The following is a 71,125-nucleotide window of genomic DNA, read 5'->3' on the forward strand; positions in this document are numbered from 1 at the left end:
GATCTCTACAGCTCAGGAAGGAAGTGGCTGTTTTGCAGATCAGGGGGTGGGGGCTGTGAGGAGCAGGCTGGCCGGAGTGCGCCCATCTGAAGGGCCAGAAGTGCCACCCAAATGGCGTTATAGTGCTGAGCCAGCACCTTCCCCAGGACACCCTTTGCCAACTCCATGGCTGCCTTTCTGTGTATCTCTGTATCCCCACCTATTCTCTCTCTCCCTCTCTTCCCTTCACGCACACACACACGCATGCACACACTCTCTCTCACACATTCACACTCACTCACACATCATTAGGCTATAGACTTGGACCTCCCGCCCCCCCGACCTGGCCACAAACACACATCCTAGAGGTGGGGTGTAGACTTTGGCCCCCTCCATACATGTACACACACACACACACACACACACACCAGCTGTGGGGTGTAGGCTTGGACCACAGCCTGCTCCCTCCAGGGTGGAAACTTTCCTTTGCCTCAGCCCCTCTCCAGGGCTGGCTGTCCCCTACACACAGACCCGGGCCTGTCCTCATCCTGAAAAGGCAAGGAAGGTACTGGAAGCTAGAGTCGTGGAGGAGGCATCGGGGAAGCAAATGTACCAACTTCTCGACTTGGTGGTCACATAGGCTTTTCTGTTTTTACTTCATTGGACTTGACAGCTATCAGGGAAATACACAGAACTTAGTTGGGTTTCTTTCTAAGTAAGAATCAACAGGGGCACCTGGGTGGCTCAATCGGTTGAGTGTCCAACTTTGGCTCAGGTCATGATCTCGCAGTTCGTGAGTTCAAGCCCCGCTTTGGGCTCTGTGCTGACAGCTCAAAGCCTGGAGCCTGTTTCAGACTCTGTGCCTCCCTTTTTCTCTCTGACCCTCCCCCGTTCATGCTCTGTCTCTCTCTGTCTCAAAAATAAATAAACGTTAAAAAAAAAAAAAGAATCAACAGTCCTCCTATATCATGTCTTCTAGGACCTTCCAAGCCCCAGAAACACTTCTGTTTGCAGTCTCCTCACCAAAGGCCCTCAGAGCAAGGCATGAACGCCCTGTGGAAGAGCTCTGGATATTTTCAGTCATGGAACGTTCATGTGACCTGGAATGGGAAAGGGCTTAGGGGGAGCTCTGTGGGTTTTCTCTTATTCCTAGACCCTCAGTGGAGCAGAAATTCCAGGCTGTGTGTATTTTTTTTAAAGGTTAATTTATTTTTGAGAGAAAGTGGCAGGGTAGGGTAGAGAGAGGGAGACACGGAATCTTGAAGCAGGTTCCAGGCTCTGAGCTGTCAGCACAGAGCCTGATGCAGGGCTCAAACTCACGGACCATTAGATCATGACCTAAGCCAAAGTCAGACGCTTAACTGACTGAGCCACCCAGGAGCCCCTGCGTTGTGTGTATTTAGAGAAGGCCACAGGAACCCTGAGAGAGGAAGGTAACACACTGGCCTCCATTCTGATGGGTACCTGGGAGTGCAGAGGCTTCTCCTTTCTATTCCTGATGCTCCAAACCCAGGACTCTGTCCAGGGGCTCCCCTAGCTGTGCCAGGGAGAGAGGGGAACCCGGCAGCAGAGTCTCTCATGGGCCTGGCTTTGGACCTAAGCTGTTACCCACATCTGCCCCTGCCAAGTCTGCAGGTATTTCCAGAATGTCTCTTGTGGGTGTGCTGTGCTTTCCTCAGCCCCGGGGGAAATTGCTGAACTCTGGGTCACTTAAGGAGGGACCTAAGAGATGGTGATGCCAGCCTGGCCCCTGGTGCATAGGACTACCCAGTAAATACTCAGGAAGTGGGTACTTATTCCTGGCTGATATCAGTAGCCTGTTGCTGACTCTGTATGTGAGCTTTCATTCCAGCCCCAGCTATAGCTACACCAGGCCACATGGCAGCCCCCAAGGGTGTGAAAAGAACAGAAAGCAGGCATCACGGTCTGCTGATTTAATTACTGCTCTACAGAGCAGCCGAGGTTTGGTCTGGAAAGCTCCTAATGGCAGGTCTGTCTGTGCAACAAGAGCAGACATTGTGAGCTTTAAATAAGGGGTTGACAGGCCACTGCTCACAGCAGTGTCAGACCAGCCAGTCAAGGCAGACTCCTCTGGCTTCCGCTCACTTTCTTTTTGGCCTCAGGCATCAGGCGTGGTGCTCAGATGAGCTCCACACTGGCCTGGAGGAGCCTGTGACCAGGATGGGTAGAGTGAGATGGGCCAGCCCCTCTGCGAAAGCCGAGGCTCTATTGTGATGTCCAAAATGTGCATGTTCTTTTCATTTATCCACTCAAACGTTTATCAAGCTCCTAGTGTTTGCCAAATGCTGTCCTTCCCTGGGGATGTGATTGTGAATGGGGTCCTTTCCTGGGGATGTGATTGTGAATGGTGAATCTGGTGGTGAATGGTCAAACACCCTGTCTTTGTGAGACTTTTTGTTCTCCAGTGCACTTCAGCTGGTGCTTGTGCCTGGCTGTGAGTTCACGGAACAAAGGAGGGCTCTCCAGCCAGTGTTCTTGTGCATTATGTGGAATTTGGCCCCAGGTCTAAGGTGACTTCAGTGTTGACCCTCAAAACCCCCAGTGAAGGAGTGTGGTCCTGTTTGCATCCTACTCCCCAGGCAAATCATGGCTGCCCTACATGGCCCGAGGGGCCAGTCAGTCCAGTGGCCACAGCTCATGCTCCCCCAGGTAGCCACTTTGTGCATATGCGTGTGTGTGGTTGGGTAATTTCATTTGTGTTCAAGCTAGAGGTCAGTGCCTCATTTATCCCACTTAGTTTTTTTTTTTCTCCTAAATCGGGATTATTTTCTTTTTCTTGATCAAGTTGAAGGCCTTGCTTTTTCTTTCTTTTTATGATGCTAGTGTAACTTTATTTAAAAAATTTTTAATTTAGAGATAGTTGACATGTAACATTATATAAGTTTCAGGTGTGCAACATAATGATGTGTGAGAGAGAGAGAGAGAGAGAGAAAGTGAGAAATGATCACAATATGTCTGTTTAACATCCACAACCACACATAGTTACACTTTCTTCTTTCTGGCCCAGATGGCCAAACACACACAGCATGTGTTTGGTGGAGGAAGGGCAAACTTTTCTCTGTAAGGACTGGCTGTTATTTCAGATCTTCTCAGGGAGGAAACTCCTAGGCAGCCGACGCATTTCCCGGGGCATGTATGTAGACTGAACTGTAGGATGTCATGACCCATCCGCTTGCATCGGGGCTGTTCAGAGATGCCACGCAAGGCCTCTGTCAGGGCTCTGGGGGCTGCCCCGCTCCACCCCTCCTTCCACCCAAGCCAGCGAGAAGCAGCCACGCCATCTCCCCACGGACCGCTCTGGGTACACATCCCTTCCTTTGGCCCCCATGGCATTGCTCTTGCCCTTGAAGCCTTCAGTCTGGTATGGCTGAGAGTGAAGAACCGTGCAATGCGGTGATGTTAGCATGTAGAGGATTCAGACAGGACACCTGAACACCAAGGGATCAGATGGCCGGTTCCCTCTCTCTGTGTTATTCTCCATTTACTCTCCCAATTTCTTGTCTCACATGCTTTCATTTGAAACTAATAATGAGGGCCAACTCCGTGCCGGGTGCTGCATTTGTATGAATTGTTTGGCCCAGTATCTCCATGGTCTGACCTCAGATCTCCTGCCCTAGTCACTGCAGTATGCAGACCCTCCAGGACAGGTGATGCCCATGTCATGCATGCCTCATTCACGGTCAAGGCTAAACTTTGTCCTTGAACCTGTCATTCAATTAGTTCAAGAAGGTGGCTGACATTTTTTTGTTTCTTGCTTGTAAGACCTGAGGCTCTACCTCTCCATGCCCTTGGGTGAAACCTGCCCAGGCCTATAGCCCACAGGTCTCATAAGCATCACTTGCCTTTTCTAGATCCACCATCATAGATGCCCCCAAAAGGGACCCTCCCTAGGAGGGGGGTGATGGCAAAACTACCCATGAAGTCCTGCTCCAATGTCCATTCTCTGCATGATCTTTAGGCAAGTTCATAAAGCCTCAGTTTCATCATCTGGGAAATGGAAGTAAAATGAGAATCTACCTCATGCTGCTGTTGCTGAATTATATGCCGTATCTTGCTGTAGGCATTTAGCAGAGTTGACACATAATAAGCACTCAACAATTACTACCTATTATAGGTCCACAGCCTGTTATCTACAGCTATAAAGTAGAAAAAGCTCTGAAAATTGTATGGTTGGTGTCAAAACTCATTTGGAAGCAAAGCCTATCCTGAAGTGGCACACAGCTATATTTAGAAACGCTAATGAGCGAGTGCTCTGGAGCCCGCGGGGGCTGTTACATGATGTACACGCCGCATTCCCCGTCTAAACTCTGAAGCATTCTGAATTCTGAAACACACCTGGTTCCCAGGGTTTCAGATAAGGGATTGTGAACCTGGACTACTTAGAAGTGCAGAGTCAGTATGTCCTCTGACTGACTTTCAGTAGCAGTGACTGTCAGCTCTGGAACTCTGAGAGCCAAAATCCTAGAAGGAATGGAATTAACTCTTTTCTCCTAGAAGAAGTCACAGATGGGTAGTGAAGGGCAGAAAGGACCAGGGGTGAGGCCGTCAGTTGAAACAATATATTTCTTGCTTCTTTGCTCTTGTGATCATTGGAGAGTTTCTACAGGGATCTGGTCCTGGAAGAGAACTATCTTTTCAGCCCATTTCCGTTCCCAGATCCCAGGGTGCTCTGGTCACTTTCTGCTTGTTCAGTGTTTTGCTAGGCAGAGCTGGGGAAAGGAAAGCAGAACAATTGTCTTGTCTCCAGTAATCTCTGCTCTTACTGAGGATAAAGGGTGTGCACTCTTGAAACAGGTGGGAAATACGTTAGAAGATTAGGTTAGATCAGAATATATTAGAAGATTAAGAAATCAATGTTCAAGTGAGTAACAGAACTAGTAAGTACTGTATGTAGGAGTCCAGAAAGGGACCCCCAGGGTGGAGGGGCTAATCTAAGGCCAGTTAAGTCTTAGAAAAGCCCATGGAAGGAGGAATAAAGGAGAGAAGAAGCAGCACTGACATTGGAACAGAAGGAAAAGTGGAGACTTTGGAACTCAGTCTATACCCCTTGAGTCCCAGCTGTGTGGTTTGGACAACCTAGCTAACTTTTCTGAGCCTCCGCTTCCTCACCTCTAAAGTAGAGATAGAGATAGTTGATCTCACTCCAGCTACGGTTATTATACATGTTAGGTAAAATACTATATGTAAAGAGTTATCAGAACACCCCTTCTTCTTTTGGTGGCCATTGTCCTTGCCCTTTGTCTTTCAGAATCTTAGCTCTCATTGGTTCCATGGCAAAGGCATATCAGCCAGGAGGAAACAAATAACCAAACAACCATTCAATTGGTCAAAACCTCGAACAGATCTGCCTCTCCCCCCCCCCCACCCCCCAGGGCAACAGTTGACAGCTCTCTGGCACTCAGCCCCTCCCATCGCTGTAGTGAAGTCACATCTTCCATCACACAGTGGACTGGGAGAGGCGGTTGGCCAGTGGAACTTTGCCCTCAAGTCAGAGATATTTGCTCTCAGGAGATCTCATTTTATTTTCTTCTTAGGACCTCTTGGCCTATTGACACACAGCACCACCCCATGAGAATATTCCCCATAGATGCCAATTGTCCTGCTATCTTGATTCTAATGTCCCTGTCCAGCTTCAATAGGTCATAAAAATACCCAAACTATATAAATCCTACATATCAACTAGGGGAGAGGTCAAGGGGAAATGTAAAACAAAGGAGAGCAGAGGTTATCCTGGTAGAAATGCAGGGTGAGAGAAGGCTGAACCTTATCTAATATAGTAGGAAAAGGGGAAGAAATAGCCGCCAGGGAGGAGTTAACACCAGAGCCAGCCACCCAAGCAGGGAGCTCAGGAAGGCTGTCTCAGTTCTGAGGGGAAACATCCGCACCCCAATATCAACACTTTGGAGAGCTGGAACAGAGATGGCTTTGGCCGAAGGGAAGCTTTCATAGTATAGCAGCAGGAGTCTGGGAGCATTATCATCATCATCTAGCTTCATGAAGGATGAAGGTTCACAAGGATCCTTTCTCTTGCGGGGGCTGGTCAGGAAGATCACATGGGCCTCTGTGGCCGGTGACAGTGGGGACAGCAGTCTGGCTCACGTAGACAGGATGCTTGGTGGTTTAGATGCAGAGATTGGGGGATTTTGAACACTGAACTGAGACTTCATCTGCAGTCACTGGGGTGCCGTTGGGCATTGTTGAGAGAGCTAACTTGGTGACTAAAAATGGTGTGAAAGGAGCCCTGTGATGACAGGTGAGTGTGAATGTTTAAATGAGGAAGGGAAAGAAGTCAGGGAAACTAGTAGGAATAAAAAGGAAAGGATGGGCCCTGGTGAATTTTTGTTTGTTTGTTTATTCCAATTTGTTTTATGTTATTTTATCCACTTAAGTTTTTATATGATTTACTGAGGTGAAATTCACATGCAATTAACCATTGTAGAGGGAACAATTCAGTTGCACTTAGAATAGTCATAATGTTGTGTAACCACCACCTTTCTCAAGTTGTAAACTTCTCCGTTACTCCAAAGTAAGACCCTGTACCCATGAGACAGTTTCTCTCCATTGCCTTCTCCCTCCAGCCCCTGGTAGCCACCAGCAGTCTTCTTTCTTTATGGATTTATCCCTGTGAGATGTCGCATCAATGGAATCACACAGTATGTGACCTCTGGTTTCTGGCATCTTTCACTCAACATGTTTTTGAGTTTCATCCACATTGTAGCACATATCAGTACTTCATTCCTTTTAAGGGCTGAATAGTATTCCATTATGTGGATAGACCAGATTTGTTTACTCGTTCATCTTTAGTGGACATTTGGGGTGTTCCACAATTTGGCTATTGTGGACAGTCAGTAAGAACATATGTGTACAATCCTGATGACATTTAAAAAAATTTATTTATTTATTTTGAGACAGAGAGAGAGAGAGAGCAGGGGAGGGGAAGAGAGAGAATAACAAGCAGGCTCCACGCTGTCAGTTCAGAGCCCAATGCAGGGCTTGAACCCACAAACCATGAGATCATGACCCGAGCTGAAACCAAGAGTTGGACGCTTAACTGACTATGCCATCCAGGCACCCCTCCCCCTCCTGATGACATTTGGAAGATGACTTTAATGCTGTGTCTTTGTGTGTACTTTGCCTGGATGCTGTGAACCTCTGACATGTACTTCAGAGGTTAGGGGCCCAATTTTAGTCACTGGTGAGCCAGGACACTGGCATCAGTAGGCAGAAGAAGCTATATATTGAATATCCCCCATCCTGTTGAAACAGCTCCAAGTCAGCTCAAGAAGCCTGGGAGAGCGGGAGAGCACGGTCTGGTCGCAAGCACCTTAGGTTGGGGTCAGAAGGCAAGCCAGTTTTTAAGTGGTGGCCCTGCCACTCCCAGGCTGGGCAGTAGCTTGTACGTCTCTCAGGGTGGGCCGTGACCCCTGCTGGCCTTCCTCATAGTGCTGTTGAAAGGCTGAAGGACCTGTCTTCTGGAGGGGCTTCTCAAGCAGTCAAGGATCACGAATTTGTGCTCTATTATTTCCCTGTTAGATGATGTGCAAGCTGACACTTCTGAGTCACCCTCTGTACACGCATGTGTTAGTCACAAGGCGTTATTTGCAAGTATTAGAAAATGAACATGTTCAGAAGGCAACTGGGTAGCCCACAGAATTGGAGAAATGAATAATCGGGCTCACAAGGGCAGGGACTGCACAAGAACTGGGTCATTTTTCTGCCTTGCATGGCTCCACTCAAGGTTCCCGCTCCCAGGAGAGGGTCTGGATGATGGGCTACTCACTGGACCAGGGGAGGGCAAGACTTCCTGACTGAAAGCTCCATCAGGCCTGCCCCCTGGGGGGGGGAGGAGGTGGCTCTCCAAATGCAAACAAGGGAGCTGGTACCAGAAGGAAGAGGAAGTAAATGCTGGGAGGCCCCAGAACCTCAAATGTCCACCAGAGACAGTCTTCGAACGGTTTGTGCAGAAGCCAGCTGGGGCTCTGGTGCTGCCCTTCTGTGCCACGTTCCGCACGTGAGGTCCAACAGCTCTGCCCGAGAAGTTCGGACCAAATGGCATCTGGCAACTAAAAATACCCTGGGCTCCGGGGAACCAGCAGAAAGAGGTCTTCCGAAGCCAGCCAAGGTCCTCGATGTATGTAGGAAACTATTAATCACACCCTGTGATTCTTCTTGGCAGGAGTTGTCTTTACACTTTAAAAATAAATCAATGTGAACTGAGGCCCACCGGCCCCTCCTTTCTTTAATTATCCATGCCGGAAATAGTTGGTAACCCCCCCCACTGTCCATGCCCCCCACCCTCCAGCAGGGTGCCCTGCTCCATGGGAAAACAAGAATTTCTTATCAGGTCAACAGGAAATTCTATTTTTATTGATGTTAGAATTAAAAACACCAAAGGGAGAGAAAGCACTCTCCTATCCGAGGCGGGCACTAAATTTATCCCCTCCCTGAGGCGCTCCCCTTCGAAATCGTTAACTCCCAGCGCTCAGTCCTGGGTTTGCTCCCAGGCACGGTGACGCAGGAGATGTGACATCCTGACTTGTTTTTTCCCTCTAACCTGGGGCAGCAGTGCTGCCATGAAGGTCACATGTGGCTGCAGGAGGGCCGTGCTCAATGCAGGCCATGGTCAGGCCTGGGGAGCTACGCCAGAGATGCTCACAAATCTGCTGAGACAGCTACCTCAGAGGTCCTGGCCAAGAGTGGCCCTTCAGCGCCAACACTCCCTTCCCCCAAACAGTTAGGAGAACGGCATTGGTTTGCTGTGAGAAACCAGCCTCAGGAAGATCAGGGAAGGAAAGCCAACATTTACTGAGGCCTGACTGTGTGCCGAGGATGTACCTGGCAGGGCCAGGCCTTTCGATCTTCCCAGCAGCCATCAAGTCACATCAGCACCTTCCCCATTTTACAGGGGAAAGAGCAGAGACTCAGAGAGGATTCTCGGGCATTGGAACCTGGGTCAACTCGATTCCAGAACCCACACTCTTTTCTCTTTACCACCAATATCTTGTTTAACATCCTGCTGCAGTTCAGAAGCCAAGCTAACGGAACCAGTGGCCACTAGTGGGGGCGCTGCTGGCTGGGGGAGGGGCAGCCCTGCAGGACTCCTTTCTCTTGGAAGGGACATCTGTCTGTTGTGCAGGGAGGCTGCCTCCGCTTGGCTTTCAGTGTAGCACAAATAAGCACCTCCTGCAGAGGGTGGTAAGAAATTCTCTCAACATGCAGCTTGCTTGGACTGAAAGTCACGTGACTCCTTATAACGCTGCTAATGTACCCTGAGCCTTTTGTCTGGGATTGGTATAAACCAACATCTTATTTGCTTGCCGAGTGGCACTTTTTGGTCTCTTCTGGGTTTTGTTTTGGTTCAGTTTGGTTTTGGTTTTAGCGGTACAGCTAAAAGAATGTTGCATAACACCTAGGCTTTAACTCCACCTTGGAGGCTGGGATCTTGATGGAATTCACTTCTCATCTTGGGGCTTCAGTTTCCTCATCTGTAGTAATAAGAGGCTGTTAGAGCTGTGCCCTCAATCCAGAGGCCACGAGTCACAAGTGAGTACCCTAAATGTGACTCATCTAAACTGCGATGTGCTGTAAAATGTAAAACACACGCTGACTTTCAAAGATAGCGTCCCCCGAAAGAATGTAAACTTTCTCAATAGTAATTATATTGATTACCTGTCAAAATGATATTAGTTTGGGTGTAATGGGTTAAATAAAATGTATTATTCAAATTAATTTTACCTGCCTATTTGTTTTTACTAATGTGGCTATTAGATCATTTGAAATATATATATGTGATGAGAGTGGTTCTCACGGGCAGGTCGAATTACACCTCCTGGGTTCCTTTCCATCTGTGGTCTGGTCAGTTAACTTGTGCAGCCTCAGGTGGAAGGGGAGCTTCACTGAAGGCTCTTGAGGCGGCAGGGACCCCCGCCTCTGGCTCTTCCTCCTCTGCTGTTGCTCCTATGTCCTCCACGTTGCTGGCTCACAGTGGAAAGGGGCAAGTCCACAGCCGCCAGTGTCCTTGTGAACCGGTGTCTGTGGCAAAATGTTTGCTCTGACAGGCACTGCACCAGCTCGCGGGATCTCTGCCCCCAGTAAGAAGAGGTCACCCGTACTCTGAGTTCCTTCCTGCTCTGTGGTTGACCATCCCCTTAAGAATGCGAGGCATGTGGCTAATGGCTGAGGGGCAGCCCCAACTTTGCCACCGTGTTCAGGAGTATGAGATAGTCTGCCACATGTTAGAACCATGATAAGTGTCTTAACTTCCAAAGAATTGGTTCTTTTTGCGCAGAGATGACCTAGAGAAAGGAGATCAAACGACAAAAGAAAAGGGCTTAAGAGCTAGTCCTGGACAGAAACACAATGACCCAGTTAAAAGGCTGAAAGTCTTAGGATACTCAAGAATGGGGGTGTGATAAGAAAAGACAAAAGAAGCCCCCTCGGGACGAAGCAAGCCCACACCTCTCCTTGTAGGGCACACCTACTGCCAAGAAACAGGTACTTTTGCAGCATCAGTTAAGGTCTGTGAAGGTTCATTCAGGAAGGGACAGCTAATGGCAGGGTCTGGTAGATGAGACCAGCAGAAGCTCCTGCCTGTGGGCAACTGTGTGAGGACCTAGAAGGTGGGAAGGGAGATTCGAGGGTGGGTCAGCGCCTCTGCCTGGCCTTTGCCCCACCTGGAGAAAGCAGTGTTGGTCATTCCCACGGGAGAGCTGGGATACACCGAAGACCACTGTGGATCACATCGTAAGTGCCTCCTCTGTGCAAGGCATGTAGTGAACGCTGTGGGGAAGATCATGCACACAGAGGGGCACATAGCAAGACAGACTCAGAGGGGTTTTTGTCCCATGTTCTCATTCTAGAAGAGGAGAAACTGAGGCCTGTGAGCAGGAGTGACTTACTTAGGATCACATAGCTATGTCATGGTGGGGAGGGGTTGGGATCCCAGACTCCTGTTTTAGGTCCTTGTCTCACGGATCTACAGGTTGGTGTCAGGAAAGAAGCATTGGACCAGAGGTTAGGGGAACCTAGTTCTAGACCTGAGTCTCTATTAATGACGGGACCTTGGGCAAGTCCTTTCACTTCTCCCAAGCCTTAGTTTCCTTGCCTGTGAAGCAGAGGATGGGACTAGGTGGCCTCTTAGGTCTCCAGTTACGGCCATCAGGACAAACTAGATTTTGCCGTGATGACAAACACCCTGCAAATCTCGGTGGCTCAGGAAACGAGGGCGACTTGGAGAGCCAGGAGGAGGGGCGTGTGCCTTATCTTCTAGGCCCTGAAAGTTCTGAGCAGGTCTGTGAACTTGTAAAGCAGTGTGGGGATGGCACCAGCAGCACCAGAGAAGGGGTGGGGGAGACCAGGTAGGAGGCCACCGCTATCCTCGGAGCAGGAGGTGATGGGGAGGGGGGGTTGGTAGTTGACGGTGTATAAGGAGGAGGAGGGAGAAATAAATATAAGCAGGAGGTTTTGAGTTCATATGACTAGAAGAAAGGGGTGTTATCTACAGAACGAAGGAAATCAGGATAGGGAGCTGGTCTGGAGTGAGAGAGGTGGGAAGGTGCCCTCAGCTCTAGAAGGGGGGGTCTGCTCTCTTCTCCAGGGAGGACAGAAGGCAAGGGAGTGTGTGGAGAGCCCTAGACAATTGTCGAATGTGCAGGTGGGCTGAAGCCGTCCCCCTGGGTGTGAAATTTCAAGCCAGTTTTCCCAGAACCCCCAGAGGGGATCCTCTAGCTGTCCCGCCTGGGCTGTCTGAGCATGTGCAGATGCCCCGAAGGGCACCCTGTGACTTTCCTGAGAGGGAAAAGGGGTAAGTCCGAAGGCTTGGGGGGGCTCCCTCCTGAACTCTAAGGTGAGAATCAGGCTGAGTGACAGGAAGAATACTTCTTCCCGGTCTAGAATCATGGCCAAAGGGATGGGCAAAGTGCCTTGACAAACGAAGGGCAACCCCATGCATCAGATATCCCTTCTCACTCCCGACTGGCCATTTTGTGCATTTTGTCCAGATCTCAACTTGCCATTTCTAAAGCAATGGCCCTGAGTTAATCTAGAAAAGATGTTGACACACCCTCTCAACCCCTGCTGCTCGTGAGGATCCGAGACTCGGAGGATAATTACTTAAAGTAATAATGAAAAGCAAAACAGGAAATTCTTATCTGTTTTGGCAGGAAATTCTTTAGCTGCATGGAAGGTGCTGCTCTGGGGGTTGGTGCCCTCCAGGAACTGTTTGAAAATGATTTATGGTTCAAGATGGTGCCAGTCCTTTCTCAACCCACCACAGTAGACAAGGGAGGGATAAGCTGGACCCTGGGAAGCAGAGCCTGCCCTATCTCGGAATGTGCGTTGCTGTTGATAACACGTTCATTGTCTCCACTCATAAGTTATGGTCCTGTTTTCGTCTTGCCCCTGGAATGGGACATGCCAAATTCAGGCAAAATAAAGATGTTCCATTTCAAACTTGTTCCTTAGTATATACTTATGAGGAGTCTGAGGTAGTATGACTTAGGCGGGGAAGGTTTACATTTATTGAGGACACATGAGGTCCATGTACTGTGACCCTTATATACATGTCGTGTTGTCTTCTCTAATTCTGGGTGTTATTTTCCCCAATCTCATGGATGTGAAAATTGAGGCTCACTGACATTAAGTAATCTGGCTTAAGTCACATAAGTAGTAAAGCTTAGAACCAGAAGAAATGATGCTTTCAGTAGACTCTGAATTATCTGAATCCACTGTGTCCACGGCACCTGGTGTTATGGGCTGAACTGTGTCCCTTCCAAAATTCATATGTGGACTCACCCCCAGTACCTCAGAATATGACTGTATGTGGAGATACGGTTTCCAGGAGGTAATTAAGGTTAAATGAGATTGTTAGTGTGAGTCCGAATTCAATGTGACTGGTGTTCTTATAAAAAAGAAGCCATCGGGACACAGAGAACAAAGAGGAAAGACTATATGAAGATACATGGAGAAGATGAGCCAAAGAGAAAGGCCTCAGAAGAAACCATTGCCCCTTGATCTTGGACTGCCAGTCTCTAGGACCGTGAGGATATGAATTTCTGTTGCTCAGGCTACCCAGTCTGTGGGACTGCATTATGGCTGTCCCAGCAGCCTCATACCGCTAGTCTCTTTCTGTGTCTCATTACCTGTTGGGCATTATGTCCCTCTGTTGGCTCCTTGAACACTTTTTATTGCACTTTTATCTCAGAATTTGCATCAGGACAAGGCCAGTGTTGAAAACAGTCTGAGGCTCATCTTGAGCTGAGGATCACAGAAGATCTGTGTTCGCGCCTGCCTTGTCCACAGGCCCTCAGCTCTCCCCTGACATCTGAACAAAGTGTTGCTTGTGGTCAGAAGATCTACATTCCCTTAGCAGGCCTGCCATAAACTGGCAAGCTCTTCTACTCTCTCAGCAGCTTTCTAGATCCCTATTTGTTTGCTTGGCAAAGGTTTTGTTTTTAACTGATTTTTTTTTTAATGTTTATTTATTTTGAAAGAGAGAGAGCAAGCTTGTGCATGTGACTTCAAGCAGGGGGGAGGGGCAGAAAGAGAGGGAGAAAGAGAATCTCAAGCAGGTTCTGCACTGTCAGCACAGAGCCCAACATGGGGCTCGAGCCCACAAACCATGAGATCACGACCTGAGCTGAAACCAAGAGTTGGAGGCTTGAGTGAGCCACCCAGCTGCCCTGCTTTTGACTGATTTTTAAGTATCTCCCTATTAAAGGACACACATTCTCCAGCTCACCACAAGCCAGTAGGTCTATTGTCTTAGAGCTCTCTGCTTGACTTGTCTCCATTCAGGTCTACACCACGTCTGGCTCCCACAGCCTCTGTTATGGGATTCTAGGATGGTTTAGCACACAACATATACCATGTGCTTGGCCTCATAGGTAGCAGACTTCTCACGGCCAGAGCACAGTCTGCCACCATGACACGTTCTCTGTGACCAGTGCTTTGCCCCTGGTGTGCTGCCATCTTGTCTGTCTTCACACCTCCGACTTACTTCAAACTCTGTCTTCACGAACTTGTCTCTGCTCACATTGTTTTTATACCTAGGTTAGCATTGACTGGATTATAGGCTCTGCACAGGTCTAACTGACCTTAGCGATTCCACATTTGTCCATTAATTTATTCATCCATTCAACAGATCTTTATTGCTAGGCTTTCCAGTATGTCTTTTTTAACTGATTATTTCCTCCTGTGCTGCCAACTTATTTATGGCATGTCTAAGAATTTACAATTCCTTTTTTTAAGGTTTTCATTTTTTTTTTTTTTAGAGAGAGAAACAGAAAGCATAAGCAGGGGAGGGGCAGAGAGAGAGAGAGAGAGAGAAAGAATCCACACTGTCAGTGCAGAGCCCTATGCGGGGCTTGAACTCACGAACTGTAAGGTCATGACTGGGACTGAAGTCAGACGCTCCACCGACTGAGCCACCCAGGTGCCCCAAGAATTTAGAATTCTTTATAGTGTGTCTAAGAATTTTGTTTATCCTTCTCATTCGATTAGGCTGGCCCTGGGCAGTAGGTGTTACACCCATTTTACAGATATAGGAATGAAGGCTTAGACATCTTGAATTACTTATCCAGAGGCACATGGCTAACAGCAGCACAGCCAGGGCTGTTCCTGATTTTCTAGACACCTTGTTTTCTTCTAACTCCTGCAGGTATAAAGGGGAGAGGTTTGTCAGCTTTGGAGAAGTTCCTAAACTCTGAGAGAAGATTCACTACACAGGAATTGTGTGCCTAACCCATGCTCCTGGGAAGCCACTGTAGAAAAAAGTGGGTCCCAGATGGGAGAGGCTGGGTATGACACAGTGTCAAAGGGAGATTTCAGGATGTGAGCTCCATAGCGATGTCACCAGATGGGAGGGGAGGAAGGGTGAGGGGACATTCTAGAACGTCTTTGGGCATGCTGCGGGCCCGGGTGCTTCCTGCCCCTGCAGCATTTCGGAGAAGCCTGGCCTGGGGCCTCGGCTCCCAGGAGCTGTATTTGTCAGGAACTGAGGAGTCACAGTGAAAGCCTGAGTTAGAGAGTTGAAGAGTTGGAGAGCAGAGAGCTGGAAGGTCAGTGACCAGAAGGCTCTAGATAATTCAGTGAGCCAATCAAGAGCATGAAATGAGAACTAGCATAGACACCCAGACTTCACCCTGTGCCAAACTCATTGAGCAATTGAGAATGTGTTTCTATAATTCATACACCCACGTGTCCTTTGTGCACCAGGATGCTTCTCAGTAGCATGAAAATGGGCGTATAGAGAGAATTCATTGTCCTTTTTCGGTTAGCCTTTCTGCCTCTTCCAGGATCCTATAAATCTCTCTCTCCATCCCCATACTGTCCTATTTGCATTTTGTAGGATGACTTATTTATCTGGGTTTGCCTGGGTCTTTGCCAGTTTTAACACTGAAAGTCCCACATCCCAGGAAACTTCTCAGTTCTGGGAAAACCAGGATGGTAGGTCACCCTAAAGATTTTTCCCTCCACTGGCTCCTTCCTCACCTGCGAACAGGCCCAAGACTCCTCTTCTTTAAACAATTCTGCTTCCCCTTGATGTCCTATTCCACTCCCTTTCACCTATGGATTGCTAGACTTCTTCCACATGGAATCCATAATCTCACTATGTCCCTTTACTTTCCAGACAACTCCTGGACCTTCCCTATCGAACTTCACCAGCCCTCATTCTTGATAACCACTGGGTTCTGGGATCCCATTTTCTCCTTCTGGCTCTGAAGCTGCTGCTTCTCTGTCTCAGGTCTAGGGCATGAGTGCTCCCTCTGCTCTCTCTCTGCCTATTTGCAATACCCCTACAGGCTCAGGTCTTGGCCCTGTGCCCTCACTGATCTGCACAAATGCCTATACGGGTCGAGCAGGCAGGTAAGGTGATCTATTAGGCAGACTAAGTAAGGATAGGAAGAACTGGAGATGATGTGCTCCATCTAGAGAGGTTTTCACATTAGCAGGTTTTCATGAGAATTGGCCACCCTTGGTTTGAGTGCACAACTTTTTTTTTTTAACGTTTGTTCAGTTTTGAGAGACCGAGCCAGACAGAGAATGAGCAGGGAAGGGCAGAGAGAGAGGGAGACACAGAATCAGAAGCAGGCTCCAGGTTCTGAGCTGTCAGCACAGAGCCTGACGTGGGGCTTGAACCCACGAACTGTGATATCATGACCTGAGCTGAAGTCAGACGCTTAACCCACTGAGCCACCCAGGCGCCCCTTCAGTGCACAACTTTTGAAGTTTGGCTATTACATGAATTAAGGAGAAGGAGACCTTATCAACCAACCTGGGAATAGAATATTTCCACCCAAAAGCATAGAAGGAAATCTGGATATATCTTTGGCAAGAACTCTGAGTTTTTGGAAATCTCCTGTCCTTGACTTGGGAGAAGAGTTCTTGTCCTTACATTGGCATGAGAAGGCTCTCTCTTCACCTGCCTTTGTACCCTCCCCACCCCCAACCCCTGACAAGTAATCAAGTTCCTAATCACAAGGCTCTCACAGTACAGCCAGGACCCTGATGGGGACAGGTAAGAACCAGCTGGTCAAATCCTGGGAGCTCTGTTCACATGGAAAGCAATTCTCCTAGTTGATAAAGGCCTTTTCACTCATCACAGGCTCATTCATTTTTCCGTTGGAATTCAGGGGCAGAACGGTGCACTCCAGTGAGTGATGATGGTCGGAAACTAATGAACAGGTAGATCACACCAAATTGCAGACATGAACAAGGTCAACAGCTTGATTGGTTAAGCTATTTTTAGTATCCAGTGTTAAAGTCTAGAAAGGACTTTGAAGAATAGTTTGTCTATTCTTTTTGTCTCTAGTGGAGCTGTATGAAAAAAATCTCCAATTTTCTATATTCTAATTCCTATTTCTCTGAGTTCACGTCCTTTTCTCCTGAAAAAAAGACAAAAACAACAAAACAAAACAGAAAACCTCCTTCGTTCTTTTATTAAGCATTTTTTTTGTGTTTAAAAAAAAACTAGTTGGATATAAAACAGGTAGAAGGTATACTTTTTATCCTTAAAAGTCTCCAATTACAGATGGAAAGACAAGGCATACATAAGAATAACAACTCTTGAAAAGACTTCCTGTTGCTTTTCCTAGACTTGTCGTTTAATGGATGTCAACTTTGAGCAAGTAACTCTGACATCTCATCTGAGACTTTTTAAGTTTCTTGCCTGTCTAATAGGCGTCATAAGACTGCTTACATTACGAGGCTGTTCTGGGGTCCAGATAGCCTGGTATACAGTAAGTACTTAACAAACGTTAGCGATCATTAATAACTTTAATTCTTACAAAAGTTCTGGGGGTAAAAGCATCATTGTCTTTATTTTATAGGTGAAGAACACTAATATTTAGTCACTCGGGGCTAACATATGGTAGATTTGGGCTTCCAGCTTGGGTCTCTGACTCCCTAGAATCAGTAGTTATGCACAGCTGGATGAGTACCTTCCCCATGCAGGGTAATAGTGCCTCCATAACACCAAGAGCTTCTGGAAAGTAAACTAGAAGGCTTTTGTGCTTGGGGAGGTGAATTTCACAACTGGTCCAAAAGTAAGTGATGGTTTTAGAAGTTGAGGTTATGTAGGTTTCTGGGTAACTGGAGTCTCCAGTGGGGAAAGGGAGCCACTGACATCAGGCACCAGCTTGCCTTCCAAGATCTGTCCTTGTCGCCTTTGCCTGCCTCAATTTCAGAGGATAGAAGAGGCACAAGGTTTGAGTATGGGAGAACTGGAGAACTCTCCTCTAGTGGCCAGAACCTCAGGCTTCCCAGCACTGTTGTGTGTCCCACACAGCCCTGCTGTGCTGGAAACTTCCCTGGTGGCAGACCTCCCGGGACTCAATTGTCCCAATTTGTACAGCACCAAACACCCAGCCTCAGGTTAGTCCAGGTGGTTTAGGAGGAAACAACAGGCACAGGAAACTCTAGCCTGCCTTCTGGTACCATATAGTCTGGTTGGCAGACAAAACAAAGACACTTGAGACCCTTAATAAGCAGCTCAGCTTTTTGTTATTAGATGCTGACTTTGTGGGTACTATCAAGTTCAGGAAAGGGAGAGCCACTGTGGACTTGGAACCGGGGCTGAAAAGAGGGGAAAGTAGTGACAGCCAGAGCGGGCTCATTCCCTGGCCATTTTGTGTGGAAGCGTGTCCAGCAGGCAGGGCCGGGAGGGAAGGGTATAGAGCCATGCCTTGGCCCCAGTGCTACAAAGAAGGGAGGGGGAGGAAGGCGATTGCTATTTATTGAGCACGTCTTCTGTGCAGTTCCATTGCAGACATCCTCCAGTTTTATTCTCGGGACAACCCTGTGACAGTGGGTTAATTATCTGTAGTTTACAGATGGGGTTCAGAGAAGGGTTCAATTACCTGCCCAGATGATATGCCGCAGAGGCACTGGTAATGCGCTTGGTGGCCTTGAGAGAGGACTGTTTCATAATATGTAAACATCATCCTGAATCTTCAAATTGCTCAGCTGGAGGCACTTTTCAAAGTTGCTTTTCCAAAGCCAGAATTGCTTAATAGAAGCAGGATTGGAAGGTTCTGTTACGGCATTTTGCAAAGTTGTTCCTGAGGACTCTCCAGAGCTTTGGTACCACTTAGAGAACCAGGACAAAACTGTTAACACACACATGCACAAATAAACACACACAAGGCACACACACAGATGAACACAGACTCTCTCTCTCTCTCTCTCTCTCTCTCTCTCTCACACACACACACACACACACACACACACACACACAGAGATGCTGAATCCCTGTAGACACTGCAGTACTCCCAATACATACTTTGCCAAAAATGTTGGATTAGGGCCAGAAACTACAATAACTGAAATAACTTTGTAAGAAACCCTTGCAGCCTTGCGGGCAGTGGGAAAAGCCAGGGGAAGGGCATTAGAAGGATTCTCTTACTTTTCTTGCTTGTTTAATGTTCACAGAGAAAAGAAGCAGTCTGAAATTGATCACCCTCTCCAACCCAAGCTCTTTTTTCATTAAAAAAAAAAAAAAAAAAAAAAAAAAAAACAAGACAATGGTTTGAGACACATGAATGATACATTTGGTTTTCAAAGGAAATTTTATTTTTGCATTGGGAGACATTTAAAGACTTTTTTTTAGACTTATCTAGAGAGTTGCATTTCCTGAGCTGTAAAGGAAAATTCTTTCCCTTCTCGCAACTTATCTCCTTTTCTTTCAACAAGTCATCTTGAGTAATTTTTTTTCCATGCCCAGACCAAACGGGACCCACACCAAAGAGAAGTGACCTCAATTAAAGAACCAAAGTGGGGTGCTGAGAAGGGGGTCTGGGGACAAGGGAAACCCTGTGTGCCCAAGATGAGTTGCCCTTGTAAAGATAAGGACATTGCAGATAATTAATTAGATGAGTATCTATTTACATCTTTTCTCTTTTCTAGACCCAAATTCCTCCAACTCGAAACTCAATCCCTCACAATACCCAACAATCATGCATTTTATTTTGCCTACATGAGATAGGAAAGAGCCAGGGAACCCAGCTGGTTGACCCCAGAGTTCATGCCCACAGTGTGTCTGTCAACACTGCATAGAGGTATTGAGCTCCACATGTACAGGGAGGGCCTGACTTCTTTCTTCCTTTCTTAAAATTAATAAACTATTTTTCAGAGAAGTTTTAGGTTCACAGCAAAACTGAGCAGAAAGTACAGAGTTCCCATTATACTGCCTGTCCCCACGCAGACACCTGCTCCCCTCTCTCAGCACCCCACACAGCACGGTCCATTGTTACATAGGATGAGCCTATGCTGATGCATCGTCATCATGCAAAGCCCACAGTTGACATTAGCTTGCTCCTCGTGTCCCACATTCTATGGGTTTTGACAAGTGTGTATTGACCCTACTTTCTTTTCTGATACAGTTCTATGTGCCTGTTGATAAGGCAAAGTATTGTAATAACCAGATAGTGACTGCAGGAAGATAATGCATCCAGAAGAAATAGGTCCTGACATGTGGGTGGCCAGGGACAGTCATAAGGTGACAGAACTCCATTGGTGGGTGTCTGAGGCTGCGTGGACACGATGATTTCCAAGGGCCCATGCAGCTCCAGGTTCTGCGGTTCTACAACCTGGCCATCCACAGTCAGGAACAGACCTATGAAGCCGTATTCCATGGGGGCGCTGCTCCCCCATTCTGCCCACTCTGCCCAACAAATCTTTATCATAATGATCAGTTGGGATTCATGGTGTCCAGGCTTCTATTTATTTGATAGTATCTTTTTAAAAAATTTTTTTTAATGTGTATTTATTTCAGAGACAGAGAGAAACAGAGCATGAGTGGGGGGAGGGGCATAGAGGGAGACTCAGAATCTGAAACAGGCTCCAGGCTCTGAGCTGTCAGCACAGAGCCCAATGTGGGACTCAAACCCACGAACCATGAGATCATGACCTGAGCCGAAGTCAGACGCTTAACCGACTGAGCCACCCAGGCGCCCCTGTTTGATAGTATCTTAAGAGGATTGTTTCTTGCCACACTTTGCAAAGATGATAAAATGATTGAGTGTATGGAATAAGATCTGCATGGCTTATTACGCTATTAACTGTGTATAGCATATCATTGTTTATATAATAAGCTTCATATAATATGCAATATGGCTCCAGTATTAAATCTGATTCCCATCACCAGGGCTTTTATATCAAATGTAGGAACGTTAAAGCATCTATATGCAGTCATCTGAGCTCCCGCTTAAGGACAGCCTCTCCACCCATTTTGTTCCTCAGGACGCGTCCTTCCCTCTAATGCTTACTTCTTGAGAAGCCGGGGCTGGAGTTGCGGCCCAGGAAAGAATACTGTCTCCCCCGACTACTGAACTCTGTCTCTCTCAGAGCTGTGGCACGTCCCAGAATGCAAGGGATTTGCTTTTGGTAAGAAGGGCAGAAATTACAGATTGAGGATGGCTTGCAAAATGGTGTCATTCTGCGCAGAGTGAGAGTCTTGCGGCCTCTCACTCGTAAACAGCCTTCTGGCTGGAGCCACCTGAGGTGTAATTCTGAAACTATCTCTGGCTTTTCCCATGGCTCCAGCTTCTCCCAGTAACTCAAAGCGGCCTGCCAAGTGGGGTCTGGTGCCCCGTGGCACTCATTCCCTGGCAAGGCCGCTGCCCCTATTTACATGGTCAGCTTACTAGTCCCCGTGAGGCCATCCCGATCTGATTTGCCACGGAGGCATTGGCTGTTCAATTATGCCAACCCGCATTTATTGAGCAGCTCCTGTTTGCCGGGCCCTCTGCTATAGGTTGGGTGCCCAGGGGGAGCCAACTCTGAGATGGAGTTTAGCATGCAGGAAGTTTGTTAGAGAATGCTCTTGGGTTCAACACTGGGAAAGGGGAGGGGAAGGAGGCAGAGTGGGTGGAGGCGGTCACCCTGCTGCCGTGTGGTCACGAGGGCTCAGCTAACCCGCCGGGAGTTCCGAAGCCCGGATGGCCCAGCACAGCTATTCCAGGTTGGGGGATATTTCCTCACTGACCACTCAAGGATGCAGCTGTCCCGGGAAGAGGGTGTGGCCCCCACGGAAGCAGATTTCTGCAGCCGAGAGCAATTTCTGGGGTCAGCCGGAAGTTGAGGGCTGGCAGCTAGCAGGACTGCCTGCGGCGGGGGCAATAAACACTCCAGGACGACTTAGGGGGTGCGGCGAGGCGGCCACAGGACCGTGCTCGGCGCTCTGTGCCCTTAAGGAGCTTATTGTCTGGATGGCAGAGTTCAGTAATGCCAATGACAAAGCTAGCAGGCGGTGGCAGGCAGATGGGAGGGGAAGAGGGTGGAGGGAGACGGGTCACATCTGCTTGGGGAGAGTATTTGGTCTTTTAATTTTTTTAATGGGTATTTATTTTTGAGAGAGAGCGAGACGGAGCACAAGTGGGAGAGGGGCAGAGAGAGAGGAGACACAGAATCCGAAGCAGGCTCCAGGCTCCGAGCTGTCCGCACAGGGCCCGACGCAGAGCTCGAACTCATGGACCGTGAGACTATGACCTGAGCCGAAGTCAGAGGCTCAACCGATTGAGCCCCCCAGGCATCCCTTGGGGACAGCATTTGAATTGAGTCTTGGAAAATACTGCCTCGAGTTTTGTCATTACCCTGTCCAGGTAGCCTGATTGAAATGGTTGGTGCATGAAGTGGGGCTTCGTTTACACAGACCACTGAGCCCAAATCCCAAACTAGACGTGAAGTCCGTCCCTGGGACTGAGGAGTGCCGTCTGGTCCAGTGCTGCGGCTCAGAGGCGGTTTGCTTGCTTTCTCTTTATCTCAAGAAGTTCCAGGAAATGTCGCTGAAGAGTTCAGGGCTGCTGTTATCTCAGGCCTCACTTCCTGTGGCCACTGGACACGCCAGGGTATCAAGAGGACAAGCCGCATCTGTTCTGGGGCCTAGGCAGCGACTCTGCTCTGGGACAAGAGTGCCAGCTGACCTCCCTGGAGTGAATTCTGTCTTTTCGTTCCGCGGCATGTTCCTGAGGAGTAGGATTTTCTGCAATGAGGGGAATTACTGTGGAGCTGTGGAGGCATTTAGGAAGCAGATAAGATCCAGAGGGGAAGGCTGCATGTGAGCAGGTGCCGGCATGGGGTCGTGCCCCAACACCTGCCTGACCCTGACGCTCTCACCTTCTGCGCTGCCACATTGCCAGGAACCTCTCTCACTGGGCTCCTGCTTCACTCCTAGCTGGGATTGACCTGTGCCCAGAGTCCCAGCAGCAGCAGATCCCACGGTCACACGAGCAGACCCTTGGTTCCCCAGATTGGCAGAGCGAGACCCAGAGCAGACCCTTGCGAACGGTGCGTGTGTATGTGTGCGCGTGTGGGGGTGTCGCTGGCCTGCACAGGACAGAAGCCCGGTCAGGAGAAGGGAGGTGCTCTGGCCTCCTGGGATAGGGGTGGGAAGGAGAGCAGGAGCAACAGGGAAGAAGGTGGCAGTGGCCTAGAAGGGAAACGGGGACCGAAGTCACATTTTACCAGTTTCGTCATTATGCCAATACGTGTGAGATTTTCTCCAAGGTGAACCGAACCCTGGTCCTGCCCCAAGATGGGACTGGGGTGCAGTGAGGGTCATCTCTCTACACTGAGCTGGCCTTTGCTACTTAAACAAGGATTGAGAAATGCTAGGAAAAGACACTGGCTGGCAGAAAAGGAGCCTTCACCTTACACAACAGCGTGATCTGGAAACTTTGTGGAGGAAGAGGTTTGCCATCTGGGTTGTGTATTCAGTGTGCCCCGGGGTCAGCTGTCACCTGTGAAATTCTCAGGTGGCCTGCATGGGAGTCCATCATGTCGCCACCCTCCCCTGCCAAAACCCACCTGGATGGGTGCTTCTTGAGCATCCACAGCCCGCTGTCAGCACGAGCTCACGGTGGCCAGGAGGCCAGGCAGGGGCCACAGAGGGCCAGGCCTGCAGGTCCCCATCAGTCTTCCCACCCCGGGCCACCATTCAGATATGCAAGCACTCTTCTTCTTCCCCGATCCTCCACAGTCCCTTTCTTCTCTGTGCCTTTCCAGGGCTTTCCTTCCTGTCCGTGGGATTCTCACCCCTTCTGGAAATGAACCTCTTCTCACCTCTTCTAGCAACATCAACAGCACTCACACATGCGTTAGTATTCTGGGGAAACTGTCCCTCTCTTAGCATTCCTCATGATATCTCGGAAACGTTGAAATGACCCCCACGTAAGGGGAAAGTAGATGGAGGCAGAGAGGCCACACGGCTTGTCCTGAGCTGGAATCCAGGCGTCTGTTGTCCCCTGTCAGTCACCTGCTAACCTGGCCTCAGGCCCTGGTTCCACCTTAGTGCTTCAGTACATCCCCTGGGGTCGGGGTGTGAAACCACCCTGTGAAAGTAAAATTCTGAGTGAGGAGAGAGAACTGATGTTTTTAAACATTTCTTCCGGGCACCTGGGTGGCTCAATCAGTTAAGCGTCTGACTTCTGCTCAAGTCATGATCTCACTGTCCATTAAGTTTGAGCCCCGTGTTGGGCTCTGTGCTGATGGCTCAGAGCCTGGAGCCTCCTTGAGATTCTGTGTCTCCCTCTCTCTCTTCCCCTCCCCCACTCACACTCTGTCTCTCTCTCAAAAATAAACATTAAAAATAACATAAATAAACATTTCCTTATCCTATGGTCTCAAGTGTTCTAAGTGCACACATTCCTACTGTCTGGATCCTTAGAAAAGGATTATTACTTTGAAAGTTCCCCAGCCATCGTTCCCTCTGGAAAGCCCTGTGGCACCCTCTCCTCCTCACTTATGCAGCAAGAACCACTGCAGTGCATCTTTCACACACACACACACCCTCCAGGAAGCCTCCCCTGCTGCAGTCCGGGACCCCTCTGCCCATCGCAGCAGTGCTCAGGCACCATGGTTAGGTAGGCAAACACTAGGTGGCACATGGCCGATTACCACTGTTTCATCTGTCCTCACAAACAAGACTCCCAGCTTCTTGAGCGTGGAAAGGCAGTTGCAAAGCCAGGAAGATGTTGTGTTAGCTGCCGGGTCTGCCTCTGGCGTGGTCCGCTTCGGCAAACTCTCCCATGAGTGTATCTGGTTGGCAGGGCCAAAATCACATCCTGAACCTGGTTGCAAGGGGGTCTGGGAATTATAGTTTGTCTCAAGTTCCAACCTGCACACCCTCTGCTTAGCTCTAGGCAGACAAAGGCCCTGTCAGTCCCCAGCATCTATATCATTGCAGAAAAAAGACAGGTCCCCTCAGTGTCTGACTCCATTGGTGCCAAGTTCCCCAGCCTAAATGGTGATGTTGAAGGGCCAGCAGTGATGTTTGGAGATGTTACAGAATGTGGCTCAGGCAATGAAAGATGGAACAATTCTCACATGTCTTCAGCTCCAGGTGACCTTGGTCGTTGAGAAGACAGGAGCTCCGTCTCCCCGAAGTTCTCTCCTTTACACCCACTCAGTGAGCTAAACTACCGGAAGAACTCACCGGGTACCTTGGTCATGATAGTCTAGGTTATGAGGTGGGATAAATAGCCCACGACCACCAGTGTTCTGGCATTAACATGACCAGGGCTTCCATCATGGTCATGCCACCTATCCATGGCAGACTGGTCAGGGACTTCCGAGTGCCCCAGGGCCTTGGGCTGACTGACCCCAGCTCCCTCTTCACACCCGCTCCTGTATGCATTCCTGGCGAGGCAGGAAAAATAGAAGGTGGCCAACTACACACTCGCTTCTACAAGGAAGGGACATGTTGTTTATACCCGTGTCTCCCTAGCCCAAGCAAGTCGCACAGTTTGCCCAGCATCAAGGGGGTAGAGCTTCAATCTTCCTTGTGCTGGAAGGATGGAGAACCAAAGTGTAGTGAACGACACGATCACCTCTGGTGGGAGGTGGGCAGGAGAGCCGTGCCCTGTCCACTGTCCTGGTTCCCTCATGGCTCCAGCTGGGGCAACTTAACATTCCTCTATTACCATGTTTCTTTTTCCTCCAGGCACTGAAAAGTTCAGCTTTAAAGATACTGATACAATTTTTTCTTGAAAATGGCCTGTGAGAAACCATCACAGTCCCCAGAGGCAAAATTCTCATCATGCTTTTCTTCAAATACATCTGTGGTTCTCAGTGGGTCATGATTTTGTGGGCTGGGAATGCTGCGTGTTTACTTTTGCATAAACACTCTACTTATCTTTCCTGAATTAGGGAGAGAAGGTGACTGGCACGAAAGACGCAGCTGGGCCAGTTTCTCAGGTTCAGGTCAAGTGCCTCACCCCCAGCCAGGCTTGCTCGGACCACCTTCTCCCCAGCTGGAAGCCATCTGCTCTCATGAGTCCCTACTTGGCCTGTTCTCTCCTCACCCCCCACCCCGGCACATTCTCCTGCTGCATTATCAACGTTTGTATAAATGCCTCACTTCCCCCACTAGCTCTTCGAGAGCCAGAACTTGATTTGATCCATGTAGAATTGTCCCTGCAGCACAGATGGTGTTTACTAAGTATTTTTGAATAGGTCAGAGAATGAATCTCTACCTTAGGGCTTTTTCTGCTGGACAGTCTCCGTGTCTTGTGACTCAAAGAAAGAATGGATGGATGGGTGGGTGGGTGGGACAAATGAAAGAATAAAGGATTGAATATGTATAGAGGCCAGTTAACCTCTCATAGGGAAAATAAGCAAGCCTGTTCTCTCCAGATGCTTCTGCTGATTCTGACCAGCTAACACATAATTATAGACTCAGAGGGGACAGGTGGAAGTGGGGTGACTCGGGGCAACCTCTCTCCACTCTACAGACTGGGGCGGGGGCATAGGGCATTGCTCTCCTTGACGTTTTCCGTGGCCCTGGCTGAGTAGTGTGGGGGAAGGAGTGACAGGACATTGGGTCTCTAGGGATTCCCGCCTGTGAAACTGCCGTGCCCCTGTTTTCTACCTCAGATAGTTTCCAGGCTGAGGCCCGAGCCTCAGGCCCCGAAGCCTGAAGGAGGTCAGTAGGCTGAGACAGCAGAAGCCAGAGGGACGGCCCCAGAGAAAGTGCCTCTTGAATGTTCCCTCGACCATGGAGAGGAGCCTCAAGCACCATTTCCTCCTTCTCGGGAGATCGGCACCACGCCCCCACACGCTCCCCTGCCCACACACTCCCCTGCCTCACAGGTCCCTCGAGGCCAGGCCCGGGTCTTGAAGAGGCAGGGAGGAGAGGCGGATATATGCGGGGCAGGAAGGTGCCCACGGGTCCAAGTGGCAAGGGGAGGAGGGGCTACACACACCCTTCTTTCTTCTGCGATAAAAGAACACAAACTTTACCTCTTTTCGCTGCCTTCTTCATCTCAAAGAAAGGCATAGAGCTGAGACATGGTCCCTCTGCTGTGCTTAGCTCTCAACTTAGAGGAGGTTAGACCTCTTGGCTTTGGTCTTCCCTTGCCCTTCATTCCGTGAGAAAGTGAAATGTGCATGCAGAAGGGAATGCAGAGCTGGGGGCCATCTGCACTCCAGAGGGCAGTGGTTCCCTCCGGTCAGCCTGGACGGTCCCTGGGCCCGGAGGCTTCAGGCCAATGAGATGCTCCCTCCCTCGACTTCCCCCAGCCTCCTTCGGAATGATGCTCTGTGGCCAAGCAGGTACCAAAGGATAAATGTGCTATATTAATGTGAGTACGACGGACAAATGCACTGCAGTAGTAAGCACGTCATAGATACATAGAATATTGTCTCTCTAGTCTGAACATAGATAGAAAATAAGTTATACTTGTTTTTGTTTTCCATCACAGTAGGAGGATAGCATACAAAGTGATTGGTTCAGTGGCCACAAAGCAAGCCAAGGGAGAAACCATAAAGGAGGGCGTAGGGCACTGAGAATGGTGGCCATGTGCCAAGGACGCTGCAGTCGCAGGGGCTCCCGCAGGGAACAGGACCTCAGACCTCTCAGGTCAGCCTTCTGAGTTAGCACGAGGTCCCACTTGACAGCCGGTGGCTGCATCTGAGCTGGGATGATTCAGGCCCCTGGGTGGGCGGCGGAGCGGGGACGGGCGCAAACAGCATCCAGCAGGCCAGCCCACTCTCCCGCTGGCGCTATTGGACTTCTGTGATTTTAGGAACACGGGCCGCAGAGCCAGACGGCACGGTTTGCTTCTGTGATGTGACAGATGGCCAGACTGATGGCCCACCACATGCTGGCTGGCCCTCCTCCCTCACCAGCCTGCTCTGGGAGGCCGCGGTGCCCTGCGTGCTTGGCCTGTTCTCCAAGGTTCATAGCCCACTAGCGATGCTGGGATCCTGCACATATCACCACAGCAGAAGGAAGGGTCTGAGGTCCTGGATCTGAATCCTCTACCACATGTGACCTCTGTGACTTCGGGAAGGTCACCTGAACTCCTCTGAGTCTCAAGTTCCTCATCTGTAAAGTGGGGGGGACTGATGCTTACTTCCTTGGGGGCTGGCAAGGGCCGAGCGGGATGCTGTATGTAAGGTGCCCAACACGGCTGGCTCCTGGCACACAGGAGGGGCTGGATACATGGGAGATGGATCTGAGCTTCCAGACATCAGGGCTGGGTGAGAAAACACCAACCTCACAAAATCTGGGGAATAAAGCCACCCTGACTGGCTTTGGGTTGAGGATTTAGGGCAATTTCTTTACCTTCTTTCCTGCCAATTTTTTCTCCTCTCTCCAGGTCTGGGATTCTTTGAAATGAAGTAGGGGTAGGGTTCAAGGGCAGGTCTGCCGAGGCAGACACAGCCTGAGCCTAGGAAAGCACACAGCTCAAGGTCGTGTCTCTTCACATCTGGGACCAGGTAGAGGATGCTTCTTCCTTCCCCTCCATCCCTCCCGCCAACCCCTGCTCCCCACAGCAGCCCCTAACTCCCATCTCTCAGACCTGGACCATTTTTCCCCACTGGGAAGCCGAAGAGTGGGGGACGGCACTGAAAACAGCGAGTGCCTATTGAGTGACAAGCATTTTCCATCTGTTCTGAGCCCAGGGAATCTGGAGGTGGATGGGCCACCCGCGGACAGGTGAACTGCCTCTGCGGGTGGTGGGAGATGGGAGGGAAAGAGAAATGGAGACCTGGGCTTGAACCTGGAGCCCTGGGAGCACTCCTGTGCTTCTACCAACGCTGAGAACTTGGAGATGTGTCCAAAGACCAGCCTGGAAGCCTGGGGCTCCCTGTCCCCTCTCATCTGCAGTGTACTTCTCAAGATCTGTGTGTGTATCTGTGTGTGTGTGTGTGTGTGTGTGTGTGCGCGCGCGCGTGCGCACACGCACACATCTCATTCTCCCCCGTCCCCTCTAACACCTGCCTGCTCTGAACCTCCTCCTCTGTCCATCACTCAGCAACTTTCCTCTTGGATGGAGGCAGCAGGTGGGCAGGCAGCTCGTTGGGCAGCTCGTGCCCCTCCAGCTTGACCTTGATCAGGTGGTTGGCCAGTGCAAACTCCTCGTCATCCAGCATGCCGTCCTTGTCAATGTCAGCCAGCTTCCAGATCTTGCCCAGCACGCTGTTGGGCAGCTTGGAACGCACCATCTCCTTCTTGGCATTGGCCCCTGTGATCTTGCCATCCACCGGTGACAGGGTGTAGAAGATCTCGTCGTACATGGGCTTGTCCCTGGCCACCACCCACTCGGCGTCATCGATGCCCTCCCCAGCCCCCTCCCCATAGCCATGCCCGAAGGGGCCGTGCAGGGTGCCCTCGAACGCCCCGCCCTTCACCATCTGCACAGGCCGCTGTGTCTCCTCCTGCCGCACCAGCACCATGAGCTGGGCGATGTCGTGGGCCAACATATCATCCACCACCTCCAGCAGCTTGCTTTTCAGTGGCTGGAATTTGCTAAAGTCCTGGGCCTGCAGCTGGTCCTGGGAAGAGGAAAAGAAAAGAAGGTGAGCGTAGGAGGCAAGGGAAGGAGCTATTTCCCCTTGTTGGGGATGCTGCCTTCTGCTAATGCTGGAATGTTCACAGCCCTGGAAGCTAAGCTGATCGCAAAATAATGAAATATTGAAAGCTATGAGAGAGGAGAAGAAAAAAAGGCACATTGGCTCTTGGTGGAAGTTTTCAGGAGAGGACAGTCGCAGGGTCTAGGGAAGAAAAGGAAATGGAACAAATATTGGTTTGATCCATTTATCTGGATTCCCTTTAATACGCTGGAAAGCAATTACATCTCTCTTTCAGCTAGTTTTGGCTATTGAAGGATGGTTCCTGAATGCTTTGTCCTCTGAGACCGAGGCGTATGTGTCTCTGTGCTCTAACCATGGTGGTAATACTGGGGAGCACTGCAAATGCCTCACTGCGTGATCTCATTCGCTCTTCCGGGGCCTTTCTGAGGGAGGGGAATCACATTCTATCCCCATTAAGGGAAGGAAAGACGGAGGCACAGGCAACTGAAAACAAATCCTAATAGAAGCCAAGGCTCATCTCCAAACCAGTGATTCTTACTCAGGCTGCTCATCGGAATTAGCTGGAGAGTTTTCAGATACCCGCGTCTCCCCTGAGGGTTCTGACACAGTAGACACAGGCGGGCAGATTCTGTAAAAGCCCGCCTTCCTGCCTTCCCGTGACACCCACACCACATGGTGGAAGAAATATGTTCCACTTGGCGCATCTCTGCGATTTTGAGGCGTCTGAGTCGAGAACACCCGGCTGCTCCTTGGTCTTTTCAGTGACAAGGTGAGAGCTTTCTGCTCCGGCCGTTGGCTCTGACCACAACAATCTCAGGACACTGGGCAGAGGCCAGTGCACAGAAATCTCAGGGACAAGCACATCGAGTTCCCGGCAGAAAAATTCAGAAAACACCCACGGCGACATTTTAAGAGCGAGTGTCAGCTTGTGCGTTTCTCACCTCCCCTCTAAGGCAGGGCCAAGCCTAGGAGGCAGGTGGGGGCCGGTGGGGGTGTGCAGGGCAGAAGCAGACTAGCCCAAGGTCCCTGGCATCTCTCTCAGCCTGTCCACGTCGAGGTGTGTTTGGTGGGCTCCCAAACGGGCAACCTAATATCTTCCAGGGGGCACAGTGGGTGCTCCCATCACCCCACATCGATGGCCCACCAGGACAGCCATTTACATGGTTGGTTCAGGGCACCGGACAACAGATCCTAACGTGTGACTGGCAAACAGATGATAAGGTGAAATCTGTATGCGGCAAAAGGATTCCTCACATTAAAAATGGGGTCGTGTGGTCCCTTTCGAATGCTGTCTTCCTAAATGTTTGCTTCTAGAGCACAACATTCTTTTCTAATTTTAATTTTTTTATTTTAGAGAGAGAGAGTGCACGTGCGCACATGAGCAGGGGAGAGGGACAGAGGGAGAGACAATCTCAAGCAGGCTCCATGCCCCCAGCATGGAGCCCCATGCAGGGCTCAATCCCACGACCCTGGGATCATGGCCTGAGCCGAAATCAAGAGTAGGATGCTCAACCAACTGAGCCACCCGGGGGGGCCCCCAGATCGTTACATTCTTAACAGAAAGAGAAGCTGAAAGTTGAAGTATTCCAAGCCACAGCTGAGTGACAAACCTGAGTTATGTTAAAGTAATTCTGAAATTAGTAACTGGCTCGTGGTAGGTGGTTCCAGGAATGAATGGATACATGAATGCATGCACTATTTGAATGTCTATTTTTTTCTCTTCCTTTTAGCACATAGGAAACTAAAAATGCCTGTTTGGGACCCTACTGATGTTCTGAACCTCCAGTCTTAAACTGAGAAATGAGTTCCCAAGCCAAAGATCAAAATCAGCAACGAGAGCAAAAACAATTATTACAACTACATGTGCTGCTATTCTTAAAAAAAATTTCCTAATTCTCAGAAACCTTTTATTTATTTTTTTAATGTTTATTTCTGAGACAGAGACAGAGCATGAATGGGGAAGGGGCAGAGAGAGAGAGGGGGACACAGAATCCGAAGCAGGCTCCAGGCTCTGAGCTGTCAGCATAGACCCCGACTCGGGGCTCAAACTCACAGACCACGAGATGATCACCTGAGCCGAAGTTGGACGCTCAACCGACTGAGCCACCCAGGCGCCCCAGAGAAAGCTTGTATTTTTAAATAATTACAGAACCATGAGATGCTGCAAAAATTGTACAGAGAAGTAGGTCCCCGTGTTCACCACTCAGCTTCCCTCAGTGGTGACATCTTACCTAACTCGAGGCTGCGTTTTAAGAGCCAGGCCCTGGGCTAAGTACCTTGCAAATGTTATCTCACTGATGATGCTCATAGCGTACATCTAAGGTGGGTGCATCGGAGCCTGAGGTTACAGATGAACAGTCAGAGGCTCAGAGAGGATCCAGTTAGCATTGGTGTGGTGGCTTCTCACTTGGACTGTGGGGATAGATTCTGGCTTTTCTACCAGCAGCCTGTGTGAACAGCACACTCAGAAAACTGCCAGCCATTAATTACACAGGTCAATTAGCTTTGTAGACCTCAGTTGGCTCCTCTGTAAAAGGAGGAAGAAGAATGCCTCCCTCAGAGGACCGCTTTGGGGACTAACGTGAGAAACCAGGTGTGATGGTGCTAGGCCAAGATAGGAACCCACGGTGTACCCCAAAGAGAGCAGGCTTCAGTGCAGACTTCTGCTTCTTCATGGCTTGTGTCCCAAACTGCTCCCAAGTGGGAGCTCAGAGGTAAACTTAGGCACTCGAGGGCCTGGAGACCCTGTGTCAGGTGACATTCCATATCACGTGGCATGGCAGGGATTCCAAGCTTGTGGTGGCCGTGACTGGGGGAGGTCTAAACTGGAGGTATCGGGTCCCAAGCATCATGATACCCCAGCCTCCCTGGGAGCAGTGGGGCTCTGTGTTCTCCCCAGACCCAGGTAGGACACCTGCTGGGCCAGCGGTGGTCCAGCATGGAGGGCAGACCTGGGGCCATCTCCTTGCCTTCTGATTCTGGGCAATCGGACTGTCCCTTGTCCTGGAGCCCCAGACCCCTAGTTACCTGCATCCTTTTCAGGTTGGGAAAGTCCCCAGGTGAGATCTGGTGCTCACGCTCGATCCGGCTGTAAATCTCAGCCAGGTTGTTCACCAGCTCCTTCTTCTTATTATCCTTTCCGAATACCGACGGCATCTCCTTCTTCAGGGAGCTGATGATGTAGGCATGAACCTGAGAACCAGGAGAAGAGAGAAATCTTCCGATCAAGACCCTTGGTCCATTTCTTCCCTCCAGGGTGGCTCTGGCCCCCTCTCTTCCCATAAATCCCTCCTCCTGCTGCTACCTCTGCAATCATTTCCATCTCACCCCCTTGCTCTCTCATCGCTCGCAGCTCTGAGCTGTTTTCCTAGATCACGTGGGAAAGGTGAGACTATGGGGGGAGGTTAAGGTCAAGGCAGTTCTAGGGATGGTAATTACTGGTGATGATGTTGAGGACGAGGAAGCCAGCAACAGCTGTTTCCTGAGCACCTCTGACGATGCCAGGCACTGTGATGGGGGCTGTTACATTCCTTGTCTTACTTCACCCTCCCACCCCTTCATTTTACAGACATCGAAAGAGGCACTGGGAGACTAAGGACCTTGCCAGGTTGGGATCACATTTCATAAACTCCAATCTGGCCACCTGACGCCAGGGCCTGTGACCAGAACCACCACACTATCCTGCCCCAAGCTACTGGGGAGGCTCAGCTGGTGCCCATGATGCAGGAGCTAGAGGACACCGACCACCCCCCTGGCCCGCCCCAGCAGGCGATAGCTCAGGGTTGCAGGCGGCAGCCCCTGACCGACCCACCCCGAACCTCCCCATCTTCCGGGGGACAGCCTCACCTTGGCCAGCCTGGCTCTCTTGATGAGGTCGTTGAGCTTGCGCAGGGCAGCATTTCGCGGCAGACTCTGAATATCTCGGAACAGGTCCTGCTCCTCCGCCTCGAAGAGCTTCCGGTTGTCGGGGATGAGAAGGGGGTGGGACCAAAAGGAGCCGATGTAGACCCGGATCACCTCCGGGGTGTTCACAATCTTCCCCAGGGACCACATGAGGGCCCCGTACACCCGCATCAGCTGCTGCGTCTCGATCTGGTCTGCCTTGTTCAGCACCACGCGCATCTTGTCCTCGTGGTTCTTGAGGGCCTTGATGACCTCTGAGAACTCGTCAGAGATGTCCAGCTTGTGGGCGTCAAAGAGCAGGATGATGCGGTCCACCCGCTCGGCAAACCACTCGAGGACGGCCGCGAAGTCGTACCCTGCGGCAGAGGGGCGGTCAGGAGGGGGGGCCTCCGTGGCACAGGGAGGGGCCTGGGGACAGGAAGCCAGGCACCGGACACAGAGTCTAGGGAGTCATGCCTGGGTTCCAGCCCCCCCCTCCCCCCCACACGTCCACTCTTTGGCCTTGAACATGTTAGTGTTCCTGAGTGTTCTCTCACCCATAGATGGACATACTAATAGCACCTGACTAATGGAATTATAAGGACTAAATACACTCCGAGCCCAGCACATAGTTATTAGTAACATCATTATTCCCATTTAGTCTTCTCGTTCAGGCAAAGAGGCTCTTTCAGCGACAGGGCTCAAGAAAGTGCTTCGGGGGTGGGCTCTGCCCAGCAACCAGGCAGGGGTGTGGTCAGTGCCACGGAGATACGGGGGCACAGTGACTCAGCCAAGACCACCTTGCTGGTAGGCAGCCGCTGGGGCACAGAACCCAGCTCTCCAACCCCAAGTTCAGCGCTTGCTCTGGCGGGCAAGACGTTCACTTCATGGCCCCATTTCACCCCCGCAGCATCCTTTGAGATACGCAGGATGAGGAGACTCACCCCGGCTTTTCAGAGGAGGAAACAGGTTCAGAGATGAGGTGACAGTCAAACGGCCCCTAAACGGTGGGGCCAGGGCTGGACCACACCACCTGGGCCCTGGGCTCCCCACACATGCGGAGGGCAGCTGTCTTGCACGTGGCCACCTCCCTGCCTCTCCACCCTTTCTCCTTCCCTCCCCAGGGCCCAGGCCCACCCAGTAGCTCCCACAGAGTCCAAGAGGCCTGTGCATTCCTGCTCCAGGCAAGCCTGCAGGCTGCACCCACTCTCCTGCTCTCTGGAGCCTGGAACCGGCAAGCCTGCCCCCCTTGGTGGCTGGGGAGGGCAGCAGGGATCATTCCCAACTGTGGCTGTGGTGTGCAGGCCTCGGGCAGGGCAGCCCAGAGAGCATGCTGCAGCTCCTTGTAAACAAATCCCAGAGCGGCCACTCCCAGTCGGCTGGGCAGCTAGAGCCCAGCACTTAGTCGACAAGGAAGCAGAGGCTCAGAGAGTGTGCAAGACCCCCAAGGGAGGGGTGGAAGCAGGGTCATGTCTCCCCCCCACAAATCAGGCCCTCTGGTCACCCCTCCATGGACTCAGGAAAGCAAAGGGGCTGAAGAAGCTGTAAAGAAAAGAGGCTCCCGCCTCTCCCACCTCTCACCAATCCCTGATGGCACCAGCCATTCAAGGGGGGGGGGGGGAGCACGGCAAAGGCTTGGGGGGAAGTAAGGGCAAGGCTGACCAGCCCCCACTTCGGGGTGGGGAGGGACAGTAGTAGCTCAGTGTGGCCAGAAGATGACGGCCCCTGCCCATTCCCGTCAGCCCAGTGTTCTCGAGGTAGGATGTGCTCTGAAGGGGTCGCCTGAGTAGCACTGGCCTGGCAAGCTTACTTCTAGTTTCTGTTCAGCCATTAAGGTGCTGTGTGTTCTTGGGCAAAGAGCCTTCGGTCGCTGGTCCCCGGTCTCTCTGCCTGTCAAAGCAGGGAGCTGGACAGGAAGACCTCTGAGCTTCCCTTCTCCCTGCTTCTAAGACCAGAGGGGTGAGGGTGGAGAGCAGGATGGATGAAGGGGAGACACGAGGAAGTCCTTGCCAGACAGGGAGAAAGGAGGCTGGGGGCCTCTGTCTTAAACACCTTGGGGGGCCTGTGTGAAATCTGCTCTTGCTTGAGGACAGGCTTCTGGAAACCTTTTCTGGGATTTCATAAGCACAGAGGCTTCCTATTCATCTTCCCACTTTTGCAAATTCTGCATGCTGTGACGAGTGCTATCAAACTGCAAAGTCCGTAATGCCAGGCGCTTTCTCCCGACGTTTGGCCACGAGGACCCGAGGACCAGGTGATGAGGGCGTAGGCTTCCTCAGAAGCTCAGCCTCCTGCTCCCAGCTCTTCAGAGCCTAGCAGCCTCCAGGACAGGTAATTGTCTCTGGGATGGGGGGTGGGGGGCGGACAGTTCTTAGGCACATCCAGGAATGGGAGCATCTGAAAGGCACAGATGGACCCATTAAGCAAAAGGCAGGGGACTAGCTCTCTCGTTTATCTTCCGTGTGACCTTAGCAAATCTGAACCTCAGTTTTCTCAGCTGTTAAATGGGGATGATAACACCTGACCAATGAGGGGTCAGTGATAGAGCCACGGCAATAGGATTCAAGAGCACAGGGAGGGCCCGGATCAGTCTGGAGGCTCTGCTCTAATGTCTGGGGTGATAGGTCCCCTTCCCTGCCTGGTCTTGGGAATGGCTCTGAGACCCCCAGCAGGGACTCGTGAGCACCTGCAGCAGCTCAAGGGCTTATAAGACATGAACTAGGAGGTGGAGGGAGATTTAAGCCCCGAGAGACTGAGCAGCAAAGCTGGTCTTCTCGGAAACCCTGGGATTACGTGCAGCAAGTCTGGCTCCAGGAGATCTGGTCTGCAGGCATCAGGCCCAGAGACCTCGCAGCCTGCAGCGACCTGGGGCTCTCCCCACTACCCTCCAGGCTCCAGAGGACTGGAGAGAAAGCATTTCTAAGTAATGCCAGGCAGGAGGAAATCAATGAGACAAACACAATAAGCAAGGCAACTCCTTAATCACCCACCGGCTTCCCGCATATTCTGAAGAGCAAAGCAGGGACGCTGACAGGCAGCACATTTCTTTGTATTTTCAACCACACCGTCTCATTTGATCCTCATAACTGTCCACATGCCAGGAGCTACACAGGGCACACACATCTTACAGGAAGGGGAGGGGACAGAGAGGTTAGGGGCTGGCCAAGCTCACACAGGCAGGTTGTGGCGAACTCGGGACTAGACCCCAGACCCTTGACTCGGGTCCACACTCTCTTCCTATGCATAGCCATGTGTGAGGCTGGAGCTCAGAGGTCTGAGCCCTCAAACCAGGCACTTGTGGTGGGTGCATAAAAGGTCCTATCCTGCCTCCCAAAATCCCTTTTGAGATTTAAAGACATTTTAGCAGAAGAGAAATAAAAGGGCATCAATTTTCAAAACGTGGGAAGAGTTCAGATGCCAATGGGGAACAAACACCACACTACATGCCTCCGAGAAGTAACCTTAGAAGTGGCCTGAGAGAAGACTCATCACAGGCCTCTGATGACCATAAGGCTGCCGGCAAGCCCTTGCGACATGCCTCAGGACTCTGCTGCTCTGCCCTGGCTCATGGTGCCCACACAGGAGCATAGATACAGCATGGAGTCTGGGGCCCCACTCCAGTGAGGGTCCAGGGACAGGCCAGGGACGTGAGGCTGTCAGGACCAGCCTGGACCCTCCAAGGTGTCCCTGGGGGGACCGGAGATGAGAGCCGGCCCCATTCTACTCCCCAAGCTCTTCCTGGGCAGGTGATGATAAACCACTCAAAAGCCGCTAGACTGGGTCTAAGGAGACCAGCCTGCGTTGCAGCTTTATAGCCCGGGCTTTTCCCTGCTGTGGCCCTGCTGAGCTCACCCGTAAAGGAAGGGATCCACGGGGAGGAATGTGAGCCCCAGGCCCAAGGGGGTGCTTTTCTAGGGTGGGGCCTGTGGGGATTCTAGCTGACAAGTAGCCAGGAAATGAGGGTCCCAAGTGTGAGGACACTCAGGCTTCCGGAGCCCCTCCCACTTCTGCTGCATTTTGCTTCTTCCCAGTAATGAGCCTGGGGCTGGGCACATCCTGTCACTTCCAGGAACTGCCTCCTCTGCTGCCCATCCCAGGTCATCTTCATCCAGAGACAAGTGCTGGCCCAGGACCTCCTGAGCTCAGATTCCCGGACGTCCCGTTTCCTCTCTCCCCCTCAGACACCCACCCGAGGCCTGGGCGCAGGGGCCATACCCTGAACAAGGGCCACGCTTCTTCCAGCTCTGGCCCAAGGCTGGGTGCTCCCTCCCGTGAAGCCTGAGGCCTGGGGAGCCCTTGGGAGCAGCTCACTTTCCAGAATGGGGCACCCTGGGGCCACCGGGCGAGAGGCGGCTCTGTGCAGATTTGATAATGGTGCCGCTTTTGGCTGGTGAGACACAGCACTGTGCCTGGCATGAAGCTCAGTAAATGGAGCGTGGGCTGGATTGTAGGCTCTACGCGCCTCTCAGCTGGGTGAGCTTGTACAGGGCACGACCCATGGGGCCATGTCCTGTCCTGAGCTGGCTAGAGGAAGGACAGAAACACCAGATCTGTGGTATGGCCAAACCCAGAGCTCTGAGGGCCCCAGGCAAGAAGCCGCACACAGAACATTTGGTTCTGTGCACACACGGGTGTGTGTGTGTGTGTGTGTGTGTGTGTCTGGGGGGGGGGGATAGTGTATATGGAGGGAGTGGTGGGTGCGTGTAGACGTGGGGGTGTATATGTGTGTAGGTATAAACCGGAACTGCCAGGTTCTATGGCGGAGAAAGGATGAGAGAGGTTCTGCATACTGGAAACTTTCCTGACACCTGAGGGTATCTGATGCCCTTTCATTCCTGGTCTCCTTGGAGCGCTGAGGGCAGCACTGCCCGGGCTGGCGATACAGTGCCAGTACCCAGCTCCCAGCTCTGGTTTTTATCACAGGCTGCAGGGAAGGCAGAGGACTGACTGGCTTGTGTAGCCATTCGTGGGCCATCACTTCTAGAGGTCAGTGTGGGGTGGGAGGGGACAGGAAGGCAGGTAAGGAAACCAAGCACCCGATTTGCTGAGGGCAGCCACTGAGGTCCAAAGATGAAAGCAGGCAGGAAAATACAAGAACAGGGAACAAATGGAGTGGGACAGGAGCTAAGGAAGGCAGGAGTCCCTAGAAGTAGGCTGCCATACACAGCTGCACAGGCTGTGCACTGCATTCATAAGGGAGGCCATTCATACAGATTACTCATTACTGTATAATGGACAACCCTGGCTGGCAGATAAAGGGGAGAGAAGGGAGCTCACTGTCATCCAGGCCCAGAGCTGATGTCTGGGTTTCCATTACCATCTGTAGGCCTCACAAGGTCCTATGATAGGTATCATTATCCCTTGTTACAGAAGTGGACACAGGCTCAGGGGAAAAAATGTGGCCTGTTGAGACCCATACTGGTTCTAAAAACTGGGGCTTTGACCTCCCAGTCCAGTGCCCTTGGAAATCCCAGAGGCTGAAGTCCTCCCCGGGCCTACCTGCCAGGCTGCACTGCCTTACAGGTCTATGTGCCACCTCCCTGCTCCCCAGCCCCCAGGTAGTTCAGATTGAAAAGTCATGGCTCTCCTGAGCCTTCCTTAAGGACACCCAGGCGGCTAGTGTGAAACAGTAAATCCCCTTTAGGCCTAAACTCAGGATGGGCCCAGATGAAACTGGGGCAGGGCGGGGGAAGGGGGGGTGCTGGTAAGGAGGGAGGGGAGTATTTAGGGAAACAAATAGAAGCCACACGGAGAGCCACCAGAGCCTCCCCTCCACAAGGGTTGGACCCGAGCACCGCAGTGCTCATGAAGGTCCAGAGGAGAGGGTGGGTGAGCCTGTCTTCCCAGGGCTGTGGGCTCTATGTCTCCAAACCAGCTCCGCCTCAGCCCCAGCACTACCCGGAGCCCAGGCTCCCCCACTGACGTCCCACTGATTACATGGCGTGTTCACACAAGGCCCCTCCTTTCTTCTTCGCCCCTCGTCCCAGGTGTCACCTCCTCAGTGAAACAGGAGGGAGGGGCAGGGCATTTTTGCTGGGGCCTCTACCTACCCCTGCTCCCACCTACTCCAGACTGAGGTCCTGACAGCAGGCTCTGTCTTTCCTGCAGGACAGACCGGGGTCCAGAGGCCCTGGAGCGGGCTGCTGACCTGAGGGCCTCTCCCACCATCTTCCCTGTCTACCCTCTGTCAGGCTGGCTGTACCCACCCACACGGCCATGGGGGACACCCCCCCTCCCAACGCCCAGGGCTGAGCTGGGTCCTGCCACCCCAGAGAGCGACCTGCTCCCCGCAGAGAGGAAGCCGGGCCAGCTGGCAGGAATGCTCAGGGAGGCCCAGCTCTGAAACTATGGGTCTGTACCCAGGCCAGCACCAGTGGCACTTGGACCCCCTTAGTACAGACCTGGGGGCACTGGCTTGTTGCCGGTGAGGCAGTGGGCTCTCCTCCTGGGGGGCCCGGGGCTAAGTGGGTGCCGGCGCCTGCAGGCCATGCCCTTGGAGGAGGTTTCTGGGCCCCACCATGGCGGCACAGACATGCTGCAGGACAGACCTTGGCGGGCTGCAGAGCACAGGGGCCAAGGCACAGGCGGGAGGGAAGCAGACAGTCACCTAAGGCCACTGCCCAGAGAACCTCTCTGCCAGTCCCAAGACTTCCCTTCCCGGAGGCTGAATTCTGAGTGTGGACTTGGCTCCAGTCCAGCTCCTGGCTCCAGTACTGGGGTGGGAGTGGCTTGGCATGGCTTGCCAGAGACACAGCCCAGAAAGGGCAGGGGGGCTACCCAGGGCACACAGCAGGAGGTGGTGGGAGAGGCTTCGGTGGGGCGCCAGGGGCAGACTTTTAGTTTTGTACAGCATCGTCTAGCATTTTAGAGCTAGAAAAAAACCAGTGATGATGATGATGATGATGTTTTTTCATGCTTACTGGGCACTTGCTACATGCCGGGCAGAGGGTTTTTTGTACCTATATTATTTCTTTTAATCCTCAAACAAGCCTATAAGTAGAGAGAACAATTTCCCCCTATCTTACAGAGGTGTAACTGAAGAACCCTGCCCGAGCTCACGCAGCTAGGACGCGGCAAGGCAGGCTCGGCACGCTGGCCGTCGGGCACCGAGGTTCCATCCGCTAACTGCCATGCCTGGGGACCTCCCTTAGTGAGCAGTTACCCCATATCTGTCTGGAGTTTTCAAAGTGCTGTTACATACCAGCTCCCCACTCTTAGGCCCAGAGCACGCTCGCCTCCCCACGTCACTGGATGAAGTTCTCTGCAGGCATATGCCTTCCCTGCAGATCTCCCCAGGCCAGGGACGACAGGACCTTCAGAAGCAAACCAGGTCTGGCCTGGGGGTAGTGCCTCTTGGGGAACGAATCAACCCGATGAAGTAAATAAGGCAGATAATTGCTGTGTCCTTTTACAGAGGAGAAGACGGAGGCCGGCTGTCGCCTGAGCCAGAGTGGACCCAAACTGTCCCCTGGCCCCTGCCTAGGACTGTCCCCACAGCACACCAGGTGGTGTCAGCTCATCAAGGTAGGACAGGGTCCTGGGGGTCTAGCTCATATATATATGTATATATATATTTAATGTTTATTCATTTTTGAGAGAGAGTGCACGCAGGGGAGGGGCAGAGAGAGGGAGACCCAGAATCTAAAGCAGGTTCCAGGCTCTGAACTGTCAGCATAGAGCTCAATGCGGGGCTTGAACCCACGAACTGTGAGATCACGTCCTAAGCCGAAGTCGGACGCTTAACCGACTGAGCCACCCAGGCGCCCCGGGGTCTAGCTCATAGTACAGAAGCAAGAGAACATACCGGAAAGGACACAGCACAGAGCCAGAGTCCATCCTCGCAGGTGTGTCGCTTACCTCGGCTGATCCTCTGTTTCTCCCCGGAGAGGATCCCTGGGGTGTCGATGACGCTGATGCTCTCCAGCACCGGGTTGGGCAGCTGGGCACACACAAACCTGCACGGGGCAAAAGCAAACCCGCGCTGTCCTCTCACTGGCTCCCGCACACCCTCACACGTGCAGACGCACGCCAGCCTTCCCAGCCCTGGGGGGCGGACGTCCAGAAGCCTGGCTGCCTTCTGACGCCGACCCCCAGGCTCCAATCCAGACTCAGCCTTAGCACCAGGCCCGGGACCTGCACTTTGAGGAAGCTCCCTGGCTGATCCTGAGGCAGCCGTGGTCCTGAATTCGTGCAGCCCTGCTATCAGGGACACTAGGATATCCAAACCTCAGTCTCTGCCCCCACGGTGCACAGTCTGGTGGGGAGAGGAGGCACGCGCGTGGGCCACCACAATATGAGGTGGGATGGGACCAGCACGTCAAGGGGGGTCAGGTAAAGGGCTCGGGAAATCCAAGGTGCAGAGATGGCTTCCAGGGACGGCTTCTTGGAGGATGTGGCACGGGAGCTGGCCTTGATGAAGGAGTCCCACCACCCGGGAACATTTATTTGGGCTTCCAAATGCACCACTATCGAGATAGTAGTCAAGCCTTGTGAAAAGAAATATTTCTAGGGCTACATCCTAAAGTCTCAGAACACCAACTGGTAAACCTAATGTAGGCCCTTCTTCAAGGCCCCTCTCTTACACGCCGTTTTTGGCGCAAGCCAAAAAGGGGTCTTACTATCTCAGGTTCAGCGGGCCTCTGCTGCCCAGCGAGATGGCAGAGAGGCAGGGTAGGTGAGGAGGCTGGGACACGCGGACGGGAGCATTAGGGAGGGCTTCACAAAGGAGGCCAGAGTGGCCAGAGTGGGGCCGAACAGGGAGGCAGGGTTCACATCACGGGGGCCTTGAGAGGTCTGGGTTTTATACTGAAGGCAACAGAAACCCATTTATACTGAGGAACATTTTATGCAACAGAGTGACTCAGTTAGATACGACGGTTGTCAGCAAATCCGGTTCAGTTCGTCAGATCTGTATGGAGTGCTTGCCGTCTGTATGGAGTGCCGGGTGCTGGGCTAGATGATGGGCTGGAAGAGAAAATGGCACGGCCCCTGCCCTACCGAAGCCCACGGCTCCTCAGGCTCTATGGCACACCCAAGTATCCTACAAGAAACCCCACATTTTGCTGAAGCTGGCCTGAGCTGGGTTTCTGTCACTTGGTGACCAGGTAGCCATGTGCATGGGGCTGGTTGGGGGCGAGGGCTGTGACTGAACCTTCACCCAAGCTGAGCTCCTGGAGTGAGAAGGGCAGGCGGCTGAGGGTGAGCCCCACTGAGGGGGACACTGGGTCACAGAAGCCAGAGATAAAGGGGACAGAGCCAACAGGGAGGCCGCAGGAGGGCCAGGGAGCTGAGAGGGAACAGTGGCTGAGAGAGACCCATACCAAAGAGAGGCGGGGTGAGGTAATGGTGGGAAGTGTCTGCTGTTCACCATCACTGAGAGGTCATGGTGACCTTCACATGGGCAGCTGTGATGGGGGAAGCCATGCTCCCCAGGTGGTGGGGGAAAGGAGGAAATGAGGAGGTCTAGTCAAGAAACTTGAAGGTGGTAGGGTCTGCTCCAGGGCTGTCAAGAGGAGATATTTCTACATGGGAGAGGGGGGAGAGGGTGGTGTCGTTGGAAAGAGGGAATCCCTGATGGTGAGGTCCCTGAGGAGCTGGCCCAGAAGCACCTGTGGGGGGGAGAGGAGGTAGACGCGGAGCGGAAGAGAGGACGCAGCTCTCTGCAGACCGGTGGAAGCGGGCGGGGACAGAGGCAGGGGAACACTCCATGGATCCTGGCTTCCACTTTCTCTAGAAGAGGAGGCAAGGCCATCTGCTGAGGGAGAAGGAGGCTACGGGGGTTGGAGCATGTTTGGAACACGACCCCTGGGCAGCACTGAGATGGGAGCCAGACGTCTATGGTGCAGCCTCCATGGGTGTGGCTGCGGGGAACTGGAGGTGCCTGGAAGGGGGCTTCCTTCTTCCCTCGTGTCTTTCCAATGGACATGGCTGGCAGGTCCCCCTCCAACATCAGTCTAAACACCCGTCCTTTCAGCTCCTGAGTGCTCCGGGAGGAAGGCGCAAACCTCACAGTGCTCAGTCTTCTGCTCCTAGGGCTCCTGCAGCGAGCCATATTCTTCCATTCTTCTCTGCTCACTGGGGTTTCTCCCCCCAGTTTTCTCCTGCCTGAGATGTCCTTTTTTCCCACCCAGACCCTGGAAAGGGCCATTTCACTCATCACTGACCAACCCATGTCAAATGCCAACTTTCCCCCAGAGGCCGTGTCAGTCCTCTTGCCTGGGAGAAGCATATTACTCTTAGCCTATTTTACAGACGGGAAAGGCGAGGCATAGAGAAATTAGGTAATTTGTCTAAGATCCATGGTGCCGTTTTGATAGGATTTGGGCCCAGATTATCTGATGTCAAAGCCCATCATCTCTGCCTTTACTCTAAATACCTCCTATTAAAGAAAGTAGTTCAAATTGTTTAAGTACAATGCACATGCGAAACTGTGGCGTGGCTCTATATGACAAGCATGATTGGGGGGCAGCCTGCATTCTGGTTACGTAGAATAATAACGGAAATGTTGGGCCAGCCTGCCAAGCATTCCCTACAACTTTTGCCACTCACATTGACATAATACCCCTGGTGACTGCAGGCTTACCCTTGTCCCAGGGGAGGGGAGGTGACCTGTCCAAGGTCTCGCAGTGAGTTTAGTAAAGAGGCAGTGCTCAAACTCAGGACTTCCACCATCATCCCATGGTTCCTTCCACCCAGTAAGAACAACATCCAGGAATAGAGAGGAACCTTCCTCTACCTCCTTCCAGTTGGATGCAAACCCCTTCCCTAGTACAGTTGACCCTGGAACAATGAGGGTGTTAGGTGCGTCATTTCCCCCACCCTGCTTGGTGGAAAATTCTCATATAAATGGACCCACGCAGTTCAAACCTGTGTGGTCAAGGGTCAGCTATATAGACAAAAGCTGGGAACTACCCAGAATAGCCCTCTCCACTTTCATTGGAGGGAGGTTTAGATTAGGGGGGAGGTGATCTAACTCTGGTACCCTTCCCTGTTCCATGATCAGGAATTAGCCCTATATCCCTAATCTGTAGTGACCGACTCAGTTACACTCCCAGCAAGAAAGGAACAACCAAGAGACACTGGGTATGGAAAAGGCACCGAGCCTCCCAAACCCCTCCTCTTCCTTCCCATACTCCAGGAAGAAAAATAGAGAACACCCAGGACACGTGCTCCCTGAGCACTCACCTGTTCAAGAAGGCATTGCCAAAAGCGTTCAGCTTCCTGAAAGGTTTCTTAGGGTCCACCACCAGGGCATTCCCAGGGATGATCCCCTCCACCTGTCCGTGCATCACGGCAATGAAGGAGTCGGTGGTCGGCTCGGGCCCAATCCGCATGCCTGGGAAATCCTGTTCCAGTAGGTACCTGGCAGAAAGATGCACGGTCGTAAGGCAGGGACTCTGTTCAAGCTGCACGTCTGCCACAGGCAGGTGAGGACGTGAGTCGTGGCAGAGGGGCAGAGGGACCGCGACAACATTCCGCAGTAGGGACGCGTTTTCACGGACGGAGAATCCAAAGACCTCTCGTGGAGGAAGTGGGATTTTAGCTGCACTTAAAATATCTAATCTGTCCCCCTGGTCTTTACCTCTTATCCTCTCGGAATCAGTAGTTGGAGGGCGAGGAGATGCAAGATTTGGCTCAGAAACAAGGTGTGGGTTGACACGGATTCCTGCAGGGGGCGCAGTGGATTTTACAGGTGGAGGCAGCCAGCTAAGATACCGGCAGTGAGGCTAGGTAGGAAAGAGACCATCCACAGACCGTGCAGGCTTTCCGTAGGTCCATATGCCAGCCATTTAATATGAGACATAAAGACAGCTCCTGCATCACTAGTGTGAAGGGACACTGCGCCAGGCCCATCTCCGTGTCATCTACGAGCGCTGGTCCCACTGTCTAGCATCACTATGAGGCTGTGGCCTGTACGTACATCTCTTTGCTCTTCTTCAGGCCTAAGCAGTGAGAGCCCAAGGCCACTGCCCCTCTCCACAGCCCCTTTTAGAAGTCAAGAGCAAAGGCACACGGCGAGCCACAGAATGAAGAGAAGGAACACGGAGGCCTCCTGGGCCAGTGGTCCTCAGCCCCGGTGGTGCGTTTGAGCTACTGTGTAGCTGTAGCCAGTGGTGCCCAGGCCCCAGCCCGGAGGTCCTGTCCCCCCCGGCTCAGGGGTGGGGCCCGGGCCACCGGACTGTTCTAGGAACTCCCTTGAGGATTCTAACGTGCAGCCCGGGGGGGACATCCTGCTCTAGACAAACCTTCCCATTTCACTGATAAAACCACTGACACCGGCACTCAATAGCATTTCCACCTGCCAGAGACTACGCTCATCACTTGGAGGACGTCATCTTCGACAGGCTTCACGGCGGCCCTATGGGCAGGTACTGAGGAAGCCGAAGCTTCGTAGGGTTATGTGGCTTTCTCCAAGTTAAACAGCCAGTAGTACAGCTGGAATCCAAACCCCTATCAGTCTAACACCAAATGCTTTGCTCTCCGGCCGTCTTCCGCCCTGACAGCAAGCTGATCAAGGCCCCACAGTTTGGGGCAGAGCTGGGACCGGATGCCATGACTCTAGGGCCTGAGCTCTCTGCCCACCTTACACCTCCCCAGAACGGGCCTGGGGCATGGGTCCTGCTCTGCCCAGCAGGCTGGTAGCCGAGGGTTTCCTCTGGCTCGTCGACATCCTCCTTGTGCCTTCGGGAAGTGTTCTGAGCTACTGGTTTACTCTGAGGCACAGGGCGGTTCGAGCCGGGTTGCTACGGGCTCCCTCCCCAAGGAGCCAGCAACGAGCTGCTGCCCAGGAGGCCACCCCCGCCCGCTCTGGAGGGTTTTCCGCTGCCTTGGGAAGCCTCTCATCTCCCTCCCAATAATCCAAGTGTGAAGGCAGGATTCCCTCCCATCAGAGGACCATTTTGAAAGCTGGCTCCTGGGTTGTGCTAACAATAAATGACAGCAGCTGCACACTTGGACAGTGCATCTGGCTTTCTCAAACACACCTTCTTCGGGGCCTCAGAGGAGAGGTAAGGCATCTTAGCAGCCCAGGGCCAGCGACCGAGTCTCTCTAACTGTGAGGGACATGCCCTTCAGAAGGTACTTGCCCTCTGCGAACCTCATTACCTCGCTCCATAACCTGAGAGATTATAGTTCTGGTTTATGAAGCACCTGCCATATGCTAGGAGATGTTCTAGACTTTCCGTGCCTTATCCCACTTCATCTTCCCATCTCTGATGTGAGCACCATGGTCCTTACCATCAAATGGGCCTAATAAGAAAGCCTACCTCATAGTGTTGCATTAGATACAGACGCCAAGCACTTAAACAAGCACCTGGCACCAAGATTACCACTCATTGTAAAAAAGGAGGAGACATGGTCACACAATGTGCCCTAGGATATGCAGTCAGTAAACAGCAGAGCCGGGATTTGAACCTGGCACGTGGGCTTAAGAATTCATGCTCCTAACCACTACATTCACTGTTTCTGTTCCTGCCTAAGGTCCCTCGACCAGGAAGTGCAAAAGGGCTGAGCCCCCCTAGGGGACCAGAAGGAGGCGTGGAACAAGAGGACCCCAAGGGGGAATGATCTGGCAGGAGGCTGGCCAGGGGCCAGGCTTTGGTGCTCATAAACCCAGGAATGTACTCTTCTCCTGAACACCCACCGCTGGGGTTCACCACCCAGTCTCCATGAGTGGGATGTGGCACACAGAAGTGGCTGCTATCGGGGACCAGAGCAGGGCCAGGGCCACTGGCTCTACAAGGCCATTCTCAGAACCTGAAGCTGCTTCATGAGAGTCAAGGCTGTGCCCGGGAAACCCCACCCATTCTTGCCTGTGCTGGGAAGGGGACACCTGTGTGGGCCTGGGTCCCGCAGGGAGTATGGCAAGTGTGAATTCTGAGGCTGGAGGAGGGTGCCAGATGTCACCAAAGGCCTCAGGGACAGCCGAAATAGAGACAGATGGAAAGAAACATTTCTGAGGCAGCCTCAAGAATGCCCAGCCTGAAGAGGGCCAAATGCAGTGATGAAGTATCTTCCTGACACAGGCACCTCAGATTCCAGCCCTGAGAGAGACGTGGTGTACCAGCAGATGAACAAAGGGTGACGCTTCCCAGCATCACAGAGGCCACTTTCCAGGATGTTCCAGAGCCGCAGCCTCAGGCAGCCAAGCGAGGGCCTGGAGGCTGGGCCCGCTGTCCTGGCATCTCGGCTAAACCCACATGACCTCCAATTTGCTGACCACACACGGGTCTGGAGAAACACAGAATCCCATGAAGCCACCAGCAAGTCCAGGGACACAGTCGGGCCAGGCAGAGAACCCAGGGCTTGGTAAATTCTCAGGGACATCTGCGTATGGCTTGCAGCAGCGAGCGCCCCCTTAACAAAGCCACCACTGTGTCCAGAAAGGAAAACCTATTGAGAGAGCTCATCACTGCTTCTCTATGGGGAGTGATACAGATCGCCTCTGTTGCCAGGCAAAAAACGTTCCCACAGTAGTGTAAGAAAAGAAAAGTGAATTCAAGCCTGGGTGGGAATGGCTGAGATGGGGACACACAAGAATCAAGAGGGCCAGGCTGGCGGGGTACCCGCTGTGGGGTAGGTGTTGTTCTGGGACCTTTACCCAAATGACTCCACTTAATTGGTCCCAGACGCACTATGGGATGGCAGCATTATTTCAGTTCCACAGTTGAGCAAATTGAGGTAGAGGTTGCTCAACTTTGGGGCCAAAGAACACTACTGAGAGGCCCTAAGAGCTGAAAAGATTTGGGTAGCCCTCCTCCCCCCAGCCATCCCATGCAAAAAGAATAAATACTAAACCACAATATAGGTGTAAGGAAGTCCCAGGAAATTCTGATTTTTCCCAGGAGGATGAGTTTTCTTCATGTTTTTTTTAAAGCAAATTATTTTCTAACACTTTCCTCATTTGTTTGTGTCCTGCTTGGCTGGCAATCTAAGCATGTGGCCTGCTTTACTGGTGACCTAAGCCCCCAGGGTAAAGGCATGGGGCCAAGAATCTTAACCCGGTCTGCCTCTGGACTATCCATGTCTGCAACAGCGGGGGCCAGACCTCAGGCTGCAGCTCTTACTTTACAGACCTTTAGACTCGAAAGGCACATGTCACTTTCTGCTCTGTGTTCTAGGTATCTGTGTTGTACATCTGTATCTTTGGTCTCAGTCTCGGGGTCTGAGCTTTTGAACGGGGTCAAAACAGTAATACTTGCCCTATTGGGTAATACTGGCCTCAGGAGGTTTTAGGGACACCGGAAAGCACCCCATAATCACAAAGTGAGGTAGTGGATGGTTGACCCTCGATGGCCGTGTTGAGGGCTGAGTCGGCTCTGTGCTCCACGGAGCAGCCACCCCTGTCCCCGCCACACAGCAGCCTCTGCCATGGGACAAAGCAGCCCCAGCACAGAGGAGACTCGTGGCTGGGCTTTCGAGCCTCCCATTAGCCTCCCCTTGCCTCTGTCCACCCTGCCACAGGCTGACCCACCCAGTCCACGACTAATCCAGCACTGCCCACAGGATCCCCTTGCCACCCCTCCTCCAGCCCTTGGAGGTAGAGGCAAGATCCTCACCTCCAAAAGGGCTTCCCCCACCCTCCTGAGGGCCGGTCTCTAGGCCTCTGCATATAGAATCAGCTTGAAAGGGGAGAGCAAATGAGAAAGCCCTAAGCACAATGCTTGGAACATAACTGGCACTATATTGGTTCTTTCCCTTCCTAACTGGAGAGTAGTACTACGAGGTGTTCGTTGCGATTCACATGTTAGAGGTGAGGAGACTGAGGTTTGGACAGGTTAGGCCTTCCTGACAAGGCCTCTTAGCTAGGACTATTGGAGCCTGGATTCTGCTGAGCCGGACTCTGCTCTTTCCATGGCCTCACTCCATTGTCAATGGGAATGGATGGAGGCCTTTCTCCAGAGGTCCCCTCCTGCCGGTGAAAGCTTCTCTTGATGACCTCCAGACACCTGACTTTCAAGGCAGATCTTAAGCCAGACCTGAGGCAGGTGGCCTAGGGCTGTCTACTCCCTTGAGTAACACTCAGGCCTTATAAGAGGTGGGCAGATTTCCACTCTGCCCCACTGAGGGACCAGCAGACCAGAGCCCTGATGGGAAAAGATGTCCCCTGACCTCAGCGGGAGGATAGGAGTGAGGTGTGGCAGGCACTGTGGCTGGTAGGATAGACCTTGCAGAGGTCACTGGGTCTACGTGGAATGGTGGCCCCTGTCTCTAGCCGTTTGGCTTTCTGGAGGATCATCTTTCTCGTGATGGTGATGCTATAAAGCTGGGGATGAGGCCTGGGCAGGGGGGATGCCAGGGCTGTGAGGAGAGATGGTGCAACACAGCCAGATGCTGAGTCACCTTTGTGGAAGGATGCAGAGAGCCCCCTGAAGAAGTGGGGGAGTCCAAAGCGCCCACTGAGTAGCCCCCCACCTCACCCCTGCAGCCCGACCACGTGGTCATACTTCAGAGTCTGAGTCTCGTTGTAGAAGGGCCGTGGGATCCTCAGGACCAGCCCAGACCTCCCTGTGCAGACCCAGGCAGCTTAGCTCTGCCAGCCTCAGGCCCCACACTTGATCCCATAGTCCTCTCCTTCAGCTCCGCGACCGCCCAGCCAGGCCTCCCTTCTAGCCCACCAGAGCACCGGGGTCTTCCTCAGCCCCCGGGGCGGCCCCAGATGCAGCTCCGGGACTGGGGGCGCCAAGTGTGCAAGGGAGCAAGGGTTGGAGGCTGCTAGGGCCAGAGGAAGAGCGAAGGGAGGGGATCAGCAGAAGCAGGAGGAAGGCTGCCAGAGCCAGAGGGACACAGGGCTACTGTATCGAAAGAGGCAGCCTGTGTGGAGGGAGCAGCCGCTAGGCCAATTGATTGTTTATTTTGTGAGTCGGGGTTGCCGGGCCTTAGGCCAGGGAAGTTATTTCAGGCAGAGAGCATAGCACATTAATTAGTTATTAGAAGAATGTCCTTTTCTGCACGTTCTTCCTGAGATGAGAAATAGACCCTGTGGCAAGTACATATAAATGAAAGTGGATGGACACTCAGAAGGCAAAAGGCCAAGGGCCAGGGAATGAAGAGGCAGGTCTGTTTCCGAGGGAAACATCCCTCACAGGTCCAGGCCTGGCCGGAGCCTGTGAATCACGGTGCTTCAGGCAAGAGGCAGAGGGAGGGAGCACCGCCTTAGCTACTCCAAGTGGAGCCTTCTTTGCTCTGGGGAAGGGGTGTGGTCTCACCTTACCCTCTTGGAAGGCAACTCAGAAATAGGATTCTTAACACCAAAATTAAACATAAAAAAATTAAAAACAAAGCAAAACTGCACAAACCTTGGCCTAGTGATTTCACTTCTGGGACTCCCTGAGAAAACAGTGCAACGTGTGGAAAAATATTACGTGTAGAGCGAGTCGACAATAGCAAAAAATTAGAGACAACCTAAAACATGCAAAAGGAGCGGACAGGCTAATGAATAATTTGCATATACATATAGTGAAATATCATGCGGCTCTTAAAAATATTGCTTACAAAGACTTTTGAATTTCCATAAAAAATGCTCCTCCAAGTGAAATAAATTAGCATATAGAATTACATTATGGCATGAGCTCAACGGTGTTATAAAATAGCTAAAAATACTAGAAGGATAGATATATACATATGATATTTAAAATGGTCTCTCCCGAGTCATGGGATTATGGGTGATTTTTTTTTTCTCCTTCCTCAAATTTATTCTTGTCTCCATTTTCCAATGGGGGAAAAATAGCTGTTCAGTGGATTTAATGAAAAGGAAGGAAAAGATATAATTTGGTTTTGGAGGGATTCCCTATGCTGTAAGCCTTGCTACTCTGCTGGTGGGCTCGTCCTCAAGGCGGGTGGCTTTGACTGCAGGAGCTAAATTCATTTACTACAGGATCCAGGAGGGAGAACTTTTGTACTTGGGGGATAAGAAAGCGAGGGAACTGCCTCCCCCCACCCCCCTCCAGCCTTCCTGTCTCTCTTAGATAAGGAATAATCCTTGGGCAACTCGACTCTGCCCCTCTCTTAGGCCCAGTTAACAGCCAGCATGACTCAGGCAAAGCCAGGGGAGTGTCTCAGTCAAGAGTCACTTAAACCTGTAGGCTGCTTCAGGATCCTGCCCCCAGGGACACTTGCCTTTTCCCCCTCACTCTCCCCTCCCACTCCGTGAACCTCTACTGGGAGCCTCCCATAGCTGAGACCCCAGGCAAGGCCTCAGGGAGCGAAGGCACAATAGCAAGTTCTGGTGCTACCAGATAATAATAACGTACTAAGAGTTATAACCGAGGCGTGTCTGGAGGGCCAAGGAGGGCTGTGCAAGGGCAGGAGTCATCTGTAAATGGGAGGACGCGGGCTACAAAGGAAACCTTTGTACAGAACCTAGGTAGCTCTGAAGTGCCTTTGGCAGCAACTAAGGGAAATGGATCAGATCAGGGTTCTTGCCCTGAGATTACATGTAAATTTGTGTATGTGCATTTTTCTACAGACAGGGCCAAAGCTTTTGTCAGAATTTCAAAGGATCTACTGACCTTTTAAAAAGTTGAGAAAGCAATGGATTAGATTCATTGCGAAGAGCCCTCGGGCTCTAACAATGTCAGCTACCCAAAAGCCAGTAGCTGCCCACCCCCTACCTCCCGTACTTCTTTAGAAATCACTCAGCCCCTCAAAGCTGCGGAGCCCAAGGCTGTCCACCCTACAAAGAAAGGCAAGCCCGATCTGGTGTTCTGTTCCGACAGGACATGTTAGCACGGGGCAAGCCCTGCTCCCAGGCTTGTGTATAAGCTTCGTTGTTAGGGAAAATTGGTAGCTAGAAAATTAGGAAGCTGACTGTTAACTTTTCTGCTCTCCTTGCCAAACAAAGCACAGTGCTTTGCATGTTGCAGGTGGCCCAACTATAGTAAGATTTGATTTGAATAGAAACAGGACCCCTGCTTTGAAACCTGCAGGAGATGAGCACCACTGATTTGGGGAGGCCACTGCACCCACTGCCTCGCTAGAGGGCTCTGACTCAACACAGAGGGCCAAGGAGCACCTGCAGCAGTTTGGCAATGGCTGTAAATGAGGCCAAAGAAAACCTCCTGGCCTTGAGAATTGTGTGGACTGAGGACTGGGGAGGAGCCTATCCTGTAAAGATGGGGAAGACTGTCATTACTCCGGTGAGCAATGCACAGAGCTCTCTGAATGCAGGGTGGACAAGCTGACTCCCCCCTCCGGCCCTAGGATTCTGTAACTCAAGGGAATAGATGACTCACCATCAAAGCCACAGGCATTTAGCCAAGCGCGTCCTCCCATGCATCTAGGACCAGCCTTCCAGGTGGGCCTCCTACCCAGTTAACACAGCATGGGACCGTCATTAAGCCCTCGGCCTCGGTCATTTCACCTGCCGAGTCAAGGGGCTGGCTGAGACGATCACCAGTGTCCCTTCCACCTCTAAAAGACTTTAATGTTATTACTAAGCCATTATGATCAAACAAGGGAAAAGAAAAAGGCATTCTGCTTCTGACACTGCTTCTGTCCAGTCTCTGAGAGACAGATGTAGGTCTGCTCAGAGAAGGAAACTGGTAAAAAGGACAAGTGGCACTACCCAGCAAGGGCTCCAGAGTCCCCAGCCCACCTCATCAGTGGCAACTACAAAGCCCCCAGGGGAGTGGCTGAGCCCTCTAAAAGGCAAGGGAGGTGGTCCTCGCCACCGAGGACATGTCCCTAAAAAGTGAGGGTGTGAGACTCCCCCACCAGCAAAAGGTGCTCTTGTGACCAGGAGCTTTCTCACTTGTGCCTCCTGGACCTCAGGTTCATCATCCATAAAATGGGGAGAATAGGGATGACTCTGAACTTCTAACACATCAAACCGACCTCTTGAGTGAAGGGCAGGGAGGCACTAGGTAGGGGAAGGGGCGGGGGCAGCATTGAAATCGTGAGGGTAAAGCTTTGGACACACAAACACCAGAATTTCTTCAGCGCCCTCAGCGGAAGGCTTCCGGTTTTTCCCCATGCAGGAGGGGTCACCGGGAGGACCTAGGCGTGGGGCGGCTCACCTGATGAAGGTGGTCTTCCCAGTGGAGTACTGGCCCACCAGCAGGACCATAGGCTTGTTGTCGAAATCAGCATCCTCCAGGGCGGGCGAGTGAAACTCATGGAAGCGGTAATGCTCTTCCAGGGGCAGCAGCTTGGTCTTGTAGAGTTTCTTGAGCCCCTCGCTCACCGTCTGGAAGACCTCGGGGTCCTTCCTCCGGCGGTCGTCGGAACCCAGCCAGCTGAACATCGCGGCCGCCGCTCGCCCCCCGCGCTCAGCCCCGCGTCGGGCGCCCTCGGCTCCTGGGAGAAGGGGCCCCGCAGGACCCACCAGCCGCTGCGAGCCGCGCCGCCGTGTCACCCGAGCGCGGGGCTCGGCCGCACCATGGCCGGGAGCGCGGCGCGGGGGTCCCCGGGGAGACGGGAGCGCGCCCTGCCCAAGCTCCTGGAGCCCAGCCCAGCTCCCGCTTCAAGCGGCGACCCAGGAGCGGGGCGGGGGGTGGGGGGGGGGGAGGTGGAGAAGAAATTATCTGCGCCGGGCAGAAGGGCTGCGATCTCGGAAATGAAAGTCAAACCTGCAATTAAACTGCAAGATGCCGGGGTGCGATGCCGGGTCCCCGATCTCCCCCCCACACCGCTTGCGGACCTCCCCTGCCCGGGCCCTGGTGCAGCGAGAGGATGCTTCGGCTCGGCTCCTGCGCGGCCGGCCGGCCCAGGGGAGGAGGAGGAAGCGCTGGCCCGCCCGGGGACAGCTCAGCATCCGCAGCCGCAGCCCGCAGCCCCAGGCGCCGGTTTAAATGCCAGCCGTGCAGGAAGCGGACTCGCGGAGGAAGTCCCGAGTACTGGCAAGGCCAGCCCGGCCCGTCGGCCTCGGTGCCGAGAAGCTGAGCAGGGCGCCGCCATGTGTGTGGGCAGGCGCTCCGCTGGGGACCGGCGACCGCAGCCTGGGAAGGGAGGGATGCGGAGTTCTGTGGGAACGCTCTGGCATTTCAGTCCGGGCCTCTGGAGGTTTGATTTGGGAACAGCGCCCTCTCCGGGACAGCTGCGAAGACAGAGCTGGCCCGCTCCAGTCTCTCCCAGCTTTTAAACAGCCCTTGCTTTAGTTGCAAGAAGCCGATTCCTTAGGAAGACCGGCAGGTACTCTAGTATTTGGGAACATTTTCCTTGGGGCATGGAAACAAAAGAGGCCAATATCAGGTTACACAAAAATGACCAGAACTGCCACTACCCAAACTTTTTGCTGGATCTAGGGTGAAGTCAAAACCATTCCCATTCATTCATTCATTCATTCCAATAACACAAAACAAAAGGAGCAAAACTGCCCCCAAGCGTGGAGCCGGTGTTATGGGGGAAGACACAGTTCTGGTGACTGTGGATCCGAAGTCAATCACAAAGACCAGCACGGACTCTCCCTTCCGGGAGCTCCGTGAGGAGGCAAGAGCAGAGGGTGCGTAGGGACAATCTTTTTGTCTGTATAACCTGAGGAAGGCTTCCCGGAAGGCATGACTATGTGCCGGATCTCAAGTGATGAATCAGAGAATCAGGGAAGACATCCCACACCGGGTAAAGGGGAGAGTCTAGGGATCAGGAAGGTGGAAGGGAGTGACCCAGGCCAGGACAGAAGGCTCAGCTTGCCAGAGCAGAGATCATGTAGGGGATGAGGAACCATAGCACTGCTGTTACTCTTACTTGTTAACTAGGTGCTTACCGTGTGCGGGGGCCTGGGCTAAGTTCTTAGCGAGCGTGTAGCATTAAACTTGCACAGCAGCTGTGATGCGGAACGTATTATTTCCAGTGTCACACTGAGGAGGATGGGGGTGGGAACACTTGGCCACGTGTGGGCAAAATTCAGTACGTGTCTGTACGGAATTTAAACACCATAATAAAACCAAATCGACGTCATCGGCTTTATACTGGCTCCACTCTAAGCAGTGCCAGGGATAAACCACTCCTCCCCACCGGGGCAGATGGCTCCCATACACTGCCTTGCCACAGATCAAGACCCAGCAGGCTAATGGTCCCGGCTGGACTGCTGATGCAGGCAGCGGTCAGGGAGGGGCCGGAGGAGCAAAGGAGGCGGGAGGCCAAGAGACTGGTTTGGAAACTTTTAAAAAATTTACAAGACAGCGGCAATTAGGATGGGGAAAAGGTCGTATGCAAGAGACTTGTAATGGCATAGAACTGACAGACCTTGGTAGGCAATAGAGGAAATGAAGGTAAGGCTGAGTCTGGGATGACTTCAAATTCTCTACTGCAGGAGATAAGACGGTTGGAGATGCTGGCCCACCAGTCAGAGGAGTCGGGAAGGGGGCAGAGTTAGCATTTAAAGATGATGTGTTCAATGACTGGATCATATGGTATTTCTATTTTTAGTTTTTTGAGGAAACTCCCGACTGTTTTCCACAGTGGCTGCACCAATTTGCATTCCCACCAGTAGTGCATGAGGGTTTCTTTTTCTCCACGTCTTCACCAACACCTGGTATTTCTTGTCTTTTTGATTCTAGCCATTCTGGCAGGTATAAGGTAGTATCTCATTGTGGTTTTTGATTTGCATTTCCCTGACGATCAGTGATGTTGAGCATCCTTTCAGGTGACTATACTTTTCATGGCGAGCAGTGAGTAGTGTATAGAATTGTTGACTCATGATCTTGTATACATGAAACAAATATACCCCCGTATGCTAATTGTACTTCAACAACAACAAGAAATTAAATAAAGATGATGTGTTTAATCTGAAATAGGTTGTGGTCGCAATAGCCATGGGAGCTCTGAGTGGAAGAGTCTGGTGGAGCTGTAGGGATTTGGGTGGGGCTATCAGAGATGGGTGCTGGCTAGAATCTCTCCAAGTACAGCTCAGATCTCCTGACTCCCTCCTTGAAACCCAGAGCCGATTGCTTCTTTGCAGCCCTGTTGGAGTAACCACTCAGGTGAATGTTTTGCCCTGGGTGTTGATGTTAGCACTGGCATCTGAGCATAGGGGCGACGTCCAAAATAACAACTCACATGGCTGGCGTGGGAATGGAGCCATCAGAATGGAGACACCTGGGGCACCTGGGTGGCTCAGTCTGTTAAGCGTCCGACTTCAGCTCAGGTCATGATCTCACAGTCCATGAGTTTGAGCCCTGCATCGGGCTCTGTGCTGACAGCTCAGAGCCTGGAGCCTGCTTCAGGTTCTGTGTCTCCCTCTCTCTCTGCCCCTCCCCTGCTCATGCTCTGTCTCAAAAATAAATAAAAACATTTAAAAAAATTAAAAAAAAAAAAAAGAACAGAGACACCTGACTTCCCAGAAGAGCCTAGCCTAAGGTCCCGTGCTGTGCTGGGTGTAGAGATACAAAAGAGAGCAAAAAGATATCACATTACATAAAGCCAACATAACAGCATCTATATAGTTAATGCCTGTACATCTATAAGAAAAAGGAAAACATTCGAATAAAAGAACCACTAGGAAAAAAATTCCAGAAGACACAAAAATTCCTTCTACAAAAGTGTTTATGTGAATGTCCTATAGAACATAAGAAAAGATGTTAAACCTCATTAGTAGTATCTGGAGCTTGGGGAGGTCTGGGTCTGTCCAGGATGGCCAGAGTGCTGGGGAAGAAATCAGGGGATTCCACTGTGGAAATATTTCAATATTTTAGTAACCAGCACAGCCACACTGTTGTGTGCCACTGAATGTCAGCCCTGGGTGTCTAATTTCCTGAGTGCCTGTTGACACGTCTAACTCTAGCTCTCAATCCTGCATGGTTATTTGGGAAGGAACAGAGCTGTGGGGCAGCATTCCTATGTACTAGCAAGAGTTACAAAAGATGTGCAAGAAAATGATAAAACTGAATGGAGAGACCTTTAAAGAAGTTCTAAGTAAATGGGAGAGCCGCACCATATTTAATTATGAAAAGATTCCGGGTCTCAAAGATGTGAATTTTTTACAGCATAATTGCTAGATTCAATAATTGATAGGATTTAAATTAAAATCTGAATAAGGTTTTCCCTGGAAGATAACAAGGTGATTCTAACAATAGTCCAAGAATAGCTAAGGTATTGAAGAAGAAGGAAGAGGAAAGAACTGAAGGAAGAGGAGGAGGTGGAGGAGGAGGAGGAGGAAGCAGAAGGAGCAGAAGACAGTACCATGAATAGAAAACAACTGGGTGAAGGGAACTTGCCCTAGTGGACGTCATCATCAAGTTGCAGTGGTGAAGATGGTGTGGTTTGGGTGCAGGGATAGACCAAGAGAACAATGAGCCAGCAAATGTGGAAACCTGATATGCAGAGAAATTACAATAGAGGCCACACGTATATTGCTACAAGGTCAGGAGAAATGTTTTCAGCAAAACAGCAGAAGTATAAACTGCAAAGGAAAAGATTAATAAATTTGACATTGGTGAATATAAGCACTAGTATTCAATTGAATACACAAAGACTGTGAACAGATATTTACAACACATAAAACCTTGGGGCACCTGGATGGCTCAGTCAGTTAAGCATCTGACTTGGGCTCAGGTCATGATCTCACAGTTTGTGAGTTCGAGCCCCACATTGGGCTCTTTATGTTCAGCGCAGAGCTCCCTTTGGTTCCTGACTCCCTCTCTCTCTGCCCCTCCCCAGCTCGTGCTTTCTCTCTATCTCAAAAATAAATTAAAACAAAACAAAATGAGAAACCTCATTAGTAGTTAGAGAAATGCCAAGCCACCATTAGATAACACTTTACACCCACCAAAGTGGCCAAAAATAAAAAAAGTTGGATGATACCAAGCGGCAGCAAGGATGTGGCACATTGTGTGATGCGTAGATTGGCACAAACGCTTTGGGAAACAATTTGGCATTATCTGCGCAAAGCTGATAATGTGCGCGTCCTCCACTCTGCAACTCCACTCCTAGGCGTGATCTGGAGAAACTCTGCACACGCACCCAGAAAGATCAGTATGAGGCTGTTTATGGCAGCTCTGTGTGTGGCAGTAAAATATTACAAACAACTGAATTTCCCTGACCAAGAAGGTGGATAGACACATTTCGCCGTGTTCATTTCATAAAATAAATTTCTTACAAACAAAATAGATTTCGTATAATAAAATAAATATGACACAAAAGGGAAAATGAGGGAACAAGGGCCACCGATGAGCAAACACAGCGCTGAGTGAACAGAGCAAGGGGTAGGCTGTTATGTGTAGCCTAACGTCACTTCTCTCAAGTTTGAAATCTCACAAAAACCACAGTGAGTTGTTCATGGATGCGTAGGGGTTTTTGAAATGTGCAGTGAGGAAATTAAAACAGTCAGGAAAGGGGTGTCCTCTGGAGACTAGGAGGGGGAAATGGACCTGGAGATAGGCACACGAGGGGCTCCAACTGTATTTACAATGTTTTATTTCTTAAGTTTGGAAATGGATACTTGGCTGTTCGTTTATAATTCCCCTAGTTTTGAAAAAAAAAAATCTGGTCGTTGGATGCACAAAATTCGATTTGTTTCATAGTCTGTGCCTTCAGATAAACTCTTTGTATCTGGCTTTTCCAATGCATTTTTTCTTTCTTTTACTTAACCCATTTTAAAATAATATAATGAACACCCGGTAAACCCATCATCCAATCCAAGAACTAGGAAAATAAGCGATAATTCACACCTACTTATGTGTTCCTCCCCTATGCTGCTTCCAGCCCACCCGGAATTTGGTGTGTTCTATTTATTTGCTTTGTATGTTAATGTTAGCACATATATATGTAAGTCTAAACAACATATTGCTGATGCCCAGGGCTTTGGAACTCGATAAACAGTGTACCAACTGCACACAGTCTCCTGGAACTCAGTTTTTTCCTACTCACCATTACGTCAGCAGGATTACTTTGCAGCCCTCTCTGGTTCCTGGGTGCCCCTCTCCTGCCAGTGCCTCTCCCAAACCCAACACCTATTTCCTGTACTCTGTCACCCCGCTGGCTCACGGAAGTTCCCAATCAGACAACACAGAATCCTGGTCTCCCAACATCCTTGCCATGTGATCTTGGGAAAGTGGCTCCACTCTCCAAGCCCTAGCTCCCTGGTCTCTGAAATGGAAAGCATAATAGGATTTTTCAGGATTGGAGGAGAAAATGGATGTGGAGTGCTTAGGGCAGTGCCCAGTCTGTTGAAAGTGCTCAACATACACTGTTAGCTCTTCACATGATGGTCACCATGACTTTCAGTCACCGCGTGTGCGCTGCCCTGGGTTCTGGACCTGTTTAATAAGCAAGCCCATAAGCCAGTGGGTAGTTCTTTTGGTTCTTTTGTATCTTGACTGAGGATGGCTCACTGACTCAAAAGAAAACAATTGCTAATAGCAGAATCTGTGGTATTCACTGTAGGTTCTTGGGAGTGATACTATCAAATCAGGGAGTTTCCCTTCTCTTCCCCTTTCTCTGTCCTTTCTCACCCAGATCACCAAGGTCTGGCCAGAAGGAGAGGGAGAGAGATGGAAATTGTAAGGGCAACTTGGAATAAAGGTTTGAGTGGCTCGGGGAGGCTGGAGGAGTTAGGATAGTTCAAGTGAGTGCCCAGTGTCCACAACCCTAAAACCCAGACCCCTCTCAGGCTGGCCCCTGGGTAAACCATAGTTCATTTTGTTGGCCTCCATTGGAGGGGAAAGTTCATTGAGTCAGCCAGTTCCTAATTGTTGAGAATTAGCCAAAGCTATTTAATCTCTTTATGATAACATCATCATCTGTGACACCAGACCTAAGAATGACACAGTGCTATTGTGGGGATGGAATAAAACAGTGTAAGTCGGGGACCTAATAGTTTTGTGTTTTTACATCTATCTATTCATAGATATAATTCTAGACTAGATATACAGCACTCAGTAAATAGTAGTTCACTTCCCCCCTTGAATGAGTGACACCTGAATACACACAAGGACAGGGAAGTCTGGAAAAAATAGATTAGCAAATCGTGCTCCAGAAGTTTATAAAAAGAAAAGGAGCTGAAAAATAGGATCAGGATGAGTGCAGGTGTTCAGTTGTCCAGGAATTGCTTTCCTCATTCATGCCATTACTGCCACATCTACTTAATTGCTGGGACCCGTGTCTGTCGTACACGGGAGCTCTCATGGGCAGGAGCATAGCTTCATCCTTCAGTGTATCAGGAGCAGAGCTAATCCAGAAGGTCCAAAAACCCCAAGAAGAAAGCCCACACAATAGAGCAGTGGTGTATGCCTGCTTGATGAGCCCCCACGGTTCAGTTTTCTTCCTGAGAACCTCATCTCCCAAAGGCAAGACATATATAACTTGCGAGATGTGAGCTATGGTTAGAAGACCTCCCCACCATTACCTTCAGCCTGACTCTGCTTGTGTAGCTCCTGTGGTTGGAGTGGGGGAAGGGGAGTGGACCAGGAGGGGGCATTACTCTTGCAGCATCTGGTCCTCACAGCAATCCTGAAAGTGAAGATAGGGATGTTTCCCAGAGAGGGACACTCAGGCACAGAGAGCTTGAAAGCTTTGCCCACCCGAGCATCTTGTATGGACCTCGCTATCATCCTACCTACTTTCCCCTCAGTCCACAAAATGTGTGAGGCAGCTTACCCAAATCGCTGGAATTCTAAAAACTAATTTAACCCTTGAGGCAGTAGATAGAAGGAGAATGAGCAGGTAGGTGGGTGGTGCAGGGAGAATGTTGGGGGATGATGAGTTCATCCCAGGACTCCTTGGAAGTGAGGAACATGGGTGGCTCCCAACTCCTTGATCAAAGCAAACACGGAAGCAAGTTCTTGGTCCGCACTCAGATACATCGATCTTTCCCTACCAGCAGCATTGGGCCGCACCATTCTGCTAGACAACCTCCCTGGGGTGAGAAAGTGACAAAGAAGTGAAACACCAAAAACACAAGAATCCAGAGCTGAAGGAGCCTGGTACCAGCCTGAGTCAGGAGCATCTTTCCCAGGTAGTAAGTCTTGTCCGTCTGTCCACTAGGGGGAGCTAGAGGAAGCTCTTGGAGGAGGAGGGTTGGGCCTGCATCTCTTAAAACCTAGCTCAGGTGCTCATGGCTGGGTCCGTAGGTAGACCACGCAAGGTTTGATCCTGGGTTGTGAGTTTGAGCCCCATGATGGGTGTAGAGATTACTTAAAAAGGAAAAAAAAAATCCCTAGCTCAGGGGTAGCGCTGGCCCCCAAACCTGACTCACGATGGCAGTGGCTCTTGATGAGCAGAGACTAGAAATATGAGTTGCCTGCAGCTAGCCAATGATTATAAGACAGTAGAGCCATCACCATCACAAAAGATGCAGGGGCAGAGGGAGTCTGATAAAGGCAGAAGTTATAAGCGGTCATTATTTTAAAACACATATTTAACAAGCAGACAACAGTGGAAGTTATAGCCTGCTCATGTCTTTAAAAGTCAGCTACTCAGCAGCTAAGTCTTGTTTTTTTTCACTATTTAAAATTGTACGTGTTTTAATTTTATTTAGTTTGCATTTTGCTAATTTTTTTCTATTAAATTTTTTTTTAATGTTTGTTTACTTTTGAGAGAGAAGGAGAGAGACAGAGCATGAATGGGGGAGGGGCAGAGAGAGAGAGAGACCACAGAATCTGAAGCAGGCTCCAGGCTCTGCGATGTCAGCACAGAGCCCAATGTGGGGCTTGAACTCATGAACCGTGAGATCGTGACCTGAGTTGAAGTCTGATGCTGAACCGACTGAGCCACCCAGGTGCCCCTTGCTTTCTAATTTTGATTATATATTTTTTAACTTACTGAAGTTTACCATTGTTTTATAGTAAAAGCTATTGATTTTATTATTTATGATTCCTTCTATTACTGCACTAAACTTAGAATTCTTTTGCTCAGAAACCTAACAATTTTTTTTCTCCAAATTGTTCTGTAGTTTGACATTTTTATAGGTAACTTTTAAATTCATCATTATCTTCATTGTTGTTGTTGCATAAAGAGATGGGATGGTTCTAGATGCTTTAGCAGTTCTTTGCTAAATAATTTTCCATTCTCTCTTACATGGCAAGTCTTCTTAAAGATAAATTGGTACAGGGGCACCTGGGTGGCTCAGTTGGTTAAGCGTCCCATTCTTGATTTAGGCTCAGGTCATGATCTCCAGGTTCGTGGGATCTAGCCCCACGTCAGGCTCTGCGCTGACAAGTGTGGAGCCTGCTTAGGGATTCTCTCTTTCCCCACACCCCTCTCTGTCCCTACCTTGCTCGCTCGCTCTCTTTCAAAATAAGTAAGTAAACTTAAAAAAAAAAAGATAAATTAGTACAAATGATTGAAGAACATAAAGCCTGTTTCAGAATTAACTGTTTTTATTCAGAATTACCTGTTTTACAGAAATTTGTCTGTTTTTAGTAACATGCCATTGAAATCACTATGATCTTATGATACATTTTTATGTCTTGTAAGAATATCCACCTTCCCTTACTTACGTGGGTTTGAAATTTCTTAGATATTCTCTTTCCTCTTGTCCTCACTGTCTTCCTCCTCCCTCTCTCTTTCTTTCTCCATGTTTTGTTTCTTCTAACTGAAAAGTAATTGTGAAAAGTAGCTGTGCTGTTTTCCCCAGTCAACATCATACCTTGAGTATTTCACATATCCTTGAAAATTATTCAAATCATTAAATTGGAATGGATGCTAATATTCAACTACATGGAAATTTCATTAATTGAATTAGCCATACTCCATGATGGACATATAAGTCATTTGCAGAATTATCGTCAACAACAATAAAAGCTCTATTTCAAAGTTATCTATTCTGTTTTAATGATCACCAATGAAAAAGGAGTATTTTTGTGCCTATATCTTCACCCATGGTTTTTTTTTTACTTAATACATCTTTATAAATGGAATTATTGGGAGGCGCTTAGTCAGTTAAGTGACCAACTCTTGATTGCGGCTCAGGTCATAATCTCATAGCTCATGGTGAGTTCGAGCCTTGGGTCAAGTTCCGTGCTGGCAGTGCAGGGCCTGCTTGGGATTCTCTCTCTCTCCCTCTCTGCCCCTCCCCTGATTGCTCTGTCTCTCTAAAATAAGTAAATACACTTTAAAAAATGGAATTATTCAGAACATTATCAGTGCTTTTGGTACTTACCACCAAATTGCTTTCCAAAAGAGGTGCATTAATTTATATCCCTATCACAATGATATCAGAGTTCCTAGGGTCTTTTTTTTTTTTTTTTTACCCCTTTAGCACTGTATATCATTAGTTAAAAATATTCACCAGTTTGGGAAGTGGGCAATGATACCTCATTTTTAAAAATTAGTATATGCATCATTACAAAAAGTTTGGAAATTTTTCGTGTGTTTAGTAACCATTTATATTTCCTCCATGATTGTTTATTTTTGTTTATCCTCCCTTTTTCTAAAAACATGTAACATTTTTCTCATTGTTTTGAAAAGAACTCCTTATTTACAATAAGGACATTAGTCTGTCATGTGTTTATTCACCAACAACAATTTTAAAGAAGTTTTGCCAATGAACTTCTCTGTTTCTTCACCTCTCTGCCAAATGGAATCCTTGGGATTTTTACAATCAAAATCTCATTAAAGCCATAAATTAATTTTAAGAGGATAAACGTCTTCTTAATATTTACTTTTTCCATCCAAGATGGTATGACTTCCTATTTATTCAAATGTTTTCTACATCTCTGTACACTTTTTGTAGTCTACATCAAATGGGTCAAATCATTTCCTTTAAGATTATTCTGCTATTTTCTATTTTTATTGTCACTCTGGATAAGGTATTTCTATTAGGATAACTGCTAACTGCTTATTGTTGTATACAGGGACGTTGTTACTCTTCGAATATTTGTCTTAAGTATAGTTATCTCAGTTAATACTCATTAATATAATAATTTCTAGTTTATTTTTAGGCTTTCTAGTTATATGAAGATCATCCAGCTAGTGTTTTTCTTCTTTATTAACACTATTTTGGTTTATAATTATATTTCATGTTTTGGCCAGAATTTTCAGAACCATGTTGAAAATTTAAAAAGGAACATTCTTGTTTTGTTCCTGGTTTCTGGATGCCTGTCTAGATTTTTCTTTCTTTGCTCCCCTGGCTTGAGAGTTGTGATCTCTAACAGCATTCTTTTCTTTTTGGTCAGGTAAAAAATATTCTACTACAACAGAACATCTAGGATGTAGCATCCTAGTAGTTAAATCCTCTCAAATTTAACAGGCGCATGTATTTGTGTGCCTATAGAATCCTACACACCTAGTTACATGTATACGTATGTACTCCAAGTGTTCTTTTTTAGAAGCCTGGGTAGCTGGTGATGCATTAATAGAAATGAGATCCCAGGAGGAGCTTGGGGAGTTATCTAGCGATAGTGACCAGGACACTGAAGCATTGTCCCAGGATCTCCTCAAAGGGTCTTCCTTTACAGGACGGGCCAGAATTCACATGTTGAAGAGACATGAGATTTAACTTATGGAGAACTCAGTGTGAGTCAACACTTAGATGTGGTTGCCAAAAATAACCAGGACGTTCTAGCTGCATGAAGACAAACATAGGGAACGATGACTGTCAGTGCTCACCAATAGCCTGATACATATGCTAGGTGTGCTCACACAGATGACTCATGTCATTTTCTCGAGGCCAGTTCAAAGTGTCAAGGGAGAAACCGAAGATTAGTACCTAAAATGAGGCAGAGCAGGGGACGTGCCACGGTTTTGATGAAGTCTAGGGCCTGGAACTGAAGCAGTACACCCAAGATAGAGCTTGATGTGGCACGTTCAACAGTGAGGGAGCCAGTCCCTCCATTGTGTTGTGAGGAATTTAAAGCACTAAAAAATTGAAAGTTTTTTGGAAGGGCTATCACATGAAGGGCAAACGCTATGGATATAGAGTGAGCCCCAAACAATCAACCTACTCCTGCGCTATTACTTGCTTGCAGATTTCAATTACCATCTTTCTTCATGCTGGTTAATCATGAACTATCATATCTGCAGCCCAGGCATGCCCTGGATGTCCTGTAGGCAGCACCCTCAGTCTTGGGGGGTTGAGGGCTTCTCAAAGGCCCATCTGGAAACACTGAATCCAATCATATGGAATAATCATAATCATTATTTTAGTAAAATTTGTTGAGTGCTTATTATGTACTAGCCACTGACCTAAATACTTTGTATTCATTACAAAATGAATGTTGAATTCTTCCACTCATCTTACCAAGTACATATGGTTACTACCTTGCAGAGAATTTGAGCGAGACCCTCAGAGGTAAGTTAGTGTCTCAAGGCTAGCTATCTGCCTGAAACCAGTATCCAAAGGGTTAATAAGACCAATAAACACAGCTGCAACTTTTCACCCTGGCCTTTCCCATTTGCCTTTAAAGTTGCCTGACTTTCCTGGAGGAGGTAGATTTGGGGCAGTGTCCTCTTGTCTCCACCTCTGGCTTCCTTTCAAATAATCCCTTTCCTTGCTGTGTCCTCAGGGTCCCAGTGATAGTCTCTTCTGTGCATCAGGCAGATGAACTTGGGTACAGTGACACAACCAGTAAATGGTGTAGTTGGGTTCAAGCTCCAGGTTTCTCTGGCTCCAAAGGTAAGCTCTTCCTAGGACACAAACACCACAGTTCCAGAGAGGGCAGATCAAGGTAGGAGGCACCGTGCACTGGGGAAGCCCAGACACGAAGGCCCTCTAGGTGACTGATGTTTTAACAGCTGCTGCCTCATTCCAGAAGCCTATCAGAAGTATGCTTTTAAGTTAAAGGGGTGTTTGGCCTTTTATGTTTTGAAAGGCACTCACAAACCCTTCCACGAAACTGTGGGAGGACAACCTGTTTCAACAGAAATCCCTGCCATGTTCCCGTTGAAGGCTTTCGCCCACACAACTCCATAAAAGCCTGTTGTTTTCTGGATGTAGAGGAACCCTTTTATTTCAGAGAATGCGAGGGTGAGGATGGCTAACAGACATAATTGTTAAGGTTAGGAATTCCTTCGATTGCAGACCCTGCAGCCTCCACGATAGAGACACTACTTTACATGGTTATACACACGACAAAACTCTAAGGAATTACAGCCACCATACTGGCAGATCTGCTGGAGTCATCACCCATCTGGGATGCTGCAGACTTCAGGATGTTCCCCGCCTTCCTTCTGGGATCTTCTGGGCATTAGGCACCTGTCTTACTCATTTTTGTATCCCTGAGATTAGTCATGGTTTATTCACCATGGGACTTCTTTCCTAACAGAAACCTTGCCATCACCTCTCGGAAGGAAACGTGGAAATTGTGTTGTTTCCCCCAGCTGTCAGTTTTCCCTATCATGACCATGACAGTGGCAAACAAACTTTCTGCCAAGAAAGATAGGCCAGGTCACAAGTCAAAAGGAAAATAAACAAACCAACCCAAACAGATACATAAGTAAAGGTAACATTATAAGACACTCAGGGGAAAATGATGTCAGGAACAAAGTAAGGAGCAGGGAAAGGAATGGTTAGAAATATATTCCATAGATGTGTATCGATTTGGACAGGTTTAATAATGCCAAGAGCACAATTAAGAATAGAAGCAGAGAAAAACATGTCTACAATGAGACACTGAGAGAAAAAAGTCTAGACAACATTTTTTTATCTGTTAGAGAACCAGACTTAGAGCCAGAAAAGAAATGAAAACAAATCATATTGTAGACCTTTTAAAAATTTTCTGTCTTTGGATGTTTTTTCTTTGCAGGAATAGCCAATAGCTTCATGATTGTGTGATTTCTGGGTGTGCTAGGAAGACCCATCATGCTATTTGTTTCCTTCACCTTGAACAGAGGTGTGTCAAATTCTCAGGAGTGTCAAAGGAGGAAATGGCCCCTGGGCCTTGCCCTCTTCCACACAGTTTATGACGAGCCCAGTGACAACCTAACAAAAACAGCTCTGATGCAGAGTGACCCCAACCCTGCACTAGGTATGGGGCAGTGTACCCAAGGCTGAGAAACAGCCCCAGCCGGAAGCTCCTGAAACAATGACCGACAAGTGAGGGAAGATCAGTGCCAAGGTGAGGAGATAAAAATGAAAACATTATGTCTGAGACATAACTTGGAGACTAATAATAACAACAGTCCTCTGCATGCGCATTGATCCCTGCAGTTTTTATAAAACATTTTCACAATCATGACATGATGTACCATTAATAGGGTTGAATCATTATTCTGATTTTTCAGAAGAGAACATTGAAGTCTTCTTAACCAAACAGGATTTTATCCCCTGTCTGATGAGTCCTAAGCCCACTACCCCTGCTGACCACACAACACCTTCAGACCAAATAGTGTAAGGATGGACTGGCTGTTTATTTATTATTATTTTTTAAAATTTTAATGTTTTTATTTATTTTTGAGACAGAGAGAGACAGAGAATGAGCAGGGGAGGGGCAGAGAGAGAGGGAGACACAGAATCCGAAGCAGGCTCCAAGCTCTGAGCTGTCAGCACAGAGCTTGATGCGGGGCTCAAACTCACGGACTGTGACATCATGACCTGAGCTGAAGTCGGACACTTAACCGACTGAGCCACCCAGGTGCCCCTGGGGTGGCTGTTTAAACACCAGATGGGGCAAGGATTCAAAGAACTCTGAACTCAGGAGGAAAGCTTTGGGTTTTACCTACCTGTGACAGAAAGACATGGTTTCTTGATCAATATGATGAAAAGTTAGTGGACCATGATACACCTGGGACTGAGTTCCTTCTCCGCTGTTTACTGGCTGCGGGTCTCTTGGCGAAGTTACCACTCTGTGCCTCAGTTTCGTTTTTGTAAAATAGGGACAATAGTACCATCTCAAAAGTTGTGCAGATTCAGTGAGATTCTGCATGCGGTGTACTTAGCATTGTACCTGGCATGTCACAAGTGTCCTATAAGTGTTGGAACACTGGCTATTGTCTTAGTCTGCTCAGAATCCCATAACAAAAAATCATAGACTAGGTGGCTTAAAAGCAGAATTCTTTTTTCTCATAGTCCCAGATCAAGGTCTGGCAGGGTCTGTTTCTGGTGAGATCTTTCCTTCTGGCATATGGACAGCTGCCTTCACACTGTACCTGCATATGGTATGCACACATGGAGAGAGAGAGAGAGAGAGAGAGAGAGGTATCTCTGGTGTTTCTTCTATTGGTTTGCATGTTACCATGACCTGATTTATTTCTTCATTTAATCCAAATACAGCTACACCAAGGGGTTGGGGCTTCAAGGTGTCAATTTTCTGGGGAGACACAGTCAGTCCATCACATCTATTATTACCAGTGTTATATATTTTCCTTTTCAGTACTAATATAATCAGTGAGGTGATAGATAGTTGCACAAAAAGATCAAGGTATGAAACATTAGAGTCAGAGCAAAGACTGCTGCAGAGACACGGAAAGAAGAGGAGGAAGGAGTTCTAGAAGTGAGGGACTCTTTAATTCCTCTGATGGTACTGAGAACTTACTAGGCATTTCTATGTCCTGGAGACCCAAGGAGTGTAAGTGTGGAGTCAGGCAAGTGAGAGCCAACTTCTTCTCTGTGCTGAGCTCTGCCTGAGCTGTGCTGGGAGATGAGCATGAGGGTCCTGCGAGAGCCAAGAAATCCTCATTGAAGGGCAAATATGGGAGTGCCACGAAATGCTTCGAGGGAAGAATAACCAGCGTGGAATGCAAGAAAACCATCAATAGAGATCATTTCTAGCCCTGACTGGCTAAAGACAAGAAGACAAAATGGACAGAAACGGGGGACCCAGGAAGTAGGGTTGGGAAAGAAGAGGGAGATCTCTCAACAGCACAGAGGAATCACAGTGCTCCTTTTCAGCAGGAAACAGCCCTGAGGGCTGCATCAAACTTCGAAGACCACACACACAAAAATAAACATTGTATTATTTCCTGTAATGAAATAATGTTCTAATCAAACCTCCAAATGCCCTCCCTTATCTGGAAGTGAGAAGATGACTAATTCTCTCTTGTCAAGGCATTACTGGAACAAGTTCTGTCTGTATGGTTTTCTAAGAAAATAATTGGATTTGTATAATACCTTCACAAAGCCTGGATGTCCCCTCCCTTCCAGAGAACATACAGTAGGGAGGAGCCAAGGCTCTGGGAGCCAGGAACTCAGACTCACAGCTAAGCACATGTGCTTAAAAAGGCCCATATATAAGGTTGGTCTTGGGCAGCAAGACTAGAGCCTGTCCATTTGCTTAAAGAAGCAAGATCTTCAGTGCAGGTAAATTTCTTTAGCTCCAAGAGTGGATCCAGTTTAGCCCAGAGCCCCTGGGGACCTCCAGAGACTCTGGCTTCAGAAGATGAGGGAAAGGTAGCTGCTTCTCTTGGCTTGAACTTTGCAGGTTAGAGTGCATATGGAAAGAGCCGTGGAGTCTGGAGACCTGCATTTTGTTCTCAACTTTGCCATTGCGAATCCGTGTGACCTTGAGGAATAGACTTCAGCCCTTTGGCCTCCATCTCATCATTAAAAGAAGGCGGTCTTTGGGCGTAGGGGGTCTCTGAGGTTCCTACAGCTTTGATTTCTATCCATGGTTATTTGTGGAGTGACTCATACTTCTAGGTGCTGACATTTCCCAGGGCTCAGAGCATTCCAGGTGGCTTCAGAGCTTCCTTGATTTTGGAAGGGGTCAGGAGGCGACTGGTTCCTGTCTGGAGCCTTGTGAGATCCTGATGTTCTGGGAGGTAGGCTCTTCTCTGGGTGCAAATAGGGAGGCTGGTTTGACTTCTGTGAAATCAGATGTGAAAACTACAACAGTGATGCTGTTCACATTCTGTGAGAGGGAGATAGTTCCTGAAGGAAACCAGAATGTGACACCCTAAAATGTGCCTCTTTGTTATAAAAATTATGTTGAGCTGAAAGCAATTGAGCAGCAGTAAACACAGAAAAAGTTCTCCCTTTTCTGCCTACAGTCAGGAAATAAATTCTCCTTTTATTGGAGACATGCTCTTACAGGCCCAGAGAAGGCAATAGACAAACACACCTACTTAAACTAACCCTTATCTTCCTTGTTCTTGTCCTAGATAAGGAAGTTCACGTCTTAGTTAAAGAGGTTTAGGACTAATTAGTTTTAGTTGGGCTACCACTAGCCCAAACTCCTTTGTCTGGTCAATTATTCTGATTTATTATTTATTTGTCTAAAAGGTATGAAAGCTTCCTGCTTTGGCCACTTTGGGTCTTTATCCTGTGTTCCCACATAAAGGCCCCTATGTTCATGTAAAAAGTCAATAAATCTGTGTGCTTTTCTCCTGTTAATCTGTCTTTGTCAGTTTCATTTTCAGACCCAGCCAGGACCCTAAAAGTGTCGAGGAGAACTTTTTCCTTCCCTACATCTCTCACAGAGTAGTTATCTGTATCGTGCTAGAACTCATTTAGACCAGAAATCTAGAAGTCACTGTGGTTGGAGCCATTTGCTGGCCTCTGGACATTAGAAGTCACTAACTGAAGCTCTGGATGATTCTAGAGGAAGGGTGTCAGCTCTCAGCTCAGTTTGTCATCCTTTTTTGTGGTTTGGGGTGGGATGCACCCTGGATATGGGTTAAACATTGTTCCAGAATGCCAGGTGTAGTCTTCAGGAACTCAAGGCTAGGACAGTGATCCTAACCTTGAGCCAGTGGAGTGGACCTACCTTTTTTGATCTGGGGAATCTCCCTGACAAGATAGGGTGAGAGGGTGTCTTTGACTTTTAGAATGAAGATTCTTGGACTTGGTGGGTGCTGACCATTATACAGAGTGAGCACCCTGCAGTGAAGAGAAGAAGGCCCTCCCTAGAGGGAGAGCCTGGCCACTGATCTTGATTTCCTTGTGGGCAGAAACTCTAATTCATCCTGTACTCCCATCATCAAGGGCACTGCTGGCCCATGTAGAGGCACTCAATAAAGCCTTGTTTAAATGAGTTGAATCTACCACTTTTCAATCTCCCTGTAAATCTCTCTACTGACCAATCAATAGAAAGGAATAGAATAGACTCATCTATTAGTGGCATAATTGGCTTTGTGATAAATGTGTCCACCCCAAGGGTAACCAGTAAACTGATTTCTAACA

The 71,125-nt window shown here is 50.0% G+C and overlaps 1 protein-coding gene across 1 annotated transcript; it reads right to left on the reverse strand.

Annotated features, from left to right (window-relative positions):
• Positions 1–27,046: 27,046 nt before the first annotated feature.
• Positions 27,047–54,015, reverse strand: EHD3 (EH domain containing 3). Its single transcript, XM_049652351.1, has 6 exons — positions 53,211–54,015; positions 44,380–44,556; positions 41,053–41,150; positions 33,160–33,572; positions 32,341–32,505; positions 27,047–29,274 (listed from the first exon to the last, which is right to left on the reverse strand). Exons 1-6 carry the CDS (start codon positions 53,435–53,437, stop codon positions 28,747–28,749), a joined length of 1,608 nt encoding a protein of 535 aa, XP_049508308.1. The 5' UTR covers positions 53,438–54,015; the 3' UTR covers positions 27,047–28,746.
• Between the last annotated feature and the right edge of the window lie 17,110 nt (positions 54,016–71,125).

The sequence above is a fragment of the Panthera uncia genome, assembly GCF_023721935.1.
Source record: "Panthera uncia isolate 11264 chromosome A3 unlocalized genomic scaffold, Puncia_PCG_1.0 HiC_scaffold_12, whole genome shotgun sequence".
NCBI lineage: Eukaryota > Metazoa > Chordata > Mammalia > Carnivora > Felidae > Panthera > Panthera uncia.

Coding starts and splice junctions, on each gene's coding strand:
- EHD3 (XM_049652351.1), bottom strand. CDS start 53,437: ATGTTCAGCTGGCTGGGTTCCGACGACCGCCGGAGGAAGGACCCCGAG. Junction 32,506..33,159: donor AGAGAGCCAGGCTGGCCAAG/GTGAGGCTGTCC, acceptor CCTGGTTCTCAG/GTTCATGCCTACATCATCAG. Junction 29,275..32,340: donor CCAACCTGAAAAGGATGCAG/GTAACTAGGGGT, acceptor TCCTCTTCCCAG/GACCAGCTGCAGGCCCAGGA.